This window comes from Panthera tigris, chromosome B1, assembly GCF_018350195.1.
Source record: "Panthera tigris isolate Pti1 chromosome B1, P.tigris_Pti1_mat1.1, whole genome shotgun sequence".
Taxonomy (NCBI): domain Eukaryota; kingdom Metazoa; phylum Chordata; class Mammalia; order Carnivora; family Felidae; genus Panthera; species Panthera tigris.
The window spans coordinates 89,129,716-89,201,804 of NC_056663.1; positions in this window are offsets into that span (position 1 = coordinate 89,129,716).

A 72,089-nucleotide genomic window follows, 5' to 3' on the forward strand; every position below is an offset into this window, starting at 1 on the left:
CGATGCGGGGCTCGAACTCACAGACTGTGAGATCATGACCTGAGCCGAAGTCGGATGCTTAACTGACTGAGCTACCCAGGTGCCCCAAGAAATTTAATATTTAAACATTAACTGATGCTGCCTGTGAGTTTTGGTTACACTTAAGAGCAAGATCTCCTCTCTTATGTGGACCTTCCATTTGGGAGTCTTTACTTGGCTTGGCTGGCTAGAATAGCTCTCACCAAGTTAGTCTTAGTTTAGCACATTTTATTCTCTTCCAGATGTCATCACGAAAACTGCTTCCTATTTGTTCCTGACACTGGTTCAGTTCTCACTTAATCATCAACTTGTTCCAGATCTAGTCAGCAAATTCGCATTTGTCTTTCTTCTGTTCATCACTTTATTCACTAATTATTTATTTTATGAAACATCGTTACTCTGATCTGATGAGCATGGCATTATTGCACAGTTTTAATATAAGGATTATCCTATGGGATTTCCACGCCAATCATTTAATAATGCATGCTATTTTCTAGCTGCATTCCTCACTGAAGAATTAATTCATCCCATTTAAAACCTGATGGCAAATTTCCTTTGCTTTTTGGCAAGCTAGCAGGCAGCGAAAATAATGTGAATCAACATTTATGTGGTGCCCATGGTTCATTAGAATTTAGCATTGTAAGAGGTAGGATTCTAAACGCTCTATGATGCTCTCTTACCATAGCTGATTACATCTGAGAGTTTTACAAACTTGTCTTCAATGTTACACCAAGGAATGAGTATAAAATGCATCAATATCAATAGTATAAGATGCATCAATATTTTTTGGTGTTACAAAAAAAATTAAGCAACAGGATTTGTGTTTTAAGTTAAGGCAGTAACTAGAAGGTTTGCTTTGTGATCCAGATGATATCATGCAAACCTCTGTATCAATTTGCAAGGCCAAAAATACAATGCTCTATTTTCTAATTTAGATAAGTATTATAATGCTCGACTTGGTATCTTCTTAATTTGCAATAATATCATACAGTTAAAATATTAGTTTCCTCATTGTTCAACTTAAAATATTTTAGGCAGTATATCTTTGTCTAATTAGTTGTAAATGGTTACATAGCTAATGGATATAATGGATACTGATATGTTCATGAGTATAGCTGTTATCTCACACATAAAAATCAGGCATGAATAACACATGTATTACACAGACTGAAAAGGGTTGTCAAGTATGGAACACGTTCTGTTGGATTCGAAGGCATTTGTATACTATATGTGTTTTATAGCACATGGTTCTCACAGTGTTTTCTAGGGCCCCATAGTTCTCAAACCTTTTGTATCTCAGTGCTGCTAAAACCATTATTGTCATAGTAAAAAGGTGATATTATTTGCCTTTTTCATTCTCATTCTCTTACAACTTTTTTCCAGATGCTACATCATATCTAATATCACAGTGGTTTGAATGTAAAAGTGAAGAACGGTATTCAGTTGACTTCTCTTAAGCCAGTCATTAAAACTATGCAAAACCAAAAGACCATGTCTTACTTCTTATCTTTCATAGTCTAGAATATTATAGTTATTTTTCATTAACTCGTAATGGGTTTATTACTGTTGTTGTTAATGCTATTATTAAATAAGTCATTTTAAATCTCTCAGTTTTAGTTTTCAGTGTAGGAAATATTAGCTACATAAAGAAAGCTCCTTGGTACCATTATAGTTTTAAGAGAGAAAAGAGCTCTTGGGACCAAAATATTTTAAAAAAGCTGATCTAGAAGGTAGCAATGGAGATTGATTATTTTAAAGTTTCAATTAAAAAATATTTTTTTAAGATTTATGTATTTTTGAGAGACAGAGAGACAGAGAGAGAGAGAGAGAGACCAAGTGTGAGCGGGGGAGGGGTAGAGCGAGGGGGAGACACAGAATCCGAAACAGGCTCCAGGCTCTGAGCTGTCAGCACAGAGCCAGACACGGGGCTTGAACCCATGAGCAGTGAGATCATGACCTGAACTGAAGTTGGATGCTTCACCGACTGAGCCACCCAGGTGCCCCTCAATTTTCTTATAAGAACTAAAATACTATACCAATACTACCAACAACAACAACAACCTGCTCTTTTCTGTTTGTTTTAGTCAAACACTTATTTATTTTACCTCATTAAATTTTTCTTTCACATAGTAACTTTTGTATTGAGAAACCCCTATCTTACAGCTTTTGCATATGATTCCATAGCAGTTCACACATAGTTTTCTCTAGCTTATCCCAGGATTTGATTTCATGAGGAAGCATGTAGAGTGCTGCCTCATGGATTTGAGGTCTGCTATGGAAACCATTTGACAAGTGTTGTGAAAACGGGAAATCTAGTTTGTGACAAATGTCTAACAATCTGTTTCCACAGCACCTGTATTTATCAGTCTCTTCTGTCATATTAAAATTTCCACTGTTACATATTTTCTTTTTAAAGAATAAAAGATGGCTTCAAGTTTTAAAAAGTGCTTCTATTTAATTAGCAAACTTCAAATATACTATATGACAGTAGATGCAGCAAGTAACCTGACTAAACATTCTGATTACATTTTACAAGTTTAAAATGTGAAATATTCACTACTGATTATTCATACATAGCAGAAATACTTGCTACTCACACTTATACTATAAATGACATGTTACCAGGATTTTGAATTTCCTTATTTTGTGACTAATTAAAAGTAATTGGAAGTCATTAAATAAGCAATTGATTTTGCTGACAACGTCCTGTGGAATTTCATTTTTTACTGACCCTTTCAAATTAGAATAGTAAAATTCAAAGTAATTGGTTATGAGAGATATAATCTAAGTACTTTTTCTTAATGCATTAATAAGTTCAATTAAAATCAAGTTTATAGTCATTTAAAATGTTTAACATTAAAAAAGCCTAGGTGAAACGAAGAAAAGACAGCTGGGCATATGATGAAATAGTAAGAACAGTAGGTGTCGGGGACATCTGGAGTTGGTAAGTGATGCATGAATTATTTTTTTTTGTGACATCCTCCATTGCCATTCTGGGAATTCAGGAACAGTGTTGAATTTGACTGGGGGAAAAAAAAAACATGAAAATTTCATCTTATATGACGAGTTCATTCACTCACAATTTGATTTTAAATGCTACATTGTCGGAATATTGCTTGAGATAAAGAATGTTGATTAATACAAATGGAATATAAATAAGCATTTTATAAGTATTTTATCAATTAGCTAAATATATGTTATGTTTAACATGTCATAATATTTATTAATATTTTATTATATTTACTTATATTGATTACTATCAAGCTCATGCATATACCTACTAACATATAGATGCTTATTAAAATTGAATTCCAATGAGGTCATTTTTAAGGACTTGATCATATTTCCTTTTTTCCTATTGTAAGAATGTAAAATGCTTCAGTGTGATTTAAAAAATCAAGACTTTCTTTTGCAATATTTTCACATTTCCTTATAGCAACCAGACTTTATATTTAAAAAAACAAATATCCTAGTAAAATTTCTTATAATGTTCTTTCAGTTTTCCTTACTTCAGCTACAATAGCTTTCCTATCATATACGTGGGAAAATAAACAGAGAAAGAAATTATACAATTCATCAGTTACTGGCATCTCTTGTATACTACTTGGTAATTCTTTTTTAAGTAAAGCAGTTTATAGAAATTACATTTACGTGTGGATCAGAAAAGAGACACAAACTTCTGACTTTACAGATGGCTGTTTTTCTTAATTATATGGATAACAGTTTAGGAATAACTAATTGGTCATGCCTGACAAGTAATAGCAGTTTTTCCAAGATAAACAAATGTTCACATTTTTCATACTTAATCAGAGACTTTATGTGCAAAAATGACCAAATGTATCATCTATTCTAAGCCTCCTGTGTTGTTTTGTAATAAACGACCATCTGTACTTTGATTTGACTGAGTTTGTCTGTGATGACCAGAGAATCTGATTACATGGCAGATGGTTTTGGGAAAAGAACTTGTCTTTTGAGAAGTAGGCAGGCAATCACTTTTCAATATTTTTGTCCGTACTTTCCCAACTTGCATCTGCTACTTGGGATGTAAAGGTAAGATCGAAGAGATCACTACCTCAGTGTCATCTCTTTGCTTCCCTGAGTCATACAAAAGACGAGAGAGAGCTTGGAAGCAGCATACCCACCATCGCAGGCAGACACATATCAGAATGTCAGGCTTATTAATAAGGGAAACAAAAGAATGCTTGCATGATCATGGGCTTGGTACTATTAATGTGGTAACTTACGTCTGCCTCTCTGCCTCTCAGTAACAAGATCATACTCTGCACTCTCTTAGGTGTTCACACTGTTGATGCAAATTCCCCCCTCAGTTGTCAGACGCCCTCCAATGCAAGACTGGCTCAGAATCAAAAAAGGGTTCAGTCAGATAAAAAGATATTTATTCAATAAATAATATACACTTGTGCACAATACTTTGACATATTGAAAAATGATTCATATAATTTTTTTGATCTTCCTAACGATCCTATACAGGAACTACAGACTCTGTCACTACCGTTTTAGAAGAGGCTGAGACTTTGAGAGATCAAGCTGTTTATCACAGGGCTATCATTTATTAACTAGCAGGGCTGTAGCTACACCTCAGGATAAAAAGAACTATTATTTTTTTAAGATAATAACTGCTACATGAACACCTTTTTGATGAAATAATTGGCGTGTGCACTCGGTTGGTTTCGATTCCTACCAGATGTTTAACACAAGCAAAAAAAAAAAAACCTCTAAAGTTTTATTAATTTTCAAATGTTGTGTTTTTTTTTTTCCTCCTCATGTATTTTTTTTAATTTCCTTTTTGATTTCTTGGTTGAAACCTTCCTTGCTCAGTAGCAGGTTATTTAGCCTCCATTTGTGTTCCTTCCAGATTTTTTATGGGTGATTGAGTTCTAGTTTGAAACCGTTGTGGTCAGAAAATATGTATGATATGATTTCAATCTTGCTGAATTTGTTGAGACTTGTTTTGTGGCCTAACAGGTGTTCCATTCTGGAGAGTGCTACACATACAGTCAAAAAGGACGCATATTCTGCTGTTTTGGGATGGAATGTTCTGAGTGTTTCCATTACATCTGTCTAGTCCAATGTGCCATTCAAAGCCACTGTTTCCTTGATGACTTTGGGTCTGGATTATCTTTCCATGGATGGAAGTGGGATGTTAAAGTCTCATACTATTATTGCATTATGGTTAATTTCTTTATGTTTGTCAATGGTTGCTTTATGTATTTAGGTGTTTTCATGTTGGGAGCATAAATATTTACAATTGTTATATCCTCTTGTTGGATTGCTCCCTTTATGGTTATGCAGTGTCCTTCTTTGTCCCTTGTTATAATTTTTGTTTTCAAGTCTATTTTGTCCAATAGAAGTATTGCTACCTCAGCTTTCCTTTTGCTGTCATTTGCATGGTAAATGATTTCCATCCCTCCATTTCACTCTGCATGTGTCTTTAGGTATGAAGTGAGTGTCTTGAGACAGCATATGGATGGGTCTTGCCTTTTTATCCATTCGGTCACACTAATGTCTTTTGATTGGTGGATTTAGCTCATTTGCATTTAAAGTAATTATTGATAGGTATGTATTTATTGCCATTTTGTTCATTGTTTCATGCTTGTTTATATAGTTCTTCTCTGTTCCTTTCTTCTTGTCCTAAAATAAAATTTTGGCTGCTGTAGAGGTTTGTGGAGAATGTCCCCATGCAAATTCTGCTGGTGTAAGACATTAGTTCCCTTCCTGTGAATTGTGTCCTAAATCTTAAGGGTCTGACCTGGATGATCTGACTTAATTGTGAGTATGTTTCCCCAATCAGTAATCACATTAGAGGTATAGAACTGTGTATCAGTTGGATTTAGTGCCAAATATTAGAAAATAAGACTGTGTCAGTAAAATCCAGGCTATCTATATATATAGATACATAATATTCTAGGTATATATCTCAGATAATGATTAAAATATTTATCTTATTGGTGGTGTTAATTAAGACACCACCTAGATAGCGTAAGAAAGAAATATCTGAATGTGTAATATTTTAAGGTACATTGAATCTAAGGTACATAATATTTTAGTGTCATATTGAAGCTAAAAAAATTAAGACTACCTGTCAAGAAGAGAGTTTTAACTCATATGTTATCCTCCCCACAAATATAATCTATGGCATAATTGAAGAAATATACAAATATAAATTAATCCATAGGATCCAATGAAAGAAGTAATTGTGCCAAAGATGATTAAAAAATTTTTAAGCAAATTTGTAAGCTTTAGGGGTGCCTCGGTGACTCACTCGGTTAAGTATCCAACTTTGGCTCAGGTCATGATCTCACGGTTCGTGGGTTCAAGCCCCATGTCGGGCTCTGTGCTGAACTCTTGCCTAGAACCTGGAGCCTCCTTCAGATTCTATGTCTCCTTCTCTCTTTGCCCCTCCCCCACTCATGCTCTATCTCACTCTGTCTCTCAAAAATAAATAAATGTAAAAAAATAAAATGAAATAAAAATTTGTAAGCTTTAAAGCAGTTGGAATAAGATCGTCAAAATAGAGCAAAGGTACAAAGACAAGAGAGAAGTAGGCTGTTGTTCATGATTTATTCTTCAGCACACCAGAAATAAAAGAAAAAACAAACCAAAACCAACGTAAGTATCGGCAAGTTAACACAGTACTTTGTGGAGTCATTAAAGTGGGATAAACATTGCCAGTGTCTAATTCATGTACTTGGAAGATGTGGCTGTAGTTTTTACTCCAAACTGTAAAGTGGAGTTCCCTCTGGGCTTTGCCATCTGCCATGTAAGTGCCCAACACAGGTATTTTGGTGATAGAAAAGCCAGACAGGACCTCAAGGAGCTCCATTTCACCGTAATAGTCAGAAGCAGGAAAATAGATTCTAAATGCTGGGTAGAGTCGATAATCCTAAATTATTCCACCTTGACAATATAATTTAAGTCTTACACAATCAGCTTGAGGACAAGACCATATTCAGGCAAATTCCATAGACAGAAGGGAGCTGCGCAAAGATATGCTGACAATCTTAATTCGGATGCTTGCTTCTGCTCACCCTTAGCTCCAGCGCTAAAACATATAAAAACATAAATTATAAAATAAAATTGAGAAAACATTTAATAGAAATTTTAGAAAAAATACAACATAGAAACAAGAGGAAAACGGGCCATTATAGAAACAAAGAAAGGTTCTCTGAGCTGAAGAAAATCTTAAGTTTTGGGATCAAATCGTTCCATTGAGTGTCATGTAAGAATACTCAAGGAGAAGGAAAAAAGTGATGCATAGATACATAAAAACAGCTACTTGAATATGCTTTTTTAGCAAAGTGACCGTAACAAGAAGTACAATGGAGATAGTTATATTAATGAAACTATTATGTTCTTATCTACAATACTTATATTAACAAAAGAACTGACAGACTATAAAATGCATACTCATGAACTCCAATAAATCAGTGCCCATTAATCTGACTCAGTTTGAAGATATTATGTTCAATTACATACTTATTAATTTTGAAATCTAGATGAAATGGAGTTTTGAGGGAATAAATGAATTATGCAAATATGTGTAAAATTGTCTTAGCAAGACTAAATTGATCAATATATGTGTAATAGCAAAAACAGTTAAACAAACAGAAGAACTAAAATGTCCAAGCTCTCTTACTGTTTTAACCCACAAAGGCATCTACATGAAGATTTTCTGTAAAAATTGAAGTAACTTGAAGGACAAAACTATTTCTTTGCCCCTAGAAACTTCCAATGCAGAGATAAAAGTTACAGATTTTCCCATCCATTCTATCTTATTATTATATAAACAGATAGTATGTATCCAATGGAAAATACTGAACAAATCTGGCTTACCAGCATGGAAATCACAATTCTAAGTAAAATAATTGTGAATCATGACAGTGTGCCATTGCAATAATGAATACAGCATTATCTTAGATATAATATTCTGATTCTAACTGTATTTTCTTTTCTCTGTATTATTTTTAAACACTTGGATCAATTCTTCACTATTCTATTTTTCCTTCTATTTCCTAAGTGTAGCATACATCAATATGCAGTCATTAGAGGTTTTTCCTTGGTTGATCTATATTTTCTTCACAGTTAAAAGCTAATGTCCTGACTTACCATATTTATCTCCAGAGTTGTTATTCTTCTTAAAATTCATACTCCACTATCTAATTTGTTCCTGACCTCTTTTCCCACACAAAATCCATTTAACATATTATAAACAGATATGTCATTCTAGAAAATTTCTTGACCATGACATCTCTCCAGATCAAATGATTTCTGCACCTTTCACTCATTTAAAAATCAAAAAACACAAACAAAGCATTCTTAGCTTGACACTCAAAATCATTTTCAATGTGGCCAGTATTAGTATATGCATATTTTTCTCCATATGATTTGCAAAAATGTATTTTTTCATACAGGCGGATTGATTCCTATTCTTCAAATGTATCATGCTCATTTACCACTCTCATTTGCCTACACCTTCCTTCTCGCTTGACATTTGCCTTCCTTTGAATTTCCTTTTTATATTCTCAACTTCAAGTTCTAATTCATAAGTGATTCCCTTTGAAATCCTCCCAAGTTACTTCTTTATGATAGTCTCTTCCTATTTTTTCATAATTTACGTGCAAATAAAGATAACTTCAAGATGATAAAATATATCTAATAAATAGTTGTTGAATGAATGTGTACAAGACTTTAAAGATATAAAATTAAGCTCCACCCATAAAATGACTGAAGTAAAAGTCAAGGAAAAATATAAGCAAAGGGAGGGTGTAGAGATATTTTGGTTCTTGTGTCAATAAATACGTAGGAAGCAATGGCTTATGAAGTCCTTCTTAGTAAATCAAAGAGGGGAGAAGAGTAATAAGAGGACAGAATCATTTTGTAAAATATTTATTTATATATTTGGATACAGAGACAACACATGAGTAGAGGAGGGGCAGAAAGAGAGGGAGAGACTCCGAAGCAGACCCTGCACTGCCAGCACAGAGCCCAACGTGGGGCTCAAACTCATGAATTATGAGCTGGTGACCTGAGATGAAATCAAGAGTCAGAAGCTTGACTGACTGAGCCACCCAGAGGTCACAGAACAGAATTATTACAATAAACAGAAACTATTTGGAAGAAACTTTTACGCATGTAACAGTTTTCCATTTAGACCTTATGAGGCAGTTTTGTATACAGCACTCTGCCATTTGTGTGATACCAATTCTCAGGCATCCAAATGCACATCAATTACCTTCATTTCATTCCTTTAAAGAAATTATCTCAGAAATATTGATATTCTGGGTGGATAATTCCTTGTTGGTAGGGGACTTTCCTGTGCTCTGTAGAATGGTGTGTGCCCTTCATGTCCTCTACCCACAAGATGCCAACAGCTTCTTTCCCTCGCCCCTACTCCCATCGCTGTTGTGACAACCAGACATGTCTCCTGATGTTGCCAAATGTTTCTTGGGGGGGGAAATAATTGAAAAATATTGCTTGTTTGAAAAATATTGCATTAAAAAGGATCTTTAAGAGTAAAGTACACAGAGAGGATTTCTTTCTAAAATCTCTTTGCTTCATTTGCCTGGATATTAACTACTATAGCAATAAAAATAGTACAAGGCATTCTTTAGTGTTTGGTTTTTTTTTTTATATGATTTTAGGAAAAATAGCTAAATTTAAACTATCAAAAACCAAATAGCAAAATTCTATAACATATTTTACGTCCCATAATAGATCATGTGATTACTATACAAATTGGAAGAAAAATTTTTCTACATTTTTAAAGTCATAATTCTTGTTTTGATATTGAGTAGCAGTGACTTATATTTAACCCTTACAATGCTCTGGTTTTGTTTGCATGTAAATCCATTTCTGTGTATGGTTTGAGCTCAAAACTGAATTTATATTTCTGGGAATCAGTTCCTATAATAAAATGAATGTAGAGAATTACATTGTGTATCATGTCATAGAGGGGGAAAATTATTACAAAAGGTAGGAATAGCTTTTGCATTCATGGGGCTTAACAGAGCAAATCTCCCTTTGACACTAAACCCAGAGGAACTCTTTCCTCTATTCTTATTTTCCAAGTCTAAACAGCTCTTTCAGGAGACATCAAAAAGATATACTATTGGCTAGTAGGGATGTTTAGTCCTTTGGGGGTAATTTGGGTGAGATTAAGGTACACTAACTTCAATTGAGAGTTCCATTTCTTCCTGTGGTGAAAAAAAAATGCTAAGAAGAAATCTTTTATATTCATACCACAGGCAAGGAAGAAACATAATCTGAGAAAAATCTCAGTTTTAAGACTCCACATTTATGCAGCACACTGAATCTCACACTACTAGCATCAGACACAGCTAACCTGAGGGTTAACAGCAATGCCCTTCACCTCTGTGATATTTCAAGTCCAATTATATCCAAAAGATCCAATGATTATAGCATAATTCCTGTATGCTTATAAAGAAGTTCCCCTCAAAATCAAAATTGTGAAGTGCTAAATTACGCATTTTCTTTCCTTTTACAATTTTCTTTTATTTTTCACTTATATATTTTTACCAGGACTATACTTTTTTTCTACTAATTCAAGTAACCCACTTTTCCAGCAAGATTCTTATGCCCCTAAACTGTCTAGGACTCCATGCCACTATGCCTGACAAGCTTAAATTCCTTCTCCCCTTTCTAGTATCTGGATGTAATACACGTTTTTTGGTGCATCAAAAGAAGCATTTTGTAAATATGGTGAGACTAGAATGGTCGTTAAATGCAGCCTGGAAATAAAAGGATGAAATTTAGGAGAAACTGGGCTTATAAATGTTACTTCATATAGTTGGTGATTACACTTGCTGTTTTGTATAATTTCTAACCTATTGGAACTCAGTGGAGTATCAGGTGGAAGTTCTCAAGTGATGAGGAACTAGGGATGGTTTAGAGACCATGTACACACTGTCTTATTTTAAAAATTTGGAAAAATTTCCAGAGATACATAAGTTTTTGTGCAAAAATGACAGTGAATATCAGTTGAGCCTATCAACTTGGATAGGCTAAAGTCCTGGTTATTCAATTAAACACTAATCCAGGTGTGGTTATGCAGATGTCATTCAAGTTCATGATCAGTTAACTGTAAGTGAAGAGGATTATCCTAGACATTGTGAGTTTTCTTTGTTCAACCAATTGAAAGTGTTAAGGAACAGAATGGCCACTTCAACTCACACTGAGAATTTCATCTTGTCCTTCCTAATTGGCCCACCCCATTGATTTTGGACTTGGCATCCACAATCATATAAGCCAATTTCCTTCAATAACTCACTTTGTATGCAACAGGTGAGAAAAAAGAAAAAAAAAAAAAAGACCTTCACCTTAGTGAAATTTCTAGGGGTTCAGTGCTGTGAAGCATGTTAAGATATCCTTGTAACATTAAAATTGTTATTGTTCATTTGGCCCAACCAAAAAAGAGACAAAGTGTTGAATATGCCTCTTTAGAGTTTGGAGGCAACATATTCTTCATGAAGTATGCTATTCTGGCCCGTTAAAAAGTGGCCTGAAGAGATGCTACTTTAGACTAGACTCCAGAAGACAAGGCTCTGTGACAGTGGCAAGCTTCCATGTGTGCTGACTTGCCACTTGGGCCATATGAGCCACTAGATGCGGTGTTGCTTTAAATGTCAGTGGTAGAGGTGCTGATTTAAGACTTTGACAGGCGCTTACAAGTGAGTCACAGAGAAGATCCTGAGGATTTTGTAGGAAAACACTGTCATCCTCCAAAGATAGCTACTCTCCTATAACTACTGTCCTTTTGAGAAACAGCTCTTGACTTATTATTGAGCTTTAGTAAAGACTGAAAATTTAGCCTTCAGCCACCAAATTACAGTGCAACCTGAGCTGCCCATCATGAACTGGGTATTGTCTGACCCAAAAAAACAATAAAGTTGGGCATCAGCAGCAGCACTCTGTTTTCAAGTGGAAGTGATCCTTTTATGATATCAGACTAGAGCAAGCCCTAAAGACACAAGCAAGCTCTATGAGGAAGTGGCCCAAATCCACAGAGCCCCCACCCCTGTTTTATTAGCTTCTCTTTCTCATTCCACACATAGGGCCTTCTGTGATTAGCTAACTGAACAAGAGAAAACTCGGGCATGGTTTACAGAGGGTATTGCATAACATGTAGGCATCGTCTGAAAGTGGACAGCTATAGCACTCAACGCCCTCCCAAGACATCTCTGAAGGACAGAAGGGAAGGGAAGGGAAATCCTCTCAGTTGGTAGAACTTCAAACAGTGAGCCTCGTTGTACATTTTTCTTGGAAGAACAACTGCCAGGCATATGAGTATATATTGACTTATGGGCTGTGGTCGGTGGTTTGGCAAATGGTCAGGGACTTGGAAGGAACTTAATAGGAAATTTGGTGACAGAGAGATCTTGGGAAAGGTATGTAGAAGGACTTGCTGAATAGGGAAAGACTCGGAATACATGTTCCATGTGAATGTTCATCAAAGGGTGATCTCAGAGAATTTTAATAATCAAGTGGATAGTATGACATATCAGTGGATATTAGCTTCTTTTCTTAGTCACTCCTGTCATTGGTCAATGGGTTCATGAACAAAGTGGGTTTAGTGGCATGGATGGAGGTAATTCATGGGCTCAGCAACAGGGACTTCAGGTCACCATAGACAGCTGGTTACAGCCACTGCTGAGTGCCTTCTCTGCCAGCAGCACGGACCAGCAGTGATTCCCTAGTGTGGTGCCGTTCCCCAGAGTGATCAGTCAGCCACCTATTGGCAGATTGATTACCTGAGCCATCTGTATAGTGGAAGGGGCAGTGCTGTGTTCTGTGTGACACTTATTCTGAATATGGATTTGTCTGTTCTTCACATAATGCTTCTATCAGAATTACCATCCATGGACTTAGAGAATGCCTATCCACCATCATGGTATTCCAGAGAGCATTGTCTCTGATCAGTGAAGCAATGATCACTTCTTAAAAGCATATTTAGCTTAACAGTGGGCCAATGCCTATTGAATTACATGTTATACCATGTTTCCCATCATTCAGTATTGGTTGCCTTCACAGAACAGAGCTATGGCCTTTTGAAGACTCCCTTACAGTGTCAGCTTGGTGGCAATACTGTGTGGGGCTGTTGTAGTCTCCTCCATGAAGCTCTGTATGTTCTAAACAGGTGACGAAAAATAGTGCTGTTTGCCCCATAGCCAGTATTCATGTCCAGGCATGAAGAGGTGGAAACGGAAGGGGAGCTACTACTGCCACTAGCAAGAATTTTACTTCTGTCCCTGTGATTTTATGCTCTGTTGGTTTAGAAGTCTTAGTCCAAAGGGAGGCATACTTCCACACTAAGCGCAACAACAATTGAATTAGAAGTTGGCAAAGTCACCGCTATGTTGGTCTCATATCTCTGAATCAGCAGACAAATGAGTTCCTATACTGACTAGGATGATTGATCCTGACCATCAAGGGCAAAATGGTTTGCACAATTTCCACTATGCAGTAAAACTAAGGAAGAATATTGCTGGAATACAGGCAATTCCTTAACTCGTTCCTGGTATTGCCATGTCTTGTGATTAATGTCATAAAAAGCACCAATAACCCAACTAAGGTAGGAGTGCTAATGAACCAGACCCAACAGGAATTAAGATTTAGGTCACTTCACCAGGCAAGGAAATGTGACCAGCTGAGGTGCTTGAATGATAGTGGAAATGTGGTTATTAATAGTAAATATGAACTCATGACCAGTTGCCAAAATGAGGACTGTAATATCTTTGAGAATTTATTTCTTATTTTGTTATGGATATGTTTATAGATAGATGGATTAAGCCTTTTTTCATTTTCTTCTCATTCATTCCTTTATCATCTAACATAAGAAATATTAATAAATCTTAAATTTATACTACTGTATTTAAGTTACAGGATATTAAAGGGAATAGCAAACATCACACAAAATTGTGCATTGTCCTCCAAGGAAATAACTGGTGCATTTTGATTGTGCACAGGATAGTCATATCACATTAGAGGAAAGTATAACTTTGTTACTGTTTTTATCTAAAGAGTAAACATAGTTTTTTTTTGTTTTGTTTTTTTTTATGAGTAAACATAGTTTAAGGAGATGTGTATGGATGCCCAGTTGACAAGTTGTTGGACCTTAATGGGCAGTTTGGCCAGGCTATAGCCAATTAAATTATTCAATAAAATACTAATCTAGATGTTGCTGTGAAGATATTTATAGTTGTGATCATAATCATAATCAGTTGACTTTAAAAGAGGGGAGTATTTTAGATAATCTGTGCGGGCCTGATTCTTGTTTCTCAAGTTTTTATTTAAATGCCAATTAGTTAACCTACAATGTAATATTAGTTTTAGGTGTAGAATTTAGTGTTCATCACTTACATATAACACTCAGTGTTCATCACTACAAGTGCCCACCTCCCTTCCATCAAGCCTTAGTGTATGCTCTATAGTTAAGAGACTGTTTCTTGGTTTGCTTTTTTTCCCCATATGTTTATATGTTTTCTTTCTTAAATTCCACATTTGAGCAAAATCATATGGTACTTGTCTTTCTCTGACTAACTTATTTCACTTAGCATAATACATTCTAGCTCCACCTGAGTCATTGCAAATGGCAAGATTTCATTCTTTTTGATGGCTGAGAAATATTCCACTGTAAATACATATACATATACATATACATATACATATACATATACATATACACATACATATACATATACATATACGTGTGTGACACCTTTATAATATTCCATTATTAATATATATATATAAAATGATATATCTATGATATCTATCTATCTATCTATCTATCTATCTAATACCTGTATCCATTCATCAGTCCATGGACACTTGGGATCTTTCCATTATTTGGCTATTTATAATGCTGCTATAATCATTGGGGATCACATACTCCTTTGAATCAGTGTTTTTGTATCCTTCGGGTAAATACTTAGTACTGCAATTGCTGGGTTGTAAGGTAGTTGTATTTTTAACTTTTTGAGGAAATTCCTTACTGTTTTCCAGAGTGGCTGCACCAGTTTGCATTCCACCAATAGTGTAAGAGCGTTCTCCTTTTTCCAAATCTCCATTAAAACTTGCTTCATGTATTGTAAATTTTAGCCATTCTGACTAGTGTGAGGTGATATATCATTCTAATTTTGATTTGTAATGAGTGATGTTGAGCATCTTTTCATTTGCCTGTTAACCATCTGTATGTCTTCTTTGAAAAATGTCTATTCATGTCTTCTGCCCATTTTTTGACTTGATTATTTGTTTTTGAGGTAATGAGTCCGGTAATTTATTTATAAATTTTGGATACCATCCCTTTATCAGATATATCATTTGCAAATATCTTCTTCCATTCTGTAGGTTGCTTTTTAGTTCCTTTGATTGTTTCCTTCACTGTGGACAAATTTTTGTCTTGATGAAATCCCAATAATTTATTTTTGCTTTTGTTTCCCTGGCTTCAGGAGACACATCTAGTAAGAAGTTGCTAATGTCTATGATGTCTATGTCAAAGAGATTCATGTCTGTGTTCTTCTCTAGGATTTTGATGGTTTCTTGTCTCACATTTGGGTATTTCATCCATTTTGAATTTATTTTTGTGTATGCTGTAAGAAAGTGGTCCAGATTCATTCTTTGGCATGTTGTTGTCCCATTTTCTCAACACCATTTGTTGAAGAGACTGTCTTTTTCCCATTGGATATTCTTTTCTGCTTTGTCGAAGATGAGTTGAACCTATAGTTGTGGGTCCATTTCTAGGTTTTCTATTCTGTTCCATTGATCTATTTGTCTGTTTTTTTGCCAGTACCATACTGTCTTGATGACTACAACTTTGTAATATAGCTTAAAATCTGGAATCATGATGCCTCCAGTTTTGTTTTTCTTTTTCTGGATTGCTTTGGTTATTGCTTTTGTGGTTCCATACAAATTTCAGGATTGTTTGTTCTAGCTCTACAAAAAATGCTGTCGGTATTTTGATAGGGATTTCATTAAATGTGTAGATTGATTGGGTAGTTTAGACATTTTAGCAATGTTTGTTCTTGCAATCTGTGAACAAGGAATGCTTTTCCATTTCTTTGTATCATCTTCCATTTCTTTCATAAGTGTTCTATAGTTTTCAGAGTATAGATCTTTTACCTTTTTAGTTAGGTTTATCTTATTGTTTTTGGTACGATCGCAAATGGGATTGATTCTAACAATGTTCTAACAATGTTTTGGTGGAGTCTTTTGGGTTTTCTATATAGAGTAACATGTCATCTGAAAATAGTAATAGTTTTACTTTTTCATTGCCAATTCAGATGCCTTTTATTTCTTTTTGATATCTCATTGCTGAAGCTAGGACTTCCAGTGCTATGTTAAATAACAATGGTGAGAGTGAGAATCCCTGGCTTGTTCCTTACTGTAGAGGAAAGCTCTTAGTTTTCCCAGAGGATATTAGCTGTGGGGTTTTGATATATGACCTCTATTATGTTAAGGTATGTTCCCTCTAACCCTACTTTGTTGAGGGCTTTTATCATGAATGGATGTTTTACTTTGTCAAATGCTTTTTCTGCATTTATTGAAAGGATCATATAGTTTCTATCCTTTTTTCTATTAATGTGATATATCACATTGACTGTTTTGTGAATATTGAACAATCGTTGAGCACAGGATAAATCCCATTGATTGTGGTGAGTAATTCTTTTAATGTTCTGTTGGATTCAATTTGCTACTATTTTGTTGACAATATTCCATCCATTTTCAGCAGGAATATTGGCCTGTAATTATCTTTATTAGTGAAATCTGTATCTGGTTGTGAAATCAAGGTAGCGCTAGCCTCATAGAAAGAATTTGGAAGTTTGTCTTCCATTTCTAATTTTTTGGAATAATTTGAGAAGAATAGGTATCAACTCTCATTTAAATGTTTGGCAGAATTCTCCTGGGAAGTAATCTGGTTCTGGACACTAGGAGATTTTTTATTACTGATTCAATTTCAGTTGATCTGTTCAAGTTTTCTATTTTTTCCTGTTTCAGTTTTGGCAGATTATCTGTTTCTAGGAATTTATCCATTTCTTCCAAGTTGTCCAATTTGTTGGCATATAATACCTCATATTATTCTCTTGTAATTGTTTTTATTTCTGCAGTGTTGGCTGTGATCTCTCCTCTTTCATTCGTGATTTTATTTATTTGGGTCCTTTCTCTTTTCTTTCTCATAAGTCTGGCTAGGGGGTTATCAATTTATTTTTATTTTTAGTTTTTCAGAGAACCATCTCCTGGTTTCATTGATCTGTTCCAATGTATTTTTAGTTTCTATATCATTTATTTCTGCTCTAATCTTATTTCCCTTCTTCTGTTGGCTTTTGGCTTCATTTGTTGTTCTTTTTCTAGTTCCTTTAGGTTTAAAGTTAGGTTGTCTTTTTGAGATTTTTCTTGCTTCTTGAGGTAGGCCTTTTTGTTATATACTTCTCTCTTAGGATCTTTTTTCTTACATCCCAAAGGTTTGGACTGTCGTGTTTTCATTTTTCTTTCACTTCCAGGTACTTTTTTAAGTATTCTTTGATTTTCTGGCTGACCTATTTATTGTTTGTCATGTATGTAGTATCATGTTGTTTAATTTACATGTATTTGTGCTCTTTCCTAATTTTTTCTTATGGTTGACTTCAAGTTTCATAGTGTGGTCAGAAAATATGAGTGGCATGATCATTTTGTACTTATTGAAACCTGATTTGTGACTTAGTATGTGATCTATTCTGAATATCTCATGTGCATCTGAAAAAAAAATTGTATTCTGCTGCTTTAGGAAGAAGTGTTCTGAATATGACCATTATGTCCCTTTGCTTCAGAGTGTCATTTAAAGCCATTGTTTTCTTTTTTGATTTTCTGCTTAGATGATCTGTCCATTGATGTAAATGGGGTGATAACGTCCCCTAGTACTTTTGTATTATTATCAATGAGTTCCCTCATGTTTGTTATTAACTGTTTTATGTATTTGGGTGTTCCAAGTTGGAGGCATACATATTTACAATTGTTAGATCTTCTTGTTGGATGGTCCTCTTTAGTGATATAGTGCCCTTCTTCATCTCTTGTTCCATCTTTGGCTTAAAATCTAGTTTGTCTGATGTAAGTATTGTTACTTTGGCTTTCTTCTGACTTCCATTTTCATAATAAATATTTCTCCATCTCCTCCCTTGTTAATTTTTTAATGTTTTTTTATTATTATTATCAATTATTATCGTTATTTTGAGAGAGAGAGAGAGAGAGAGAGAGAGAGCAAGAGAGGGAGACACAGAATCCAAAGCAGGCTCCAGTCTCTAAGCTGTCAGCACAGAGCCTGATGCCGGGCTCAAACACACAAGCCATGATATCACGACCTGAGCTGAAGTCGGATGCTTAACCAATGAAGTCACCCAGGCGCCCCATCCATCTCCTCACTTCCAATCTGCAGGGTCTTTAGGTCTAAAATGGGTCTTTCCAGGAAGCATATCAAGGTGTCTTGCTTTTTTTGTCCGTTCTGACATGCTATGTCTTTTGATTGGAGTGCTTAGTTCATTTATATTCAGAGTCATTATTGATAGTCATGAATTTCATGCCATTTTATTACTCATTTTGTCATGTCATTGTTTTTGGAGATTTTCTCTGTTCCTTTCTAGTCTTCATCACTTTTAGTGTTTCCTTCCCATTCAAAGAGTACCCTTTCATATTTCTTGCAGGACTAGTTTGATGGTCATGAACTCCTTTAGTTTTTATTTGTCTGGGAAGCTCTTTCTCTCCTTCTGTTCTGAATGATAGCCTTGCTAGATATAGTATTCTTGGCTGCAGATTTTTCCTGATATCATGCCACTTCCTTCTGGCTTGCCAAATTTCTGTGGAGAGGTCTGCTGCTAACATTACTGGTCTTCCCTTGTAATAAGTTAGGCACTTCTTTTGTCTTGCTGCTTTTAGGATTTTTTATCGCTGTATTTTGCAAATTTAATTACAAGGTGTCTTGGTGTTTGCCTGTTTTTGTTGATTTTGATGGGAGCTGTCTATGCCTCCTGGATTTGGATATCTGTTTCCTTCCCCAGATTAGGGATGTTTTCAGCTACTATTTCCTCAAATAAACCTTATACCACCTTTTCTCTCTCTTCTTCTGGGACTTCTATGATACAAAGGTCATTAAATTTGATGGAGTCACTGAGTTCCCTAAGTCTATTCTCATGATCTATAGTTCTTTCTTTTTTGCCTTGCTTGCTTATTTACCAATATTCTATCTTTTATGTCACTATTTGCTCCTTTGATTCTTCCATCCTTGGTGTCATTACATCCAAATGGTTTTGAATCTCAGTTGTATTTTTCATTTCTACCTGCTTATTTTTCAACTCTTTTATCTCTGTGGTAAGGGTCTCCTTGATGTCTTCCATGCTTTACTCAAACTCAGCAAGTACCCTTATGATTGTTGCTTTAAATTATCCACCTGGCATATTATTTATATCTGTTTTGATTAAATCTCTGGCCATGACCTTTTCTTGTTTTTTTCTTTTGGAATGAATTCCTCCATCTTGAATTTTGTTGGGTCTCTGTCTTCTTTGTGTTATAAAGCCTGTTATGTTTTCTGTTCTTGCAGGTAATGGCTTTATGAAAAAGTTGTCATATAGTGTCCAGGACTTGGTGCTTCAGGTTGTCTCTGGTGTGGGCTACATGAACTCTGCTTCTGTGTTTTAGCTGCTGTATCCCTCAGGCCAATCCTTTGCAGAGGCTCTTCCTGACTGTAGTGGTTAGTGTTGGGACCTTACCCAGATTATGGTGAGTTTAACTAGGTTTGCTCTGGTCTGCTTGTTAAATGACACCTAATGATATTTCCACTAGGACTGAAGCCTTGTAGAACTCTATGGCTGATAGATGTGGTGAGTGCAGAGGTTTCTGCTGGCCTTCCGGGGAAAGGGCCTGCTATGGTGGTCCTTAGGCACATATGCTGGAAAAAAAGCAGCATCAGCAGAGTGCAGTAGGCAGAACTTGGTTTCAGCACATTAGGCAGCCATTGTTGGCACTGTATTGTTTACTGATGTTCATTTATGCTGAGGGGCGGTGGAGAGGAATGGCATCAGCTAGCTCCTTTGCCCCCAGAGAGGGGAAGCTGTGCTTTTTGCTCTCCGTGAATCACTCACAGAAGAGTGAATAATATCCCCTTTTACGTCCCAGGCATTTTTCAGATTGTTATTTTCACACTGTCTGTCTCTGGGTTGCTGGCCTGTCAGGAGCAGCTCAGTGCAATTTAGCCTCTATCCCACCAAAGCCTACTGACTTCTATAACTCCAAACTTTAGGAACGTGCTGTGATGGGGGCCTATGTTGGTATTCTGGAGGAGGGTCTTGCCACATTGGGACAGAGGCAGGTTTCACCGAGAAGGCAAGTTGTGCGAGAACACAAAGATGAGACCACAAAGGATTTGGAGCCAGCAGGCTCCAAAGCCAGTGTCTGGGTTAGTTACCGTCAGCAGGTGTCTCTGCACCTTTGCTGAGGGGCAGGGGAGGGAAAAGATGCCCGCTGGCTATTTGGTCGCCATATAGGCAATTCCGGAATGCCACCTCTCACATATGTGCTCCAAGAGCTAACATTCTCTCCATGCACCTTAGGTGATCCTCAGATTGTTCTGTCTGCCCAGGGTTGCTTCAACTGCCTTCTCTCCTGGAGTAGCCTCTATCGTATGCTCCCAAACTCTAGTCATTATACCCCACTGGTTGTAAAAATAATCCTGAAAATCAGCCCTTCTTGTTTTCCCACCCAGTGCCTTTGGGGAATTGTTCTCTTTGTTCATTTCTTTGTGTACTCCTCTCTCTCTCACACACCTTTCTCTATGACTATGGCTCCCTCCTCTTGCAGCATCCACTATTTATTTCTTCCCCAAACTCTGTCTCCACACTTCCTAACTTCCTTCATATTGCCCCTTCTCTCCCTCTTGTTGTTCAGATTTTTCTGTCAGTCCTCAGGTGGATTTCTTGAGTATTCAGAATGATTTGTTATTTATCTAGCTGTTTTTGAGGGATGAGGCAAGCTTAGAGTTCTTCACTATGCCACAATCTTAGCTTCCCTCACTCTGTATAAGCCTCATTCAATTAGTTCAAAGCCCTTAGAACAGGACTAATGTTTCCGGGAAGAAAAAGAAATTCTATCTGTGTACTGCATCTTAATGCCTGAGATTCCACTCTTCCCTTCCTAAAAACCTACCCTGTACAGTTTGAGCTTGACTAGGCAGCCCTCACAATCATGTATGTAACTCCTGATCATAGATTGAAACAAATGAAATAAAGCTGACATAGTTAATTAGCTTAAAAAATATTTCTAGAAAGGCATCTCATTGAACCAAATTATGGCAACTGAGGAATATTTGGAAAAGTGCCATGCAAGATAAGTCACTCTTAATCTTTAGGGATTTGGAAAAATGAACCACTTATGTGAAGTCCACACCACACTGCAACATTAAGAATGATAATTATGTCAAACCACCTCTGAGATTAAAAAAGGCATCACAGGAGAATACAAATTAAAACTGAAAAGAAGAATAACACAAACAACATTGCAAGTATCTAGAGAACTTGCATTAACAAAAGAACTTGTGGGCTAAAATATGTAGGTTCATGAGCTCCAATCTATTGATGCTCATCAATCTCACTCAGTTTGAAGGATATCACATCAAGAACATCTCAAGAAAGAAATGCTAATCTCCTGACAGTCGATCTGTACATTTTTTGGAATTTATATTTGAATCAAGAAGGATTTTGCAAAATGCAATTCCACTTGCTTTTCTGATCATAATTCAATGTGGAAATAAAAAGAGAAAAAGAAAAGAATATAAGGAAATTGAACTAGGATAATAAATAGAAAGAAAGCAGGTATCATCCTCAGAAACAATAAATACATCTTGAAAAGCAATATGCTAATTCTTTGTATACTACGATGTACCTTTTTTCCTTTAAAAACTGTGAAAGCAAAACCAAATGATTTGCTTTGTGCACCTGGCATCAGACACAATTAGTCATTTCTGAGTATCCTTAGGAAAGCACAGCTTTTCTCATGGATGTAAATGCTTTCAGCTCATTTCAATAAGAGACATTTCTGTCCTGCGGCAACCCTTTTTGAGGCAGTGGATTTGGAGCATTTAGATAAAAACAAACTCCCTCTGCTCAGAATGTGATTAAAGCCACTGTGTGAGCAGTGAGCAAAGAGCAACGGGGCCCTAGACATCAATCTGAGTCTTGCGATATGCTTTCAGTTATAAAGGGGAAACCCAGGTGATGCTTCTACATTTCACAGGCCAGTTGGTAAAGATGAGAATCCCTCAACAAAATGAGGCTGCCTTCATTCCCATAGTCAGTTCCAGCACTGGCATCAGGACGTAGACCCAAGTACACTGAATTTCTAATTAAGTTAGTAGTATATGGAAATGCCAGCAACCCCAATTGTATGGAATACAATAGGAGAAAAATCTTAAGAACGGACAGGAGGGTTTTTGTTTAGCCATCTCTCAAAAGTGATGCAATTTGATATTCTTTTTTTTTCCCTACCTCTGAGTTATGAAAATAGCATTCTCAATTTTGCGCATCTCTTCAGCTACCATGAACAATGTGGCACATTTTACTCAAGTTTGTCTTTAGCAACACCTTGAAGCAACTGGAAATTTTGGCCGTTTTGGTTTTTTTTTTTTTTAAATTTGTGTTTACTTAAGATGTAACACTCTTCAGAGGAAAGCATTCTTTGAAATCTAAGATCATATTCAAATAATAAGCTGTTTCTACTTTTTCCATAGTTAAGTATAATATTGCAATCAATAAAACCACAGGTGGTTAGTGCCTGATTATCACAGGAAAAGTGATGTCTTAGCTGTGCATATCTCACAATATAGATTTGTAACACCTCACTAATCTAACACAAAAAAGGAAGATGTAAAGTATTATATAAAGCAGTCATAAGAGGGGAAGTAAAATGAAAAGGGAATGTGTTAAAATATTTGTAATTCAGAAATACCAGGGCAGATCCTCCCAAACTGTATTCTCAAAATTATACTAGAATGTAATTTTCTTAGCCATCTGCAAAGGGATCTGTAGGTATTTACCAGAGCAACTGTGCATTTGAAAAAGGAAATTAATCCATTTTTTCCAGTGTTCCCCTTCCTCCACAAAAAGGAATATCCTCAAATACAACATTCAAAATCACCTTCTCGGAGATTCACAAGGTCTAATGGTTATTATATGCTCTGATAGGCCCTGCATTAAAATAGAAAATAGAACAAAACAAACCATCAACCATATGTTGGGTCAGTTTGGTTAAGTCAAAGGGCCTCAAACTTATGTGACTACTGACACCTCTTTATGGAAACTTATTTTTCATCAAACAAAATATTGTTTTGAGCATTTGTTTGGGGAAAGCTGCACAGGGCTGTTAGCTTCACACTCTGGATTTATTTTTTAAAAAATCAGTGTTTTTTTAATGATGTTTGTTGCTTCTTTTTTTCTAAATCACTGTATTTGATTTGGAGACCCCATGAAAATCCAGTACAGTTGTCACAATCAGTCCTCTACAGATTTTATTCCCTAATAATGTAGATTAGTTTGTACAGAAGTTCACATTTACACCGGTACATTGCTCATCATTCCTCTAAAGACTATTGCACATTTTTTTTCTCCTCACACCTTCCCCTACTTCTTAATGCTGGTGACTTTGATTTTTTTTTTTTTCGTTGAGAAAACAGAAGAAATAAAAACAGCCCACTCATCTTTCCATGAACAAATCTATCAATGTACCTGGACTCATACATCCTGCTTTTCCACCTGTTACCAACAATCAAACCTGTAGCAATGTTTCCAACTTAAAACAACAAAAAACCTCTTTGATACACTGTGCTCTCATATAACTAGTTGCTACTGCCTTCACATCTGCCTGTTCTTTTTTTTAACACAAACACTAATTTTGACTGAGTAATACTAGATAAGAAATCACTATGGCGAATGTTACCAAAACCTTTACTGGCCAACCCCAGTGATTAATTTTAACCAACATCATATAGATGTTAATCATTTTATACAATACACCCTTCCTTCTTTCATGAAAACTTTTCTTTTGTAGATTCCCAAATAAAAACCTCTACTGGATTTCTCCCTTCTTAATGAATCTATTCAGTCTAATTAATGACTTATTCTCCAATTCCCAAAGTCTGTGTGCTCACTCTCAGACCTTTTCTTCTCTTTTGAGTTGACTACACTCATTCCCATGCACTTGAATTCATTTTATATGCGGACAACCCTCAAATGTATCTACTGAGCTCATAATTTGATATTTCCACTTCTAAACATCTTCATTTAAATATGAATTTGGCATGCAAAACTTAGCACAATATATATATATATATATATATATATATATATATAACCTGTGTGTGATTTATGGTTAGTCATTAAGTTTGCCTAAGTGCAGTCCCAAGCAAGCTGGTTTTTATCTGCTTTTCTTATCACATCTCATAATTTCAGGAGCCAGAGCAGCTACATATTTCTCTTCCCTCCCTGATCCATTCCAGGGGGCCAGCCTGGTCTGATTCGAGGAAGTGAGGTATATCAATCCCTCTTGGCGTCAGGAACAGAAGGGCCAGTTCTGATCAGGAGGCCAGATAGGGAGTACAAGCCAACTAAGGCCCCATGACTGCATGCATGCAGTTCTGAGCAGAAATGCATAGTCACACAAACAAGTTCTATACCGATCAGCCACTTATCATTAACCTGAAACTATAATTCAGGTATGTGTTTATTTCCGGTATTTTCCACTAGAATATGAACTATAAACAGCAGCAGAGGGTTGCCTGGGTGGCTCAGTCAGTTAAGTGTCCAACTTCAGCTCAGGTCATGATCTCACGTTTCGTGAGTTCCAGCTCATCTGGCTCTGTGCTGGCATCTCAGAGCCTAGAGCCTGCTTCAGATTCTGTGTCTCCCTTTCTCTCTGTCCCTCCTCACTCACACTCTGTCCCTGTCTCTCTCTCAAAAGTAAATGAACATTGATAAAAATTGTTAAAAAAAAAAAAAAAAACAGCAGCAGTTAATCTGCCAGTTTATTTCTCTATTCCCTTGTCTTTGGACAATACCTGTCACAAAATAGATTCCCAAAACTATTTGTTGAATAAAATAATCTTATGCTTCCAAAGTCACATGTGCTGTGCTATTTGCTTATGTTTTAAGTGAATGGCATATGGTCCCTGAAGGAGCTCACACCCAGCTGGGTATCCTGATGCAAAAAAATGAATTGTCTGGTTTCCTCTTATTATTGTACTTAAAAGTTTAGCCTAGTAAAACACTGTTAAGTTGTTTTAGTTTTTCTTTAAAAATGTTAAAGACTTATTTGGTAAATGAATTAAGTCAAGTAGGATTAAGACAATTGCTAAAGGTCCTAACTTATGTGGTTATTATAACTGTTTTTATTTATTTTCCCAATATTCCTAAGTCTCTTTTCTCTTTCAAGACCTCTACTTCATGCTCTTATAAAAAATATATTGTAAAGATGTCCTGAACTTAGTGTTTTATGAAGAAAAAAGACATTTAGAACATATGCATAAATTAACAAATTCTAGAATGCATTTTTGGCACAATACGATATAAAATAAGAAGGAAAATAATTAAATGCTACCTATGGAAGTGAAATTGAGTTTCACATATTAGAAAGTGGGGCTCTTGAATATAAGTTAGGAGTTAATATTACAGGCAAGGCTGGCTGTCCACTAACGAACATTCTTTGTGTTTGAGCAGTGTCCACACAGTAATAGTTGTTTTATACCTCAAATGTATAATCTCAACAGCGAATGGGTAGATATTTCCAAATACACTTAGATATAATAAACGTGGCACATGGATAGAGGTATAAACTTGTCTATATCAGGTGTATCTAAAGAAACACTAGTAAGTTCTGAATTCAGATATTAAAATCTACAACTTTATAGCATCTGGTGAAATAGCCCTGTCATTGAATCTGTATCAACTCTCTTGGGGTTCTTATCCAATCTTCTAGCTGTAAATGTCATGTACATTTCCTCCTTTTTTGTCTCCAGTTCAGACATCTTCCTTGCATTCCTGGGCTTGTGTGTTCAGCAACTTATTTGAGATCTGAACTTGAATGTCTAAAACGTAATACCTAAGTCCCTCCAAATTCTGCATAATGCTCAGTCTGCTTGATCTCAGTTATGCCACTCCTTCTCTCTAGTTTTTATCTCCAAAGCCATCACCATCTCTTTTCTGTTTTTTTTAAAATTTTTTTAAATATTTATTTATATTTGAGAGAGAGACAGAGACAGAGAGAGAGAGAGTGGGGGAGGAGCAGAGAGGTAAGGAGACACAGAATCCAAAGCAGGATCCAGGCTCTGAGCTGTCAGCACAGTCTAACGTGGGAGCCGAACTCGTGAACTGTGAGTTCATGATCTGAGCCGAAGTCGGGCACTTCACTGACTGAGCCTCCCAGGCGCCTCACCATCTGTTCTCTTTCTCTTACATTTAATGTTCCATTTGTCAGGAAAAGTGGCTGGCTGTATATTCCAAGAATGTCCAAACTCCAGTGGCCTCTCAGCACTTCAGCCACTGTCACCCCAGTCCAGGACACCGTCACCTCTTGCTGGAGTTTTTGTAATATTCTCTGTGATATTTTTCTCCTTCTATGCCCATGATAGGATTGCTCTTTTGTAGTCCTTTGCAGTTAGACATGACAGTGTGACTTGCCTTGCCAAATAAAATGCAAATGGCGGTGACACAAGAAGCATTGAGAACTGATGCATGTTTTGCTGCATACTCTTTTCTACGTCACATGCTGTAGAAACCCCCAAGGCAGAGCTTCTTCCAGTTTCAGCTCCTAATGGCCATGAGGAGCAGAGAACACCTGTAAATTTGTGTTGGGCACGGATGCATGAGAAGTAAAATTTATTGGGGTGATTTAATGAGGTTATGGGATTGTTTGATATATCAGTATGACCTAGTCTATCGTAACCAGTCTGAACTCCTAACTGGAACCCATGCCTCTCCCAGGTCTACTCTTAAAAATGCAGCCAGAGCAATCCTGACTTAATGGAAATTAAGTTTTGCCACTCCTCTGTCCAAACCCATCTATGACTCCTCATTTCTTTCCAAATAAAAGATCTCTTACTTTGACATCCAAGGCCCAATGTGATCTGACTCCCATTCCCTCTCTGATCTTATTGCTGATCTATTTGTCTAGCTCACTCTATTCCAGCGATAGTCACCTTCTTTTTGTTGTTGCTGTGACATGGCCGGCATGCTCCCAACTCTGAGGCTCATTTCTCTCCCTGAAGTGCTCTTCTGTCACACATTCCTGATGGATCACTCCCAGTGCTCCTTTAAACCTTTTCCTAAATGTTACCTTCTCAGTGAAGTTTTTTTTTTTTTTTCTATTTCACTTTTTTTCAAGGTTCAGTCTCTTCCTAAAATGCACCATGCTCATAAACCTGATCTAATTTTCCTGGCACTACCACTTAATGAACGTAATTTGTTAATTTATTATGTTTGTGGATCTCTGTCTGACATTCTGCAATAGAATGTGAGCTTCACAAGGGCAAGCTTTATTTTGTCTGTTTTGCTCAATTGTGTATCACAAGGGCTAGAATGGAGCTTGACACGATTGAATGTATTGCTGATTAAATGATGAATGAATACAATTGGGAAAGAATTTGTTTTTAACTCATTCTAGTTTACATATCCCATTGAATACCTTATTAAGTAGAATATTGTTGGACCTTGACAGAGTCCTGATCCTCAAATAGGAAAAATAATGTGAGTATATCTGCTTATGTGAATTTCTGCTTAGTACAAACCTATGTCTTGAGGGTGTTCCTCGATGATGGTGTAGGAAGATCCTGAAGTTATCTCCATTCACAGACACACCAAATCTGCAGCTACATGTAGAACAATTCCTTTGAAGAATACCTGAAAACTAGTTGAACAGCTCCATGGCAATGAATGGTAAAAGGGCCACAATGGAGAGGCAAAGATACGACTTTACCAAAAACCTCACCCTTGGGATGGCAACCCACCATCAGGAGGGATCTCACAAAGGCAGTTTCTCCCTAAAGAGTGAGAGGTTGTTTTCCTCATCAGGCACTCCAGCACTTGAGACCTGCAATAAACAGATGAGCCCCCAAAATGTCTGGCTTAGAAGACTAATGAGCCTCATGACCATGAAACCTGGCTGGTGGGAACCGAAATACTTCTTTTGGGGGGCTCATTTGCAGATTCACTCTTCCTGGAGACCAGCACAAAAGCAGCCATTAGAAAAGCTCCTAGACCATATGAGGCGGAGATTTGTTTGCTAATCCTAAAGCATCTGCTGGAGGCATGGGGGCCTGTTGGGTGGCCCCAGCAATGGAGGTACTGGCAGGGAACATTTATGAACTTTTCCTCTACCCTGGGAGTGCTTTCCGGCAAGCCCTGGCCCTGAACTCTCCCATGACACTACAACAGCCAGTGGGCATACTCCAGCTCTGTGGTCTCCACTGTCTCATTAAAGCATATAGGAGAGAGCAGTCCACACATGGGGCATTTCTTGATTGCGTGGCTCCAGTAGCCATGGGACTTGCATTCCTGGATCCCACAGGACTGTAACTATCAGAGAAATAGTTCTTGGCAGACTGCCAACTCCAGGGCACTACAGAGGCTACACACCCCCAGTCTTTCTGTGAAAAAAAAGCCTATTTACTTGCACTGAAGCATTAGCCTGAGGGGCAGAAATCACGTTTGCCATACATCCTGAAGCCACAGAGGTGCTCTCAGGGAACATAGCCCAGAGAGACACCACCTTTGCTCCATCCCTCAGTATCACTACAGTTTGTTGGTATCTTCCAGAATGGAGCTTACACAGTCATCTGAAAGCCCCAGTAACTGCAACTGTCATCCGGGCAACACCTTCAGATTGGTCAGGAGGCCAGCAAAGTTTAAGACATGTTTATACATGTAGAAAGCCCAAAGATTCCGTCAAAAAACTGTTAAAACTAATAAATAAATTCAGTAAGGCTTCAAGGTACAAAGTTAACATACAAAAATCTGTTGCATTTCTAACACTAATAATGAACTATCAGAAAGACAAAATAAGAAAAAAAATAATTTATATTTGCCTCAAAAAGAATAAAACACCTAGGAATAAATTTAACCAAGGGAGAGAAAGACCTGAACACTGAAAACTGTAAGATAGTGATGAAAGAAATTAGACATCAATAAATGGAAAGACATTCCATTTCCATTGATTAGAAGAATTAATATTGTTGCAATTTCATACTAGAGATTCAGTGTAACCCTATCAAAATCCCAATGGTGCTTTTCATAGCAAAATAACAAATAATTCTAACATTGGTATGGAAATACAAAAGACTCCAAATAACCAGAGCAATCTTGTGAAACAAGAACAAAACTGGAGGCATCACATCACACTGTCTCATTTTAAAGTGTATTATAAAGTTGTAGTAATGAAAACAATATGGTATTAGAATAAAAATAGACACATAGATAGATGGAACAGAATAAAGAGCCCAGAGATAAGCAAATACACGTATGGTTAATTAATTTATGACAAAAGAAGCAAGGATATACAATGAAAAAAGATAGTCATTTTAAGAAATGATACTGTAAAAACTGGACACACATATGCAAAAGAATAACACTAGATCACTATCTTAGATTCCATGCAAAAATTAACTCAAAATGGATTAAATGCTGGAATTTAAGACCTGAAACCATAATATGCCTAAGAAAAAACAGGCAGTAAACTCCTTGACATTTGTCTCAGTGATGACTTTTTGGGATCTGACTCCAAAAACAAAAATAACAGAGGCAAAAATAATCAAGTGGGACTACAACAAACCAAAGGCTTCTGCATGCCAAAGGAAATTGCCAACAAATGAAAGGATAGTCTACTGAATGGGAGAAAATATTTGCAAATCATATATCTGATAAGTGCTTAGTATAAAAAATTTGTAAATAACTCATACAACTCAGGGCACATGGGCAGCTCAGTTGGTTAAGCATCTGACTCTTGGTTTCAGGTCAGCTTATGATCTCATATTTTGTGGGTTCGAGCCCCGTGTTGGGCTCTGCACTGATATGTGCTAAGCCTGCTTGGGATTCTCTCTCTTGCCCTCTCCCTCTGCCTCCCTCTGCAATATACATTATGGTGACTCTAGTCAATAATATTGTAGTTCATATTTGAAAGTTGCCAAGAGAGCAAATCTTAAAAGTTCTCATCACAAAAAAAAAAAAAAAAAAAAAAATTATACCGCTGTGTGGTGACAGATGGTAATGAGACTTACTGTGATGATCATTTTGCAGTATATACAAATATGAAATCATTATATTATATGCCTAAACTAATATAATATGTCAATTATACCTCAAAAGAAGGAAATGTGTTAAAAGATATAGATTTTTTTTCTCATATTGGGTGATACTAAAAATCAGTGTTTATCATGAGGATGTTGAGGATTTATGCATGGTTTAAAAAAATAATTGAGGAAAAAGTCATGTTTAAAAGATGGGGTTGGAGCACCTGGGTGTCTCAGTCGGTTAAGCATCCGACTTCGGCTCAGGTCACGATCTTGTGGTTCGTGGGTTTGAGCCCCGCATCAGGCTCTGTGCTGATAGCTCAGAGCATGGAGCTGCTTCAGATTCTGTGTCTTCCTCTCTCTCTGCTTCTCCCCTGCTCACGCTCTTTCTCTCTCTCTCAAAAATAAACATTAAAAAAAATTAAAAAAAATAAAAGATGGGGTAAGGAGTGAAAATTGACACACAAATAGACTAAGTAGAATAAGCATTGCTTATCTTGTCAATTCTTAATCTATTTTATTAATCAGTATTAATCATGTTTAATCAAAATTAATTATTTCTAATTCTATATAGCTAATATTTTTTCCTGAACCTGTGTCCTTGCTGACTCTACCCTTTGTTACATCCTATGTAAAGAAAACACTTTTAGGTATTCATGTGATTTTTCTTCCAAATTCTTTATTATCCTCAGTTTCTCCCTTCTTTTGAAAAAGAGCAAGTTTATAGTTACTAGGAAAACTATTGACAATCACATCAGATTGGAAGCTGAAACAATAACCCATTCTTAGGTGAAACATGACATTCAATGCCCATATGTCTCTTGGCATTTCTCAGTATAAGGAAAATATAATGAGTACAGGAGAAAAAGGGACATTCCCTTTTTCATTCATAAAATCAAAACTATTTTTTTAAAAACTTATGGCATGGTGTGGAATGAATGTTTGTGCACCCACCCCCATCAAATTTGTATGTTGAAATTCTAACCTTCAGTGTGATAGTATTAGGAGATGGGCCTTTGGGATGTAATTAGGTTGATAATAGAGCCCTCAAGAATGAGATTAGCGCTGTTATAAAAAGAGATTCCAGAGAGTTTTCTCACCCATTTAGGCATGTGAGGACACAGTGAGAAGAAGGTCATTTATGAGCCCGGAGACAGGCTCTCATCAGACACCTAATCAGTTGATGCTCAGTCTTGGATTCCCCAGCCTCCAGAACTGTAAGAAATATATTTCTTATGAATTACTTTATGTATGGTATTTTTGTATAGTAGTCTGAATGGACTAAGACAGACACCTTCAAAAGCATTAAGGCGAAGCATTCAGCTTCCATAAATAAACTGGCTTTTAAAAAATAGTTTTGTGTGATATTTGACCAACATATAATCTTTTTTATTATAGGCAAACTATCTGAGACCCAATCAACAAATTATTTACTGATGGTTGTAACACCAAATTTCAATGTCAAAGTTATGAATAGAATTCAAATTTATGGACTTCTAGTGGGCAGTTTACAATGTTAAACTGACTCTTAAAATTCACTAGCTAAAAATAGTATGATTTTTGTATAACACATATTACTTCTACTAATGCTATTCCTAGTCATTTTTTGAAAAAACAAGTTTATTACTACTTAATAGAACTTTAGAGCTGAATGTGATTTTGAATGTATTAAGATGAAGACACATAACCTCAGAAATCGCTTAAGCAACTATTCATCATACAATGGACAATTAAATTTTAACATTCCAGCTCCAATCGTGTGGGACCACTTCAAGTAAACCTTTAATAAAATAAAGACATTCACTTACCAGTTTCTAAAAACCACACAATTGTTGAAAGCTAGGATTTGATTTAGAAATGTATTACTAAACCAGAAAAAAATGACATATTTATCTCATTTTTATAGGTGATTATTAAAATTTTAGTTAAACTCATTAAAGATAAGTGAACAACTAAGAACTACTTTTATAGTTTTGAAGGTGTTAAGTAGAATTAAACAAAAATTACTTGAGGAAAAAAACTGATGTATTTATGAATTTGACTAGTCTCGTGTAAATTATTAGAACTGGTGGACTTATTTTGAGTTTTTTACTAGTTTGTATTAAATGCATTTACAGAAAAACATGCCAGTAATTATATTCCAAAATAAAAGTAACTTATGTTAAATAGAAACATGGTAAAGAACATTTTTTTCTTCAGAAAAAACAATCCAAAATAAGCAAAATTCAGGATAATACGAATAAACTGTTAGTTTATAATAGTTTTATGACTATCTCTTTAGCAAGAGAAACTGAGAAATTAAAAAGCAAGTTCTAAAGATATATCCATATTCTGCTATACATTTTCTTCACATGTAAAAATTATTATACTTTGTTTTTAGCAAAGTTTCAGCTTTTTAGAAAAATTGAGCATAAAGTACAACGTCCCCATATAATCACTACCTTCTTCCCTACTCATTTTCCCTATTACTAACATTATGCAGAAGTATGTTACATTTGTTATGACTGATGAACTAATACTGATACACTATTATTAAATAAATTTATAGATTGTATTAGGATTCTCTCTGTGTTGTACAGTTCTATAGGTTCACCAAATTCATAATGTGGTATATTCACCGTTAGAGATTCAAACAGAAGAGTTTCACTGGCCTGAAAAACCCTGTGCTCCACCTTTTCATCCCTCTCCCCTTCCCACAACTGCTGAAAACTGATCCTTTTACCCTTTCAATACCTTTTTTTTCCTTTTTTTTAAGTTTGAATTTATTATTTTGAGAGAGAGAGAGAGGACACGACTTGGGGAGGGGCAGAAACAGAGGCTGAGCGAGAAGGAGAGAACTCAAGCAGGCGCCTCACTGTCAGCATGGAGCCTGATGTGGGGCTCAAACTCACAAACCGTGAAGTCATGACCTGAGATGAAATCAAGAATCCTTGCTTAACCAACTGAGGCACCCAAGGGTTCTCCATATTTTTAAAAAATATTCATTGTTTCTATTTTTGTTTTTTTTGTTGTTGTTGTTCCTCCATCAACTTTTAAATATATATATTTAAGTTTATTTATTTATTTTGAGAGAGAAAGATAGAGAGCAAGAGAGAGAATCCCAAGCAGGGTCCGTGCTGTGAGCACCAAGCTCAATGCAGGGCTCAAATTCAGGAACCGTGAGATCATGACCTGAGCCAAACCAAGAGTCAAAGTTTAACTGACTGAACGACCCAGGTGCTCCCTTTCCATTCACTTTTAATTGAGCATTTTTTATAATTCCATTTTCTTCTTAACACATCTAGTATACTTCTTTAAAAAAATAGTAATAATGGTTGCCCTAAATTTGCAATACACATTTTTGAGTAATCCAAGTATACTTTTACTTAAAAAAAATTTTTTTTATGTTTATTTTTTCTTGAGAGAAAGAGACAGAGACAGCACATGAGCAGGAGAGAAGCAGAGAGAGAGGGAGACACAGGATCAGAAGCAGGCTCCAGGGTCTGAGCTGTCAGCACAGAGCCCAAGGTAGGGCTCAAACTCATGAACAGCAAGATCATGACCTGAGACGAAGTCCGGTGCCCAATGGACTGAGCCACCAAGGTGTCCCTCAATTCTACTTTCAAATAACACCATACCACTTCACAACCATTAGTGCAAATGGTTTATAACAGAATATTTTAAATTTCTCCCTCATCTCTTACAACCTTGCTGTTATACATTTGTCCATAAGCTATAAATCACCAAATACATTGCTAATGTTTTTTTTTTTTTTTCAACAAACTGCTCTTAGATTAATTATCAGAAAAATAAAGGTGGGGCACCTGAGTGGCTCAGTCAGTTAAGCGTCCGACTTTGGCTCAGGTCATGATCTCGTGGTTCATGAGTTCGAGCCCCACGATGGGCTCTGTGCTGACAGCTCAGAGCCTGGAGCCTGCTTCAGATTATGTGTCTCCCTCTCTCTCTGCCTCTCCTCTGCTTGCACTCTGCCTCTGTCTCTGTCTCAAAAATAAATAAATATTTAAAAAAAAAGAAAAGGAAAAGAAAGGATTTGATTTTACCTTTATTTATCCTGCCTATAACTCTCCTTTTCTCAATGTAGATCTGAGTTTCCAACCTTTATCATTTTCCTTTTCTCTGTAGAACTTTTTAGTTTCTTATTTTATTTTATTTTATTACATTTATTTATTTATTTATTTATTTATGAGAGAAATAGAGAGTGTAGGTGAGGGGTAGAGATAGGGGCAGACAGAGGATCCAGAGTAGGCTCTGCACTGACAGCAGTCTGTTTTGGGACTCTAACTCATGAACTGTAAGATCATGACTTGAGCTGAAGTCGGACACTAAGCCAACTGAGCCACCCAGGTGCCCATAAAGCTTTTTAAAACATCTCTTGGCAGGTAGGTTTAATGGTAACAAATTCCCTCAATTTTTGCTTGTCTGAACGTTTTTATTTCTTTGCTTTTCAAAGATAACTCCACTGAATATAAAATTCTAGGTTGGTGGTTTTGTTCTTTTTGTTTTTGTTGTTCTTCTGTAAACTCTAAATATTTCATTGTGCTCATTTTTTGCATGCTTTTTTAAGAGAAATCAGATGTATTTTTATCGGTGTTCCTTTACGGAAAAGTTGTTCTATTTCTTTCAAAATTTTCTCTGTCCTTGATTTTTTTTTGCAATTTAAATATATTTGCCTAAATATATTAGCCTATTTATTTATAACATTTTTATGTTTACAACCAATATTTATAAAGTTTTTATAATTTTCCCATAGTTCTTGGATATTATGTTTTTTTCATCATTTTTTCCCTGCATTTTTGTTTTAGGAGTTTAAATTAACATGTCTTAAAGCTCACTAATTCTTTCTTCTGTCATGTTTAGTGTGTTGATCAACCTGTCAAAGCCATTCTTCATTTCTACTACAATATTTTTTTTTAGTATTTCCTTTTTTTTTTAAATTTTTCCATCCTCTGCTTACCTGTCTCTGCTTATTTTATGCTTTATCCCTTAGAACCCATAGAATATTAATCAAAGTTATTTTAAATTCCAGGCCTGACAATTCCAAAATTTTGTCATATCTGAGTCTGGTTTTGACATTGACTTGTCTCCTCAGACTGTGATTATTGGCTTTTATCATGGTTTGCAAATTTTTGTTAAGAGCCAGACATATATTAGGTAGATAAGACTTTAGTGTGATGTTTTTATGTTTATTTGGCTAGGAATTTAGCTGTAGGAATTTAGCTGTGGTTACTGTTTTTTATTGCTATGGTGTCAAAGGCTAAAATTTCCTCTAGTGTCTTTGTGTCCCATACCCCTATCATTGGTTTTCGTTGTCCTTGGATACTCTTTAAAATTTTTCTCTTTAACGTTTATTTGTTATTGAGAGACAGAGAGTAAGCAGGGGAGGGGCAGAGAGAGAGAGAGACACAGAATCCGAAGCAGGCTCAAGGCTCTGAGCTATCTGCACAGAGGCAGACTTGGGGCTCAAACTCACAAATGGCGAGATCATGACCTGAGCTGAAGTTGGTCCCTTAACCGACTGAGCCACTCAGGCGCCACCCCCCCCACCCCCACCTTGGACACTCTTTAAATAGGATTTGGGGCTTGAAGTTCTTTTAACTGTCTTTCCTTTTATCATACTAGAGGCTTATTTATGATGATAGAGAGGTGTGGGGGAGGGGAGGGGAGGGGAGGGAGGCATTCTCTAATGCTGTGAATAGTGTTTAGTCTCTTAGTGAGTTTGAGTTGGGTATTTTCCTTTTCCTATGTCAGTTAGGTTTTTTGTTTTGTTTTGTTTTATTCGATTTTAATTTTTTTTCAATATTTTATTTATTTTTGAGACAGAAAGTGACAAAGCATGAGCAGGGGAGGGGCAGAGAAATTGGGAGACACAGAATCCAAAGCAAGCTCCAGGCTTTGAGCTGTCAGCACAGAGCCTGATGCGGGGCTTGAACTCATAAGCTGTGAGATCATGATCTGACCTGAAGTCAGATGCTTAACCGACTGAGCCACCCAGGCACCCCTGTTGTTTTTTTTTTTTAACGTTTATTTATTTTTGACACAGAGAGAGACAGAGCATGAACAGGGGAGGGGCAGAGAAAGAGGGAGACACAGAATCTGAAACAGGCTCCAGGCTCTGAGCTGTCAGCAAAGAGCCCGGCGCGGGGCTTGAACTCACAGACCGTGAGATCATGACCTGAGCTGGAGTCAGATGCTTAACCGACTGAGCCACCCAGGTGCCCCTGTTTTGTTTTGTTTTAAATCCCAGTTGATGCGGCTCTGGTGAAATATTTTAGTCTTTAGAAAGAGTCTTTAGAAAGAGAACAGAGAGCTCTTGATGCATTTTAAAATCATTATTTTTTCCTTTCCTCTGCTGCAAGTATGAGGGGATTTTTCTCCAATTTTACAGTGAACCAGGTAGGGCTCCTGAAGATAAAACCAATGAAAGTGTGTGGGATCCCCCTAAAAATGGGCTCCCTTGGAGTTTTCAACTCTAAAATTATTCCACCCTGTACTTCTAGCAATTAGTCAATTACAGTTTACAGTCTTCCTTTAATACTTCATTTTATACTGACTTTAACTGTGGGCTTCCAGTCTAGGTAACCTGGGATTTTTCTATAACTGCTAGCCTATCTTCAGTTTGGGAGGAATTGAGTTTACTCTGTGACCTCAATTCTCTGATGGTTCTAGGAGTCGTTGATTTTCAGTTTGTTCATTTTTTTTTCTTGCTGTGGAGACTGGAGTCATGACTTCCAAGCTCTTCATATGCCTGAGTGGAAACTAGAAATACTTAACACTATTTTGAGAGTTTCTTTGAGCAAAAATTGTGCATTAGTTTATGGAGGTAAAGTAACCATACATTTGAGAAAGAAAGAAATTATCTAAGATGGTTAAAACTGTGGTCATGAGATAGTGTGTTGACTCAGGGAAGTGAATACATACCCAGGTCCTCCATTTATTTTATTTTATTTCTTTATTTTATTTTATTTTATTTTATTTTATTTTAATTTTTAAAATTGTTTTAAATATTTATTTATTTTTTAGAGAGAGACAGAGTGTAAGAGGGAGAGGGGCAGAAAGACGGGGAGACACAGATTCTGAAGCAGGCACCAGGCTCTGAGCTGTCAGCACAGAGCCTGACGCGGGGCTCGGACCCACAAACCATGAGATCATAACTTGAACTAAAGTCAGACACTCAACTGACTGAGCCATCCAGGTGCCCCTAGGACCTTCATTTAACCACGTGTACATTTCTATTATTCTGAAGGCAATGGGAAACCACTGAAGAGTCTTTAGCAGTGTAGTGACAAAATTCAAATGCCCTTTTTATAAAATTACTTTTAAAACCATGTAGACATATTAATTCCTAAATGTTTTTTGAGAGATTATGAAGATGATAACTGGAAAAGAACTACCTGGGGAATGTGTTTAAAAAAATATTATGTGAGCCCACATCTATTGAACTTTATGTGGTATATTTGTGCTTATGTATCTATGATTTTAATGGGACTTTCCTGGTGATTCTGATGAGTAGTTATTTTCTATACCACCTGTGTTGAGAACATCATTTACATATTTATTTTCTCCATCCTCCCTAATACACTTTTTTGGGGAATATTAAAAACGTTATTCCTCATGGCACCTTGGTGGCTCAATCGGTTAGGCATCCAACTCTTGATTTTGACTCAGGTCATGAACTCACAGTCCTGAAATTGAGCCCCAAGTTGGGCTCCACACTGACAGTGTGATCCTGCTTCAAATTCTCTCTCGCCCTTTCTCTCTGCCCTTCCCCCACTCATGAGTGCACTCTCTGTCTCTCTTTTTCTCTTAAAATAAATAAATGTTTTTAAAAAATGGTATCTGTTTTTCTTCAGCATGTAGATTTTTTATTTCTTCAATATATAAAATAAATTTTGAGAATACTCATAAGTTAACATAATGATAATCAGAAGCTTTTTGTCTGTTGTCCAGTTAAAAATCTAGGAATTTGGTATTTGGAAGCTCAGTGAATGTATGAGAGTTGTCCTGAAGTAGAACAAGAAATGATATTTATCCAGAAAGGCCAGTGAAATATAAAGAATTTCTATAATTTTCTGGCTAAAGGAGGTAAATGGAATAGGAAGTGTAAGAATGTCAAACTAATTACATTACCTTCCATTCAGTTCCCTCTATCACTGAGGTGGAGAGGAGATCCCGCAAAATAGGAAACTATTGGCTTTCTTTTTTTTGGTCAAAGATATCATTCTGTGTTTTGAATCCTCTTAATCCTTTTCCACTTGACTATGTCAGTCATCAGAAGTCATGTATTTACCAGCTTACCATTTATCTTCCATGTTCTAATTCAACACAGACGCAAAGACACACACAGACATGTAGACACACACACACTAAATCTTCCTCTTGTTTTATACTGCTCATTACAACTCTTTACTGGTATTCTTGGATAGCTAGGTATTTGTTGCATTATAGTGGTAGAAAGCAGTGGCCTAGATCTTTTAAAAGACTAGAATTTGTTCTTATCAACGCTGACATTACCGGAATACTGCCAAGCTCTGTACATACATCTGGCTTTTTCTTGACCCTAAAATTCCAATGAATTTTCAAGGTTCCCTGAATTCTGTATCTTAAGTCACTACAGCTCTATCCTGTAATTTTTTTCAAATGTCATTGCATTATTTATTCACCAGAGATTGACCTCAAAACAGTCTCTTATTACCCATCACCTAAGGATTACCAAGAACCATATATATTTTTAAATGTTTATTTATTTTTGAGAAAGAGAGAGTGAAGCTGGGGAGGGGCAGAGCAGGAGTGGGCAGAGGATCCAAAGCAGGCATGTGTTGACAACAGAGAGCCCAATGTAGGGCTTGAGCTCACGAACTGTGAGATAATGACCAGAGCTGAAGTTGGGCCCTTCCCCAACTGAACCACCTAGATGCCCCAAGATCCATATTTCTTTTTATTTGTTTCTTTCATACCTTCTGAGGGAAGGTCTATGTTGGGGTATTCTATGTTGAGTTTCTCTTCTCTTTTTCTTTCAATCTCTCTCTTTCTTCATTTCTTCATTCTTTTATCTTAATAGTGCCCAAAGTCCTCTAGATGCTGATCTTAAATATTCTTTCATAGCATAATCTTCCTGCAAATGCACTGGAATGATGATAATAGTTCCCACTGAAGCCACATTTTCGCTGCACTGATATCTCCTTCAGTGACAACTACTTCTAGTTCGTTTGCTATCATCTCACTTGAAGTACTTCTGAGATCTTAGCCAACTCATCATTATGCCCCCAAAGTGCATTTTGTTGTAGTTCTATAATTGAAACTTTAGCAGAATTAGTACATGAAAAACAAACCAAATAAACAAATAAGAAGTTAGGAAGAGGTTACTGAGTTATATTCAATTATTTTTAGAACAGTCGTTTTAGTTTGAGCTACTTCCATCTATTAATGGCCCCAGTAGTACTAATCTCATTTCTCCATCTTGGTAGCATACAGTCAAGGCTTTCTTGTCTGGGGTCTCCTATTTCCGAACGTAAATAGGTGAGTACATATGAAGTTATCTAGTACCTCTCACCCAATCTCTACTTAAAAAAACAAAATTCACCAATGCTTAGAATTTAGCAGTTAGTACTCTGACTTACTGAGGGCTCTTTTAAAGTCATTTAGTACAAAGTTGGCTAGAGATCTTAAGGAGTCCTTCAACAGTTGCATTTTTGCAACTTCTTAACCCTGCAGTTCATATCACTGTTATGTCTGAATGTTCGTGTCTCCTCAGAATTCAGATGGTGAGATCCTCACTTTCAAAAGTTATGGTGTTAGGATGTGGGACTTTTGGGACATTCTTAAGTCATGAGGATGGAACGCACATGAATGTGATTTGTTAGTACCTTATGAAAGAGGCTCCAGGGAGATTCCTAACCCCTCTGTCATGTAAAGATACAATGAGAAGTCTGTGACCAAAAAGAAGGTCCTTACTCAATGACACTGATATCCTGATCTCAGACTTTCAGCCTCCTACCTGTGAGCAATAAAATAGAAACATAAACAATATGTTATGCTGTCGTGCTATTTTGTTATAGAAACCTGAATGTACTAAGACATATCATGTTTTGTGTGTCCCAGCCATAGTGAAAATGCTCCTAATGTCACTGGGATACTATAGATGAATAAAGGTGCAATATATATTAATGGTTTGTTTAATAAGAGGAAATAGTTTTCCCAAGGGCATACAGTAGTGACCAGGAGTGTGTGCTTTTTTTTTCTTTTTTTTTTAAGCTTTATGCCCATCATAGGGTTTGAACTCACAATCCTGAGATCAAAAGTCACATGCTCCACCAACTGAGCTAACCAGGCACCTCCATAATCAGGTATACTTTCTGAGGTAGTTAAGTTTCCTGACTCAGACACTGACAACACCACTAAATATATTAATTAGTTATAAAAATACTTGAAAGCATTACTTTTGAAGATTGTAACCACATTCTACCACAAATGTATTTAGAGTATTAGAACATTCTGATTCTTGATACACATAACCTGTTTTCTTTTTGTTTTTGTTTTTTGGAATGCTACATTACAAAAGAGAAATCCAGCCAATTTAAGTTATCAAAATAGGAGTCACATTTCAATGAAAACATAAGCAAAATACTTGTGTATTTAATCCATTGTAAATAAATCTGAGATTAAGATTCAGAGAATATGGATCAGAGTTATGTTTTAATGTTGAATGGAATTATAATATTTAATGGAAATGAATTACTTGTAGAATAAAATTATTTTTTCTCTAAATTTAAATGTTCACATAATTGAGGAAGGAATACACAATTATACTTTTTAAATGTAAATATGTTTTGGCCTACCTCTCATTTTTCTAGCATTTTGTTTATTACTTTGAATTGCTTAAAAGCAGTTGTATCTTGATAACAACAATATTTTGAACTAATGGTAAGACTCAGTTTTTTTCTTATGATTTCTGTGATTTTCCATAGGAGTCAAAATAAACTACTCTATTTTTACTATAAATATTTACTTCCTCAATAACAATTTTTTTTAAATTCTGAAATAAATGCCATGCAGTTACTTTTTATTCAATCATTATTTTGAACAGATTGCACTGAGATTTGAAAAACTCGTATTTATTCTAACTATCAATTGAAATTTAAAGCCAAGAGTAAAGATACTGTTTTTAATAAATCCTTAAAATAATGTTTTTAAAAAATATGCTGCATTTATTTCTTTTATCTCCTGAAAATGTGAGCAAACAGACTGCCATACAGTAAAGGAATTGGAAAAACTCCAAGAATATTAAAAGTAAACATTTTTTCAGAACAGGGTTGTAATTAGCTAACACACTAAAGAATTCCTTCTGAAAGCATCTTGCAAAACTTAAGAGATTTTCTCTTAAAACATATTCATGCCTGCAGGTAGAGATCTGCCTATAGGTGTTTATCTGTCTGCCTTCATTGAAAATGAAAGAAAATGAAGGCATTTTTTTTTTTCTAGCAGTATATATTAACCTTCTGTTGCCTGAAAGAAATAAGTCTGAAAGCATATGTACCTACAGATGAGAATGCATTAGCAAGATTTTTCTGCTGAAGGCCAATATCAGTAAAGCAGACTAGACTGTGTATAAGTTGGGATAATCAGGGGGAAAAAACAAATGATGATACTAAGTACAAATTAATAATATGTCACCTTACACAAAAAGTTAGAGAAGTAGGTTTTGTATCTTTGTTTGTTCTCTTTTTCTTGACCTTTTCTTTAGGATTATGAGTTACATTTTTAGTATTTAATGTGCTGGATTACTGACTTTCCCCCCAAAATAACACAGATTATTAAGGTATCGAAATCTTCTAAAACTGCTTTCTAGGAAATAGATGTTCCTGAGAGAAAGGAAACATTAAAAACAAAGAAGCAAATTTTCTGCCTAAAGGTTTGGTTGAAATGACAACACTTTTACTAATTAGTTTCAGAACAGATACTCTGCACTGAGTCTAGGATCTGACTCTCCATAAGATATTTTCATAAGACAAAATGGTTATTTTCATATTGCCCAAATACTATTACATCTAAATCTTGTCTCAGTTTTCGTACTTGCATATTGATTTTTAACTAACTTCTCTAACCCTGTATTTCTCGAAAGGATTTCCAAAATGGTGACTAAAAAAAAAAAATTCACATCACCCAAAATTTCTATGTTTATATCTTTAAGCTGTCATGAAATATATATGTTTATATATGCATCAATTCACAGTACAATTCTCATCCCCTATCATTCTCAGGTACTCCACATGCTTACATCACCTACATGTAACCTACATGTATATCCGCATCCACAAAAGTCACTCAGATACTCACTGTATTTGCATATCACCTTAAGAGTTTTCAAAGAAATAAAGGCTCATTGTCTTGTTTAGTCCTTAGAACAAACGTGTGAAAAGAGTTTTACTGTACTCAGTTCAGAGAAATGAAAACTATGGTTTATAGAAATCTAAATTTACAGAATAATATTCATATCAAATAGCAGAGCTCTGATTTTTAAGTCATTTAGCAACCGTTTGATTGAGGAACCTACTCATGAAAGCTTCGGATGCTGGAGCTTGTTGTAAATTCCAAGGCAAAGTGCTATATGATTTTACTCTTAACGCTGGTATATCAGTACAAAATGCAGTTCACAGGTGATGGAACTTGATCCAGCAGATAGGAAAGGGGCAGTGAGTAGATTAAGAATGAAGGTAGAAATGCAAATTGGACTGAAGAGGGATAGAAGCTGGTTCTAGGAGATACTCTATTTTCCACGATGGCTTAAGGTCTTTTCCTTTTCTTTTATCCTTCCCTTCCCTTTCTCATCTCTTCCCTTCCCTGCCTTATCCATAGTGATCTGCCTCTTTCTTCATTCTTTTCTTGCCCTCTATCTATGGTTCCAATTTCATATTTAGCTTGGAGAACTCCTCAGGTTATGAAATCAAGACACCCTAGAAGCTGGCCCTGCTCCTAGGACACATATGCAAGATGTATCATTGGGGGTGTCTGGGTGGCTCAGTCGGTTAAGCGTCTGACTCTTGGTTTTGGCTCAGGTCATGGTCTCAACAACTCTTGAGTTCAAGCTCTCATTGGGCTCTGTGCTGACAGCATGGAGTCTGCTTGGGATTCTCAATCTCTCCCTCTCTCTCTGCCCCTCCCCCACTCACTCTCTCTCTGTCTCAAAAATAAATAAACATTAAAAGGAATATAAAAAAAGATATCTCATTGGATTAACCTAGGAATGGACTAGTGTATTGTTGATTATGAACAATGTCAGCTTTGACAGATAATGCCAAAATATTTTCCAAAGCTATTATACAAATATGCACACGTACGTGCAACGTATAAAATTTGCTGTCACTAACTCTTGGTTATTATCAGACTTTGAAATCAGAATGCCATGACCATTAGAAGAATGGACAACCTCCTCCGTTTCAAGTTTGTCACATTTCTGTAAATGATATTTTCATTCTTCTCCTCATGTTCTATATTGCTTTACTTAGGTAAGAAAATCTGCCATTATTTTAAAATTTTTTTTAATGTTTATTTATTTTTGAGAGACAGAGAGACAGAGCATGAGCGGGGAGGGGCAGAGAGAGAGGGAGACACAGAATCCGAAGCAGGCTCCAGGCTCTGAGCTGTCACCACAGAGCCCAAAGAGGGGCTCGAACTCACAAACCGCGAGATCACGACCTGAGCCGAAGCCGGACGCTTAACCGACTGAGCCACCCAGGTGCCCCAATCTGGCATTATTTTAAATGTAATTATACCATACAAACTTTTTATTCTATTTTATTTTTCTCATCATATATTTCTTTTCTGTGACAACTCTAATACATTTATGTAAGATGTTTTTATTTTTTGAAAATCCTTTTTCATTGCTACATATAGATTTCCTGCAATGATATCTAGCAGATACTAGTAGTTCAATAAATGCTCACTGATGGAATGAATAAATGCAGATATATTTAGTAAATAAATTTAAAACACAACTACTCATAAGTACATAGTTATGTCTGAACGGTGGTTTAATGGAGTTTAGAAGTGACTCCAATACTTTACCACTATATGTATTTACATCCTTTGCAGTATAATTTTGTAGTAATACAATTCTGACTCCAGTTTTAGGAATGCAGTTTGCTTTGGTCAATAAGAATTAGTAAATATTTACATAGCAAGATTTACAAAGCACTTCAATGATTGCGTTTGCTTTCACTAGAGCTTTCTGCCTTTTCTATGATAACATGTGTGGACTACTTTGGTGAAGGATGAAAACATGTAGAATAGAAGTGAATTGCCCCAGTTGTTACATTTAAAGCTATCTTACGTCAAACAAGAGCTGACTGGTCTTATATATGTGAGTAGAGCCAGTATTTATCAGCATATCTGTCTTAATGGACTATTGCTGATTATAGAAATATGGGAGAGCACAGATCAGATTAGACAAGCATAGCCCAGAAATACTCAATCTTATTGACTCATGAGCTGAATAAACTTTTGTTGTTTTATATCAACAAGACTTAATGGCTACTTGATTTGCATCATTATTCTAGTAATAGATAGGTATTACCGAAGATAATTCTACTTGGAGACACTTTTATGACCACAGGGTAGTGGCAGTTCAAAATCAGGATTTTGAGTCTGAATTTCATGCCTTCTAAAGTCAGAGAGTAGGGTGTTACCAGTTATTTCCTGGGTTACCTTAGCACCAAGGAGCACTTTCAGAGGCTGGCACTGAAATGAAACTGCATGAGCACTTCTATCCAACAGAGCTCTTTTCCAAATAGAAAGGGAAAGCACCTGAAATATGGCCAGATGCCTATTGGGATAGAATAAAAGCAAAAATAAAATTACATGTGAAAGTTAATGCAGTTTTTTAGCATACATAGAGTAAACTATAGGACATGTTTCTTGGTTATACAGAGAGTTCTGGTTCATATCTTACCTTCTACAGACCGACGAATAGTATAACTGCTAACACACCAATATGAAGGAGTCCTTTGACCCTTATGGTACCTGGACTAGAAGAGAATTCATTATTTTGATAGAATTTATCCAAACATCATTCCTTTAAGTATTCCCTATCAATTTGATTAATCAGACTAGAACAGAAACTAATCAGAAAAGCTGTCAACAGCAGACACACCACTGATAGTTCTAAGAAATGATCGAAGGTCAATCTTCCAGGAGCCGGCAAAGATAAAACACTGTGCCACGCAACCTCTCACCTTGCAGGACTCCCAGGTCAACTTTGGCAGCTATCCTAAGCCTGGCAGGCAGTGGTAGCCTATACGCTTAAAAGCTGGAATCCTTTAGATGTGCCCAGTCTCTGATAGTAAATGCGTTGCCATGTCTGGTACAAAGATGGCTTTAGGCTGCCCTGGTGGCCTTGTGAGTCATGTGGTTTCTGTCAACAGCTTGACTCTGTAGGTGCCTTCATAGAAAAGGTCCATATCATGAGTATCTACATGAGAGACTCAAGCGATTCATTCAGTATCTGTGATTATTTTTCCCCCCACAGCTCATGGAATCCAATAAAAGATGTCTTTAATAATTACTCTTTAGTTTTCCAAATAGCAGATCAAATAGCTAGATAGGCTATTGACAACATTTCAAGATTCAATAAAACTATCACCAGATTTATCAAGGCAACACAGGTCAGTGCTATGGGAATATCCTTGAATTCTACCCACCAACAATAGAGCAACTGCTTTCAGACCTGCATAGCTGGCCATAACAGCCTAGAGGACACCTTCAAAATTAAGTTTTCCAGATAACCAGGAACAGGCATTTAGGAGAAATCTTGAGGCATGAGCTATGCTTCAGGTACTTGAGTGGGGGACAAGTTTCTTCCAAAGGGACAACTGCTACTTTTTCATGTAAAACTGAGATGTCAGCTAGAGCCAGGCTGGAACCATTCACGCGTCAGTCAGAATAGAAAAGTGAGAGGAGGAGTGCCCGGGTGGCTCAGTTGATTAAGCCTCTGACTCTCGATTTCAGTTCAGGTCATGATCTCATGGTTTGTGAGTTCGAGCCCCATGTCAGGCTCTGTTCTGACAGTGAGGTGTCTGTTTGAGATTCTGTCTCTCTGTTTCTCTCTCTCTCTGAATTTCTCCGCTCTCTCTGTGCTAACAGTGCAGAGCTTGCTTGGGATTCTCTCTCTCCCAGTCTCTCTGCCTCTTCCCTGCTCATGTGTGCATGCTCTCTCTCAAAATAAATAAATAAACTTTAATAAAAAAGGAAAAAAAAAAAAGAAAAGAGAGAGGAATAAGATTTGATTGGGTCGTAGTTTGGAGTTTTAAACATTGGTTATAAAATATATCTTAAACTGTTTAAAGAGAGTGTTGTTTTATTATTTTCTGAACCATACACTTATATACGTGTGTGCATACACACACACATACATATACACACTCATGTGTGTGTGAATATATAAAATAAAAATAAATTTCAGCATAATATTTGCTGTTTGAGACTATAGTCCACTCATTTTTCTTCTTTCTACTGAAGTTTAAAAATTTTCAAAAATATTCTGACAGGTTTGTTTTTTCAAACATGAAATACAAATAAAGCTTTTCTGTTATAATAAAAGCAAGCCTGCATATATATATATTTTTTTCTTTATTTCTTTAATCTGTAATCGTCTTAGATTTCTCAAATCATTTATGTACCAAATGGGTCTGTGCTAGATTCTGGCAGTACAAAGATCATATTAAGCCTTATCACTACCTCCACTGTATCTGCTGTTCTCCCAGACTGTCTTAATGTCACATGGCAAGGAGCCCATCCTGCAAACTAAAATACTGAGTCTTAGCTTCACAACGAACCCTCGGGCTGAAGTTCTGTATGTGCTACTGATAATCCCTTCAAATTCGGTGAATTTTTTCCTTGTACAATCCAGGAAATAATGACATAGACCCTGACTGTCTGAGGACATACATTCTGTTGAATATTAGGAATGCCATTTCATGTCACCACTGTCATATTGTGGAACACATTTTGTGGCTATTCTAGAATTCTCAAAAGCACTCAAGTTGCTATCCACTAAGAAACAGGATTACTTATTTATTTTATTTTCACGACTATTTATTTATATTCTTTATTTATTTGTTTATTTTAATGTTTATTTATTTTTGGGAGAGAGAGAGAGAGACAGAGAGAGAGAACATGAGTGGGTAAGGGGCAGAGAGAGAGGGAGACACAGAATCCGAAGCAAGGTCCAGGCTCTGAGCTCTAAGCACAGAGCCCAGGCTCTGAGCCACCCCCGTGTGCCAAGAATTATTTATTTAAATCATATTGCAACTTACCATTTAAACTTTTCATGGTTTACATGACTGGATTCTTCAATTTGCTTTCACAGATAAACATCTATAATTAGTCACAAACCATTTCCACACTGCTTTGGGCCTCTCACACTAGTGCCCCGTCCTCAAAATCACTTTTAACTTCCAAGACCCTTCATAATGCTGTCTACAACTACCATTCATCAACTAATAACCCTCATATTTTCTCAAACTTTTTAGAGTCTTCTGTAATATTCTTAAACACAAATGAAAACTATTTTCTTCAAATTTTGCCTTCACATGTATCTTTCCAAAGGAAGATTTTTCATCTTCCATGCTACATTGAATCAGTTCACTGAAAGGTCCCTTCTTCCCTCACTCCCTTGACCACCCCCCCCCACCTCACTCCCCTTTTAACGTAATCTGCTCTGAGACCTTTGCTCTTCAAGTGGGCCACTCTCATGTGCCCAAGTTTTGGTTGCTCATTTCATACACTGAAAGACTTGAGGATCTATTCTAAATATGTTATGCCATATGACGTCAAAGTTCAAAGTACTGATCTACCAATATCCCCATGTCTCATATTCTAATCTCTCATCTCCTATGACCTCATCTTTGCTGCTGTAGCTACCAATATCTAGACGTATTTCATCTATAGAATATCAAATTAAATCATATGGTCCTCCTATTATGCATTCAGATGTCTAAATGTAATATTTTAGGGGTGGAATAGTTCAGGATGATGGTAGCTATAGTACATTGTTTGAAGTTGTTATCTATAGCACATACTCTAATGTTCAGCCTTCTGCCTTGTGGTGTCTTCTTTCCACTGATGCTCTACTTTTTCTGTATTCATCAGTCAATTTCTATACTCACTTTACTCAGTCTTTAGATGGTATTAAATATAAGTTTAGGTTAAACTTCCATTGTCTGCCTGCTTGTCCTTTTAGCCCATCTGTCTTATAAATTCTTAACTTTAGGCAAATTCAACTGCCCTCTAAGCTATACATAAACAGGGGACTCTTATTCCAAACTGTAGATTGGGACCATGGGGACCACTGTCATTGTATGGTTGCTTCATGTATACCAGTGTTACATAGCTAGTTACATAGGCTGTCAGTGTTACCCATCAATCCTATTATAATGATCACCCCACAGAGATGGGATCAATTCCCACTCCCACATCCAAAATTTGGTTTGGTTGTTGAAGTGGATGATACCAGACAGGGACTGAGAGAGTATGGATGTTTTATTACTTACAAAATTGTGCTCTCTGGGAGAGAACAGAGCAGGACTCTGAAACTGGTCTGAAAATATCGCAGGGGGTCAGGGAGAGGAATCTGGTTTGAGGTTTAGACCGCACCTGATGATTCGACTTCCCCACAAAGTCAAAGAAGAGAGTACCCTGAATTCCTTATTAGCTTGGCAGATGGAAAGCAGAAGGGAAGGAGGGAGGAGTGTGGCTTAAAAGCTGTCAATAGTCAAACATCAAAAATGAGTCAGATTCTTTGTTACACTACTATTGTAACTTGCTAGTATATGTTTAATTTTCTATTTCCCACAATGGTCAGATCTTTCCTGTTCTTTACAAATTTCACTATCCTTCATCTGAACTTCCAACTTACTCTTAATTTAGGAGAAAAAACACAAACACAAAAACTAAAGTTACCACATAGGAATTCTTTAAAGATCTTACTCTACTCCTTCTGCCTCCAAAAAATACATCCACCTGCATTTATACCCAGTTTTGTTTTTGTTTTTGTTTTCTCTTTCTTTATCTTGGCTTTGAATGCATTCTCTTTTACATGTCCAGGGGTCTGGTTTTATGATCTGCTCTGTCCTATCAGTGATTATAACAGAGAGATTTTTAAAATTTCAAATGAAATATAGGAAACATAGAAAAGAATATGATAGATATTTGTAAATGGTTGGGATTGTCACAAATGTAACAGTTGCATAGCCACCAGGTAATGAGATAGAATACTGCCAGCAGGTCAGACCCTGATCACTGTGCACTCCTCTTCCCCTGAAGGCAATTGCTTTCCTAAACCCTGATCACTCCAGTGTAGTCTCACCTGTTGATAGCTTTTAAATAAATGTTACATATAACACATATTCTCTTGTTATAGTTGCTTTTCTTTTCATTCTGCTTCTTAAGGTCTGTTTAGGAATTCTCCCCTATCCAGAGTGATGGAGATCTTTATTCTTCTATATGATTATTACTTAATTATAATGTTCGCCTGACATTGGTTTTGGTATGTGATGTGAGATAGTATCAAGTTTAAATAACAGAAATCTAAGCTGTCACAAAATTCATAAACACAGACAGGAAAAAGAAAACGACTATTATGAAAAGAAGTAAAAAGTTACAATAAGAAGGTAAATTTTGATTCACACCATGGCTCCTCAGGAAAAAAGACGGGAACAAGTAGTGAGGCAGGGCCCAGTGAGGATCATTACCCCCACTCTACATGCTGACAGAAGGAGTGGTACCATTAGAAACTGGCAACACCCGTATTTGTGTCAGAAAGGACCTCTGACAAGAGTAGAGTCTGTGAGCAAAAGAACACCTTATTGTCCACTCTGCAGCTTGGCAGATAGAAAGGGGAGGAGACTAAAATCCTGGCCTCTTCTCATGTTGACAACTGATTTTCTGCGAAGGCTTCATTCTACCTGAGAGCGAGATGGTCCACTTAAAGCCACTGTAGGTTCAGAGTACTGCAGAGATGGTCACAGAATCTTTCCAAAGGTCAAACCAACCAACACAAATTGTAATGGAAATACTAAGTAAAAGGGCAAAAACTCGGAGAGATTTGCATATGGGAAAACTGAATGAACATAACTGCTTGAAAGAATAGCAAATATAATGGATTGCACGAAATGACTGGTCTATTAAACAAAACCAAGATATGAATGTTGAAAAACAAGACAAACGCGTAGGGATCCAGATGATGAAAGAGAACAACAGGAAAACTTGAATGTATGAAATCCAATTTGTATGTTTTATATTTTATGGAATGTAGCATTTAGTGATATCTTTATAAATCATAGTTGAGAAATTCTGATCGGTAGGGACTATACTAGAAATGCGAGCAACAGAAACACTAGGAAGAACTCTATTGTGATTGTCCAGGCATGACCCAATTACTCTCTGCCGAGGATAATTGGCTGTAGAAGTGGAAGCTATCAATTGAAAAGAAATTTTGGAGGACAAAAGTTCTTGGTATATTTGAGGTATTAATGTGGTAGGCGAGAAAAGAGAAAGAAGCATATTTTGGGGTGAAAATGACGATTTTACTTTTTAGATAAGTCACAGATGGAACTGAATGTAAAATTGTGACAGGAGGCTATCTGGGCTGGAGGCAGGTTTTGGAACTGTCTCCTGGTAGGTGAGCAGTCAGAGTGTACAAATTCTCTCAGGGACTTATTATAAAGAAATGTCAACAGAGGGCCAAGGAATGAACCTACTCAGGTGTTCACAAAGCATGGAGTCCTGAAAATCTGGTGAGATTAGAGTAGTTTATCAGGTAATGTTGGGAAGACAAAAACAACTAAGGTGATAGTAAAACAAAACAAAACAAAACCGTGCAAAGTGAAAAGTACAAGAATTGATATCCCATGTATTAATACATTTATAACTTAAAATAATTTCATTAATTTCCCCCTGGTTGAAAAGATTGTATTAATTTAGTCCCTTCCCTCATGAGATACTTATGTAATGGTGGAGAGATCAATATAGAAATATTGTGAAATGTTGTTTTAGAGATAGTATCTCAATTGTGATGAAATTAATAAATCGCCAATCTACTAGATAAACCTTTACATAAAAGGAATTTGTATAATTTCATTTTATTTAATTTGCAAATTTACTATTTCTACTAATCGTTCTCATATTTATTTATTTATTTATTTATTTATAACATTTATTTATTTTTGAGACAGAGAGAGACAGAGCATGAACAGGAGAGGGTCAGAGAGAGGGAGACACAGAATCTGAAACAGGCTCCAGGCTCTGAGCTGTCAGCACAGAGCCTGACGCAGGGCTCGAACTCACTGACCACGAGATCATGACCTGAGCCGAAGTCGGATGCTTAACCGACTGAGCCACCCAGGCGCCCCTCGTTCTCATATTTATTGTCCTTTTTTGTGAAAACAGGATAGGATCAGGTGCAAACTGAAAATTAGTAGCTGACTTACTTATTTAGGAATAATTTCTCATTTATAAGGTTTCTGAACCGGGTTTTTCATATCATCTTCATATTTACTAGATGGAAAGTAAATCACAGAAAATTTTATAGTTTTAAAAATAAAGAGAATGATAATTTAAACATTAAAATAGTATGTTTTTTTTTTAAATTAAATTTTTTTTGGCCGTCATCACACTTACATGTCATACAGAAATTATATGTCAGAAATTATATGCACTATATAGCATCAATAGATAGCAATTGTTTAATGCATTTCAAAAGTTATAAATCTCAATTTATTTAAAACTAATATTTTCATTCATTGCTCATCGTTTCCCGTTCCAGAATAGGAAGAGATAACGTATCTTGTTTGAAGAGAAAAAAAATTAAGAGCTTTAAAAATAACTCGTGATGTACACATATTTGTGGCAATATGGATTTTAATTTATAATTTCTAATTGGTAAAAAATTATACATGTTTTTATGGAAACATGATAAAACACACCTTGTTACAAACTATGGAAACAATAAAATTAAGATGGCAAATAGAGAAATATTTTCTTAGAAAGTACAACACTGGATGTGATACATTTTAGCCATAATTTTCTCTTTCTTCACTATCTCTTGCTATTAAGCCACATGCTTAGGAGAATTACTTGCTAGATTATAACACTACATATTGAAAAGACTTACTTAATATTAAGTTTGCTTATCTCCCAGTTTGCTATTTAAAACATTTTTTATAACATTTATTCATTGTTGAGAGACAGAGACAGAGTGTGAGTGGGGGAGGGGCAGAGAGAGAGGGAGACATAGAATTCAATTTACTATTTACAATTCTCAAAATTATTATAAGTATACAGAAGTGCATTTTAGTTATCTCCAGTAATTTTAAAAGACTATTGCTTAGAAATGACACATGATGAATCCCTTTTAATCTTTTCATAGGACAAATGCAGATAGAAAAATAGACAACATACAGTTATTCTTGGCTAAACAAAGATTAGAGTTGATGAGATCGTGTTTACTTTCAATTGTTTTGCTTGCAATAGTAGTTGGTAATTGCTTATTTACTTTTGCTATATAATGTGAGAAAAATATGGGGTGATTAAATGAAATTAAACATTTTCTGAAAAATATTTCATTAAATAGATTTGGGACAAGAGTTTGATTTATTCACTCTTTGATTATTTGTGCAGATTCTTTAACACTCAGCTATTATCTGGATCTATATATGCACCTTTCCACTCCTATATTTCTCAAAGTATTATTTTGGAAATTACTTTTCTTAAGGTTTTGTGTGCACATGTCTGTTTTCGTTTGTTACACCAAGATCTGCTTTCTTCAGTATACAAAGTGCTGTGCTGCCAGAGGAAGCCAATGTTTTTGATAGCATAAAAGAGTTTTTTTATCATTAAAGGTAATTTTTATTGGCTATAAGGAAACCATTAGGATAAGGAATATGTCACCAATAATCTCCCATCTGATTGTTCTTGGGATAAGCTAAAAAAGCGAGAAAAAAACAAATGCAAAAATCTGAGTTAAAGTGTATTGGATGGTAGTCAAAGTGGAGGAAAAATGATAAATGCATGTAAGAAACACGGAGGTTGGTTTGTGGAATTCTTGTCTTGTTTTGTAAGAAATCTGTGCTTTTCACCATACTTGAAACAACATGTGTAAGCTCCAAAAGATGTTCTCTTATCTTAGTCCAAGCTTTTCAGAATTCTGTGTCTTACATAGATTGTAATTTGGTGTTAATCATTTTTTTTTTTTTAAATCTCTCACTCTCTTTCTGTCTCTCTTTGTGTCTCTCAATGTCTCCATCTCTCTGAAAAGTTTAAAATAACCTAATGCGCTGTTATGTCAGCCATGTGGAACAACGAAGGCTCTGTCACATTGCTGGTAACAACATTTTTTGACGTAATCACTTTGGAACAAATGTTTGGCACCACTTAGAAAATTAAAGATAGCTATATTTTATGAACTAACTGACCTGCTTCTAGATATATAACTTTTTAAAAAAAGGAATGCAACTAAAAACAAAAGGAAGTGCTTATGTCTACCAAAACAACATATAAAATGTTCACAGATGATAATTTTAATAGACAACAGCTACAAACAACCCAAGATCCATCAAAATTAGAATGGATAATCTTTTTTCCTTTCCTTTTCTTTCTTTTGTCCTTTTCCTTTTCCTTTTCCTCTTCCTCTTCCTCTCCCTCTCCCTCTCCCTCTCCCTCTCCCTCTCCCTCTTCCTCTCCCTCTCCCTCTCCCTCTCATTTTCCTTCCTTTCCCTTCCATTCTCTTCCCCTCCCTTCCCTTCCCTTCCTTTCCCTCCCTTTCCTCTCTTAATAAAGGAATACACAGACATACAAGTATACATAAAGCAAAGAGGAAAGTCACTTCATAATATTTTAGTTACAGAAATCAAACACATGAGAATGAATTCTGTATGAGTCTACCTATAAGGAGTCAGAAATAGGCAACACTATGGGTGCCTGGGTGACTCAGTAGGTTGAGCATCCGACTTCAGCTCAGGTCATTATCTCCTGGTTTGTGAGTTGGAGCCCTGCAGAGGGCTCTGTGCTGACAGCTCAGAGCCTGGAGCCAGCTTCAGATTCTGTGTTTTCCTCTCTCTCTGCTCCTCTCCTCCTCACACTCTCTCTCTCTGTCTCTCTGTCTCTCAAAAATAAACATTAAAAAAAATAAAAAAAGAATAAATAGGCAACACTAATGTATGATGATAACCAGAGGATTGTTTATTAGGGCTAACACTAATGTATGTGAAGGAGCCTTCCAGGGGAGTGTAAATATTCTATATTTTGATCCATTACATGAATGTATGTGCATGTAAAAATTCATCAATAAGTACACTAAAGATTTGTGGATTTTACTATAGTCAGTGAGAAGTGCACATTTTTGGGACATAACTTGAAAAAATTGTAGGTTATATAGAGAAGTCCACACATATAGCATGGTATCAGAATAAAATATTTTTTTTAGTTACTCAATGTTTATTAGAAATTGATTTTTTATTTTATCATTTTTGAAAGATTTTTCCTATATATAGAATTATAGTTTAATATTTTTATTTCAGTATTTTAAAGATGTTATGCCTTTGTCTTTTCACTTGTATTGTACCTGACAAGAAACACACTGTCATCTTTACATTTATTCTTGAATACCTAATTATTTTTATTCTGTAGCTGTTTTTAGGATTTTTTTTATCACAAATTTTGTGCAATTTGTTTATGATCATGCTATGGCTTGATGTAGGTTTTTTTTGTGTGTTTTAGTGCTTAAGATTGTTGAGATTCTTGGATTATAGTTTTAATCAAATTTGGAAAAATCTTAAGCACTATTTCTTTTCATATTTTTGCCCTTTATTCTCTCTTAGGTACTCAAGTGACATATATACATAATTTTCTTGGAGTCATTTCACTCCACTTCAAGTTAATTGAAACTCAGTTAAAATTAATTTTTTGGTGAGGGGGTTCTCTCTTTATATTTGGATTGTTACATTGCTATATCTTCAAGTTTACCAGTTTGTTTGTTTTTTTAAGCAATGTCTGATTGTTATTTCCATCCAGTGTAGAGACATTGCAATTTTCATTACTAAAAGTTTGATCATGAGATGTTTTTAATATCTTCTCTGTCTGTATTTAACATATTTTTCTGTTTATTTTTGAGAGACAGAAAGACAGACCAAGTACAAGCAGTAATATTCCATTGTAATATATAGATATAGATATAGATATAGATATAGATATAGATATAGATATAGATGTATGTATATGTGTATGCATATATACCACTTAGGCAATCATCAGTAGATGGACATTTGGGCTCTCTCCATAGTTTGGCTATTGTTGATAATGCTGCTATAAAAATTGGAGTCAATTTAGTATCCTTTGGGTAAATAGTTAATAGTGCAATTGTTGGATTGTAGGGTAGTTCTATTTTTAGTTTTTTGAGGAATCTCCATACCGTTTTCCAAAGTGGCTCCATCAGTTTGCATTTCCACCAAAACTGAAAGAGGATTCCCATTTTTCTGCATCCTTGCCAACCCCTATTGTTTCTAGTGTTGTTAATTTTAACCTTCCTGACTTGTGTGAGGTGGTATCTTATCACGGTTTTGATTTGTATTTCCCTGATGGTGAGTGAAGTTGGGCATTTTTTCATGTGTCTGTTAACCATCTGGATGTCTTCTTTGGCAAAGTGTCTATTCATGTCCTCTGCCCATTTCTTAACTGCGTTATTTGTTTTTCGGGTGTTGAGTTTGATAAGTTCTTTACAGATTTTGGATACCAACCCTTTATCAGATATGTCATTTGCAAATATCTTCTTGCATTCCATAGGCTGCCTTTTAGTTTTGTGAACTGTTTCCTTTGCTTTGCAAAGACTTTTTATCTTGATGAAGTCCCAATAATTCCTGTTTGCTTGTGTATCCCTTGCCTTCAGTGACATGCCTAGTAAGAAGTTGCCGTGGCCCCAGTCAAAGATGTTGTGTTCCTCTCTATTATTTTGATGGTTTTCTCTCTCATATTTAGGTCTTCAATCCATTTTGAATTCAGTTTTGTGTATGGTGTAAGGAAGTGGTCCAGTTTCATTTTTCTGATGTCGCTGTCCAGGTTTCCCAACATTATTTGTTGAAGAGACTGTCTTTTTCCCATTGGATATTCTTTCCGGCTTTGTCAAAGATGAGTTGACCCTAAACTCATAGGTCCATTTCTGGGTTTTCTATTCTGTTCCATTGATATAATGTGTCTGTTTTTGTGCCAGTACCATGCTGTCTTGATCACTACAGCTTTGAATATAGCTTGAAATCCAGAATGATGATGTCTCCAGTTTTGTTTTTCTTTTTCAAGATTGCTTTGTCTTTTGGAGTCTTTTATAGTCCCTTACAAATTTTTGGAGTGTTTGTTCTAGCTCTGTGAAAAATGCTATACTATTTTGATAGGGATCGCATTAAATGTGTAGATTGCTTTGAATAGTGTAGACATTTTAACAATGTTTTTTCTTACAATCCATGAGCATGGAATGCTTTTTCATTTCTTTGTGTCGTCATTGATTTCTTTCATAAGCTTTCTATAGTTTTCAGAGTACAGGTCTTTTACATCTTTAGTTAGGTTTATTCCTAGGTATCTTTTTGTTTTGGTGAAATCGCACATGTGATGGATACTTTGATGTCTTTTTCATTATTGGTGTATAGAATTACAACAGACTTCCTCACGTTGATATATCCTCCAACTTTGCTGAATTCATGTGTTAGTTCCAACAATTTTTTGGTGGAGTCTTTTGGGGTTTCTACATAGAGTATCATGTCATTTGCAAAATAGTAAAAGTTTGACTTCTTCCTTGCCAATTTGGATGCCTGGTATTTCTTTTTGTTTGATTACTGAGGCTAAATTTCCAGCACCATGCTAAATAGTAATTATGAGAGAGGACATCCTTGTCTTGTTCCTAGCCATAGGCGAAAGGCTCTCAGTTGCTCAGTTGCTCAGTTGCTCAGTTGCATATATCTTTTCAAATAATCTTGACTCTTCCTTTGAAATCTAGAGTTAGCCAGTTATCTATACATCTCTACTCTCTCTAATACCTCTCTATAGTTTGCCCTGTGATCTCTAGCGACCTTGATCTCCTCTGACTCTCATCTCCATTTTTTCATCTCAGAGAATCCATCTAGTTTTGCCTGTTTCCTATTCTTGAAACTTGGCTTGAAAATTCAGGTGTAAGCTTGGGAAATTGTAGAGCTTATTTAGTTATGTTTCCTGCCTCTTAGGAATCACTAATTTTCACTGCTTGATGGTCATGAAACTGTTATTTTACGTAATTTGCAAAGTTTTTTCTTTGTTTGTTTTGTTTTTTGTTTTTGTTTTTGTTTTTGTTTTTTTGGTATTTCACATATGAGAGTAAATACAGAAACCAACATATGATATTGAGGAATAAATTACCCCTAAAATGCAATAGTTGATATAAATATGATAGGTAACCTAAATAATTCTAGAAGATAGTTTACTAAGTACTTACTTCATATATAAGAAAGCTTCTCTAAAATTTGCAATCGTGCATCAGGTACAATGCTTTTATTCTAGAGTTATGTTTTAAATAGGAACAGAACTCTCACTAGGAGTTCATAGTGTTTTGGAGGACATTGTTTTGTTTTTATTTATATATGTGGCTCATTATCTTTTCAGTTTGTAAAATTCTTTGGAGTTATAAAATATTGATTGAAATCTATTTACTATCATAATCTCTGGAAACAAAATAAGCTTGATATTTTACTATACTCTTCATATCCTTTCATCTCTTGGGAACTTTTAAGCTTTTATTTCTCTGTGAATTTCTCTGTAAAGTTTTTCTGACTTATTATTCAAATTGCCTAGTTTCTCCTTGTTATATTTAATATGCTACTAAATGATTCTGTTGTATATTAATTTAGGTCATAATGTTTTTTAGTTATAGATTATATATTTTATGATTTTATAGTATTCGATTATCTGATATCCTAAATAAGACAATGTTTATTTCCTGCAATTTCAAAAACGTAATTGTTGAGTAAATAGTATTTGTAAAAAATGACATATTCTTAGTTATCTGAAGATAATATACTAAAAACTGGTTGTAGTTTGAATCATGTTTGAAATTAATGATAAAAATTACTACAAAGTCACCTTACTTAATATAAGCATAGTCAAACATTTAACAAAAATAGCTTTAACAAAATTATGTATGAAATATTTATATCATAAAGTAAGAAACATATTTAATATATGTTGTATTAGGTTCCTATTGCTGCTGTATGTAATAAATCACCAGAAACTTAGTTACTTAAAAAAATACCAATTTATTCTGCTCCAGAACTGGGAGATAGACGTCCAAAGTGAGGTCAAAGTGTCAGTAAGGCTGGTTTCTTTTGGAAACGTTGGAGACGTTGGAAACAACCAACTGGTTGTTGGTCCAACCAACCAGTAAGGCTGGTTTCTTTTGGAAATGTCTTTTGGAGACATTGGAGACAATCCATTTCCTTATCTTTTTCAGCTCCTGGTGTTCCTCTATATGTTCTTTTTTTTACATTTTTAATGTTTATTTATTTTAGAGAGAGAGTCAGAACATGAGCAGGGGAGGGGAAGAGAGAGGGAGACACAGAATCCAAAGCAGGCTCCAGGCTCTAAGCTGTCGGCACAGAGCCCGGCTGGAGGCTTTGACTCAGGAACCGTGGGATCATGACTTTGGCAGTCCTGTATATATTATTTGACTGTGGCCTCTTTCTTCATCTTCTATACTTAATATTCGAATCTCTTGTTTCTGTGGGCATTTTTCTTTCTTTTCTGACCGTGACTTTTTCTTTGTCACTCTTACAAAAATTGCTATCGTTACATTGGCCTACCTGGACAATCCAGGAAAATCTCCCCATCATCACTACCATTAATTTAATCATATCTGCAAAATCCTTTTGCCATATAACATTCACAGACTGTGGAGATTAGTTTGAGGACGTGTTTGGGAGTCTATTTACACTACCACACATGTCTTGGGCCACTGGGTACAATGAGCTCATTGTAGAACTGTAGTTGGAATAACAACATACATTCAAAATAAATTACATATACGCACAATTTTTCACAAATATAAATTACTTTGGATCACCTTATATCTTTTATGTTTTACTACATTCACTATTTTTTTCTTACTATTTTAACTACTTACAACCCAGTTCTAATCAAGTACCTGTATGTCTCTAAAAGGAGCACTGTATTTGTCTATGGATCCTGGTTTACAGTCTTAACTTCATAGTAACTTCCTCATAACTCTTGTGAAACTCAACCAACACCGTTTAAAATAAGATAAAAAAGATTTTTGTAAAACTTATCTGAGGAAGATTTTTTAAAATTTAAATTTCAAGAATGGTTCTTTGTATTTTTATGGATATTGGCAAATTGATTCTAAAGTTTAAATGGACAGCACCTGGGTGGCTCAGTCAGTTAAGCATTTGACTTCGGCTCAGGTCATGATCTCATAGTTCATGCATTCTAGCCCCACATCAGGCTGTCTGCTGTCGGCACAGAAGCCTGCTTTGAATCCTTGGTCTCCCTCTCTCTCTCTGTCCCTTCTCTGCTCACACACTCTCTCTTTCTCTCTCAAAAATAAATATTTAAAAAATAAAAAATAAATAAAAGTTTAATTGGGAAATCAAAAAGACCCAGAATAGCCAATACAATAAATATTGAAGAACAAAGTTGGAGGAATGAGGCTACGCAACGTCAAGGCTTGTTATTAAGTTACAGTAATTAAGTCAGTAATTGGTATTGGTGAAAGAACGGGTAAGTAAATCAACAGAACAGAATGGATAACCCAAAAATAGACCCACATAAGTATAGTCAATTGAACTTGGACAAAGAAGCAAAAGCAATACAGTGGAGCAAAGACAAGCTCTTCAACAAATGGTGCTGGAACACCTGGACATTCACATGCAACAAAGTGAAGCTAGACACAGACCTTACAGCCTCATAAACATTAGCTCAAAATAAATCATCTTCTTAAATATAAGTGAAAAACTATAGAACTCCTAGAAGGTAATAAAAGAAAACCTAGGTGATCTTGGATACAACAATGATCAATGATTTTTTAGATATAGCACCAGAGACATGATCCAAAGTATTATTAACTAGAGGTCAATAAAATAAAATAAAATAAAAACACCGTCTTTTATGTAAAAGGAAATATTAAGAAAATAAGACAAACCATAGACTGGGAGAAAACATGTGCAAAAAAATGCAGTTGATAAAAGACTGTTACTCAAGATATACAAAGAACCCTTAAAACTCAACAATAAGAAAACAAAACAAACAAACAAACAAACAAACAAAAACAATGGGCTAACCACCTTAACAGTCACCTCATTAAAGAAGATTATACAGGTGGCAAGTGAGCATTTGAAAAGGTGCTTGACATCATATGTTATTGGGAAATGAAAATTAAAACCACAGTGACGTATCAGTTGGTTCAAATATCAAAAGGCCCTTTAAAAATATTTGTCTATAATGATCTTTACTCATTATTTTAAAGCCAGTAGTTTTTAATTTAAAGGAGATACATGGGTACACTCTTATTGAGAGGTCCATTTGAACTACTTGTGCTTAAATCCTGGTACCTTTGAGGAATTGTGTGACCTTGTACTATTTACTTGGCTTCTTTAAGCTACAGCTATTCCATCTGTAGAATGGAGATAATAATGGTACTACCTCACAACAGTATTATGAAAATCTACATAATTTTCCTGGTGCCTAGTATAATCCTAATTAATTTTCAATATTTATTACCAAGGGAATTTGAAAGTATGCTTTTTGATTAGTTTTTAATCCTTTAAAGCCACTTGAAGCTGCCTCTGCCTCTTTCCATTACACAACCTCCAGAAGCATATGCAAGTGATTAATTTAACAAGCATATGTTGTGATCCAAAAATCCGTTCATCTGACATGTGCAGTGGAAATTTAATGTACACAAACAAAATATCCATTATATTCTTTGCATTTGTTGTTCCAAACCACTTAGAAAGTCAACATGACTTATATCATTGCACTATGGTAAGCAGAAGACTCTAAATATGGCCTAATGTGGAGTTGGTTTATTAAAGTTGTGTTGAATATGTTGCTCTTTTTGATAAATATTAGTAAATAATTTTCCTATCAAAGAACTGCTAATATGCTAATTTAATGATTTCATCTGGTTAGCTAACAGTGATGTGATTACAGATGTGTTGAGAATGAAATTGAGGAATTACTTTGCCTTTTTCCTTTGATTCTGATTAAACTGAAATATACCTTCAGCTCTACTGAGCTGTTTTCTATATCATTCAAAAAACATGTATTTATAAATATAATTACATTGTTTCCCCTCAACCAGGCTTGAGTGTCTTCTGCCTGTGGGGTTCAGTCTCTCCACTATATAGGATAAAAAAGGACCATAAAAGGAAGGACATTTGTATGAGAGAAAGAAGAGAAAGGAAAAAAGAAAAAGTATGCAGCTCAGTGTGTCATGAGGAAATTTAACTTTAGGTAAAACTAAACAGCCTCAAAAACGTACATTTCTTTCATGCCTTGAGGCCTTAATTGCATAAGTTAAAATATCATCAATGAGCCCAAATAAACATAAATACAAGGGTTTCTGTAGATGGCTAGTGGGCTTCCCTTTTATTATTTTGATAGAGTTAAGGAGAAAGAAAAGTATTGATTTGAATTTCTTCTCTATTTTTAAGGGTTTTATATTGGTTATAAATTTATAACAGTGAATTGGGGGGTGGGTTCTTACCTTCTTGCAATGTCCATAATTTTAAAAACAGGTTTAGGGGGCACCTGGGTGGCTCAGTCAGTTGGACGTCCGACTTCGGCTCAGGTCATGATCTCGCGGTCTGTGAGTTCGAGCCCCACGTCGGGCTCTGTGCTGACAGCTCGGAGCCTGGAGCCTGTTTCGGATTCTGTGTCTCCCTCTCTCTCTGACCTTCCCCCGTTCATGCTCTGTCTCTCAAATGAATAAATGTTAAACAAAAACTTAAAACACAAAAAACAAAAAAACAAAAAAAAAACAGGTTTAGGATGTCTTGTTTTATTAACATTTTATTCTTGCTAAAAGCACATGAAAATGTTTGGCCTCTCACTGGAGTTCCGTTTTTTTAAAAAAAGAAAAACACATTATGAACATTATATAACATATGTATTTTCCTTCAACCTAGAAAAGCTTTTTGTCATAAAAAGAAAATGCGGATTATTATGAGGTGCTACAATAAAAGGATGAACTAAGAAGCTGCTGTTGGTTTTATTCATGTAATCTCATTTTAAGCAATGGTGCTAGAATCAGAATAAAGAACATAAGCAGGAAAGCCTGTGGTATTTACTAATGACTAGGCTTCAGTCAACCTCTCAAATCATTCTGATATTAAATTATGAATCTCTCTGATAGATGTTCCTAACCTAGCTCTGACAAAGATCTTAAAATAAAATACAGCAGTACCACAATATTTCCTCATTGTAACCCAATTTACCTGAGATAAACAGTTTTTATGCCAAATAGAATATGAGGGAAGAAGACAATGTTTATAAGAAAAGAAACAGAAAAGATACAAAGGTGTTTGGGGAATCTGATTCAGGGTGTGTTTATAGGGACGGAAACTATTTTCTTAATCTTTTTTTTTTTCTTCAGTACAGAGAGGACTATGGGTAAAAGTGTAAGAAAGTATCATTATCAGAACAATATAGTGTGATTGATTAGCACTCAAGTTCCTAGGTGTGACCCAGGATGAGAAAGGCAATACAACATTTTTATTTTCCCAGTACATAAGACCAGAGAATGTAGCACAGCTGACTGGATGCCCAGTACTATTAAAAGTACTCTCTTGATCACTATAATATTAGCATCTGGGAACGATGGGGGAAGATTCAAAAATTATTGTGACTTCTATATCAATTTGTTGAGTAAAAGTGAGAAGGCATCATGTAATGACCTGTGAGAATAGAAAAAAAAAAAATGCTCATGAACCTGCAAGAGACCAAAGAGGAAATTGTATATAATGTGGTTTACATTTGGTGGGAAATGAGAGAAAATAACTTGTGCAAAGGTTCCACAGAAATTGCTTTAACTTTAAAATATTATTTGAAACATTTCTTATGACGTTACCCTATACACATACGCAGTATGTAAAATAATACTAATTTTCTATATGGCATTTTATTTTGAGAAAACTAATCAATTTGACAAATATAAAAAAAATCTTTATGAGTTAACATAAAACTGGACAGCAATATGCAGAAGAATGAAACTGGACCACTATCTTACACCATGTACAAAAATAAATTCAAAATGAATGAAAGACCTAAATGTGAGACAGGAAACCATCAAAGTCCTAGAAGACAAAACAGGCAGTACCCTGTCTTTGACCTTGGCCATAGCAATTTCTTACCAGACACATCACTGAAGGCAAGGGAAACAAAAGCAAGCAGGAACCATTGGGACTTTATCAAGATAAAAAGCTTCTGGACAACAAAGGAAACGATCACAAAACCAAAAGGCAACCTACCAAATGAGAGAAGCTATTTGCAAATAACATAGATGGTAAAGGGTTGGTATCCAAAATCTATAAAAAATTTATCAGAATCAACACCAAAAAAACAAATAACCCTGTTAAGAAATGAGCAGAAGACATGAATAGACACTTTTCCAAAGAAGGCATCCAGATGGCTAACAGACACGTGGAAAGATACCCAACATCATTCATCATCAGGGAAATACAAATCAAAATCATGATGAGATACCACCTCATATCTGTCAGAAAGGCTAAAAGTAACAACATAGGAAACAACAGATGTTGGTGAGGATGTGGAGAGTGGGGAACATTCTTGAACTGTTGGTGGGAATGCAAACTAGTTCAGCCATTCTGGAAAACAGTATGGAGGTCCCTCAAAAAACTGAAAATAGAACTACCCTACAACCGAGTAATTGCACTACTGGGTATTTATCCAAAAGATACAAAAGTGCTGATTCGTAGGGGCACATGCACCCCACTGTTTATAGCAGCATTATCAACAATAGCCAAGTTATGGAAAGAGCCCAAATGTCCGTTGACTAATCAAAGGATAAAGAAGATTTTGAAACAAAATGGATGGAGCTGCAGTGTATTATGCTAAGTGAAATAATCCAATCAGAGAAAGATAAATATCATGTATATGATTTCATTCATATGTGGAGTTTAAAAAATAAATCAGATGGACATATGGAAGAGGAAAAAGAAAGAAAAGAGAGCAAACCATTAGAGACTATAGAGAACAAACTGAGGTGTGATGGAAGGATGTGAGAGCGGGATGAGCTAAATGGGTGATGGGTACTAAGCAGGGCACTTGTTGGGGTGAGCACTGGGTGTTACATGTAAGTGATGAATCACTAAATTCTAATCCTGAAACCAATATGACATTATCTGTAGCTAACTAGAATTTAATAAAAACTTGAAACAAACAAAAAATGAAGTCAATAACTTACCTAATGAATTAGATCCTTCCTTGCTTATGCCTCAGTATCTTTCATTCTTTATTTAATAAACCTCTAGTGAGTGTTTGCTCATAGCTATGCACTGGGTACAAAAATACAAAAATACAATGCATGGATGAGGACATTGCAGAGTAATGTCAGTGAAATAGCTGCAGTAAAGTGTACCATACTTGGTATAAAAAACAAATTGTCATAGGAATACTTTTATTATGAAATAATGACACAAAGTTCCTGGAGAGAACAACCAGCCTTTAACATATTTCCCATAAAATTCAATTGCATTTCCTTCATAAACATAATACTAATCAGCAACATTGCAAATCTTGGCCAGAGGAAATTATAATATATTATTGGGAGATGTGAGCTAAAAACGGCTATATTTTTGTAGTAATATGGATAATGAAGGCATTTGAGGAAGCTGACAATCAGGAATATTTAATTAGAATATTGGGTATTTGGGTAAATATCTAGATGGACAGTTTTCCTTTATAAGGGAAATAAAGTTTTTATTATTATTGTTATTAATGTTATTTTTTAAAGTTTATTTATTTTTGAGAGAGAGAGAGAAACAGTGCAAGCAGGGGAGAGACAGCGAGAGAGAGGGAAAAGACCCAAAGCAGGTTTCATACTGACAGCAGCAAATTCAATGCAGGATTTGAATCCATGAACCATGAGATCATGACCTGAGCCAAAGTCAGATGCTCAACTGACTAAGCCACCCAGGTGCCCGTAGAAGAAATAGAGTTTTATGAAGAAGTCAAGAGCGTTATGTTTTAATGAGATTTGGTTATATGAGATATGTGACTGAAGAAATTTTACAGTATTCCTTTATAATTATAAAATCATCTGGTTCTTTATCTGAGGTAAATAGTATTAAGACTAATATAATCACAGTGATAAAAATCTGTGAAATCTTTGGTACTTTCATGTTATCTTTGATTATGTTGCATATAAAGTTATAATTTTTCTTATTATTAAGTTATAAAAATCCCACTTTAAAATCTAGGTATTTTATTACTCTTGGTTTAATCTGTCAGATGACATGACATGGAATTATGCTGAAAATATGATTACTATTAGACCTGGAAATACCAAGTAGTCTTAATTTATGCATCGTTTAGGTATAGTACTTTGGATAACTATAAGGTTGATGGACATAATGTCCATTAAACATTGTGGTGAGAGTATTGACTATATCTTAATAGAGATTTAAGATTTTAAGATTTATTATGTTGCTTCAGTAATTTTGATCATGTCATTTGGCAATTAACGGACATAAAGATCAATAGAACAGAATAGAGAAACCAGAAATAGAACCACACAGATATGCTCAACTTATTTTTTTGTTAACAAACTTAATTTTTTTTTAATTTTTTTTTAACGTTTATTTATTTTTGAGACAGAGAGAGACAGAGCATGAACGGGGGAGGAGCAGAGAGAGAGGGAGACACAGAATCGGAAGCAGGCTCCAGGCTCTGGGCCATCAGCCCAGAGCCCGACGCGGGGCTCGAACTCACAGACCATGAGATCGTGACCTGAGCTGAAGTCGGACGCTCAACCGACTGAGCCACCCAGACGCCCCTCAAACTTAATTTTTTAGAGCAGTTTTAGGTTCACAGTAAACTTGAGTGTGCGGTGCAGAGTTTCAGACATGCATCACTGAATAAGTTTCAGGTGCACAGCAAGATGGTTTGATTTACATGTATTGTGAAATGATCACACAATAGGTTGAGTGAACAACCAACATCTACACAAATACAAGAAAATAAATAAAAATATTCTCCTTGTGATGGGAACTCTTAGGATCTACTCTCTTAACAACTTCCCCATATATCATGCAGTAATGGTACCTAGTCATCACATTACATTCCTAGCATTTATTTAACTGATAACTGGAAGTTTGTATCTTCCTCCAGTTCTGCCTAAAGGCTGGGGTGGAGGCAATGGATAATATTCCCTTGCATATATATGTATACCATATCTTCTATATTATTTCATCTCTCAACACAACAATCTCTCTAGATTGTTTGCATATCTTGGCCATTGTAGATAATGCTGCTGTAGTCATGTGTATGCAGATATCTTTTCTGAGTTACCTCTCATTTCCTTCGGCTATATTCCCATGAGTGGGATTTTTGGATCATATCCTGGCTTTATTTTTAATTTTTTGAGGAATATTTGACATTGGCTTTTTATACTCATAAAGTTCCCTTAAGATACATCCAAGTTCCTGTGTGTTTTAATACTTCATTTGTCATTTTTGCTGAGTAGTATTTCATGGGAAGAATGTACCAGTTTGTTTAAGAGGTAGATCTTGTATACCTCCCAATCTGACAAAGGCACAGCCGGCTTCACTTCCAACATTTCCCACAAGAGTAATACTTTTGTTATAATCAATAAGTCTACATTGACACATCATGATCAATCAAAGTCGATAGTTAACATTAAGGTTCACTCTTCATGTTGTATATTCTATCAGTTTTGACAAATGTGTAATTACATGTATCCATTATTTTAATATCTTAAAGAATATTTCCTGTGCCCTAAAAACCCTCTGTGTTCCACCCAAATTATTTTTGGCAGAAATGGAAAAACATTAAATTCGGAAAGGAGGGCCTTTGAAACAAATGGTATTAGAGTAATTGGATATCCTTAGGCAAATAGAAGGGACTTGACCTAAACCTCCCCCAAAAAAATGAACTCAAGATGAATTGTAGAATTAAGTGTGAGATGAAAACCTTAAAATTTTCAAAAGAAAACAAACAAAAAAAATCTTTGGGGCCTCTGGCTTGGAGAACAGCTCTTAGAATTTATATCAAAAGCAAGATCCTTTAAAAAAAATCAATACATTGAATTTTATTAAAAACAAAACAAAAAAAAAGTTTGTACTGAAAAATAGTCTCTTAAGAGAATGAAAAACCTAGTTACATACTGGGAGAAAATATTTATAGAGCACATATTTGATGAGAGACTCATACCTAGGGTATATAAAAACCTCTCAAAACTCAAAAGTCAAAAAACAACAAAAAACCCAAGTTAAAAAATAGGCAAAAGACATGAAGAGACATTTTTTTTTTTCTGAAGAAGATATGTGGATGGCAAAAACTACATGAAAATAGGCTCAATATCACTGCCCAGGGAAAATACAAATCAACAAAGGAGATATCAAAGCTACAAGGAGGTATCACTACAGTCCTATTAAGACAGCTAAAACAGAACAAAGCTAAACAAAAGTGTAATAACAAATGTTGTTAACAACATGGAGAAACTAGAGTTCTCATACTTTGGTGTTGGGAATATAAAATAATACAGCGATTCTGGAAAATATTTTGGTAGTTGCTTAAAAAAATAAAACATACATGTACCATAAAACCCAACTGTCACTTATTTGGGCATTAATTCTAGAAAAATGAAAATTTAGGTCTACAAAAAAAAAACTTGCAAATGATTGTTTATATGAGTTTTATTGGTAATAGACAAAAACTGGAAACCATCAAAATGTCATGCTATAGGCACACTGTTAATCAAACTGGTATATCCATCCCATGGAATATTACTCAGCAATAATGGTGAATGAAACATTAAAACACACAGGAACTTGGATGGATCTTAAGGGAACTTTGTGAGTATAAAAACCCAATGTCAAATGTTCCTCAAAAAATTAAAAATAGAACCAGCCTATGATCCAAAAATCCCACTCATGGGAATATAGCCAAAGGAAATGAGAGCTAACTCGGGAAAGGATATCTGCATAACAATGCTCATAGCAGTATTGTTTACAATGACCAAGATATGGAAACAATCTTAGTATATATTGAGAGATGAAAAAATAAAGTATATATGGTATACATAAATAAACAAGGGAATATTAAACAGTGTCTCTTCCACCCTGGCCTTCAGGCAGACTTGGAGGAAGGTACTAACTTCCAGTTATAAGTTAAATAAGTGCTAGGGGTATAATGTACAATATGATGACTGTAGTCAACATTACTGCATGATATATGGAAAAGTTAAGAGAGTAGATCTTAAGAGTTCCGATCACAAGAAGAATTTTTCTTTCTTTTATTTATTGTATATATATGGGATGGTGGATGTTAACCAAACTTATTGTGTAATCATTTCATAGTATACGTAAATCAAGCAATCATGCTGTACACCTTAAAGCTGTATTGTAATGTATATCAATTATTTCTCAACAAAACTGGAGGGAAGGGGGTGGGCTGCTGCTGAAACATTATATATATATATATATATATATATATATATATATATATTAAAGTTTATATATTTATTTTGAGATAAAGGGATGGGAGAGGAGCAGAGAGAAAGAAAGCATGTGTGGGAGAGACAGAGAGAGGGAGAGAGAGGATCTCTGCACTGTTAGTGTAGAACCTGACTCAGGGCTCAATCTCATGAATCGTGAGATCACGATCTGAGCTGAAATTGAGTGGGGCGTTTAACTGACTGAGCCACCCAGGTGCCCCTGAAACATTATCTTGTAAACACAGCAAACTTAAAGTCCCAATTTGTCTTTCAAGGATAAATTCAATAAAGATTAAAAGAAATAAAAGTACTGAATGAAATCATTCATGAAACATTTTCCAAATGACGAAATTATGGAGATGAAGATCAAATTAGTCAATGTCAGGGTTCAGGGATAGTTGAGTAAGAGGATAGATGTGACTGTGCAGAGTATCATGAAAGAAATCTTTGTGATGATTAAAATGTTCTGCATTTTGATTGCAGCCTTGGTAACATGAATTTACACATCTGATAAAATGACTTGGAACTATTCACACACTTGTATCAATGTCAGTTTCCAAGTTTTGATATTTTGCTATAGTTATGTGAGATATAACCACTGGGGAAATCTGGGTGAAGAGAACACAGGGTCTCTGAAACTCCCTGTGTATCTACAATTATTTTAAAACAAAAAGTTGAAAGAACAAAGTAAAACATATGAAATTAATTTTAATATTTAATCCAAAGACACAAATACTTTTTCATTGTACAATCCAAAAAATGTAGCAATTGAAAAAAAAACTTTCCACATTCTATTTGATTCTATTTTTGAACTTTCTAACTCTATTCCAGCAATTTATGTGTGGATCCTCTCAACAGTAGTCTTCAATTCACTTTCCATTTTATTTTTTATCTCTGATTTCATCTAGTGGAATTGTCCAAAATTGCTCATTGCAAGTTCTGTCATGAGGCTATAGGACACCATTTACACATTTCAATAGTGAAATTCAAAAGATAAGTTGATGAGACATTATAATGATGAAGATATGTACAACATTTTAAAAGAGACTATTTTTAATTCTCAAATATCCAAGGAATGGTTACTGTGGAAAAAAAAATAAAGAAGAATCCAAAACCAGAGTATCTTTCCTCTTGTGAGTTAAATTTGAAAGAAATGTGGGCAGTGGGACCATATGTTCCTTGAAACACCATTGTGATACTACTCAGTACAGACTGATATTTAGTATCATATATTTAAATCTTAAATTTTATCCACACGAGCTTAATCACTAAAGTCCCAAAAGAGTTTGATGTATTAGGTTTGTAATGTACTCTTAAGAAAAAGATTAAAATAGTTTCCAACTCCTTTTTAATTTAATTTGATACACATACATCAAATACAACTTATGAGTAAATGAATAGGACATAAAATTTGTATGTGAATTTAAGAAAAAAAAAAGAAGAAGCAATGAAAGTATTTTTGTTATAGCTGAGGCCTATTCTGTTTTCTTTCCTGGCTCTCTTCCTTGATATTCAGCTTTTGGTCTCCTGAGATCCATGTTAGTGATAAGACTGTGATAGTATTTGCTGCACTTTAAGAACACAAAAGTATTGGAATCAATAATTATAAAATTAAAATAGTTTTCTAACAATTTCTGTGACAAAATTATTAAAATTATAGTACCCCTTAAATGTATTTGCTAACTCCATTGATATTCTTTCTTCTGAGGAAACAGCAAATTATAGGCATAGTACCTGCAACATGGTATTTAGCACAGTCCTGAATACAAACAGACAAAAAGGATACTAAGGTCAATGATCTTGGAATATTAAACTTTTTGGGTATCTGGAAGAAATTCAAAAGGATAGTCTTGAAGAATAATTGAGTAATTATTCTCTATTATTATTGCTTCATTTATTTATAGATCAATGGAAGAGAACCCAGAAGTAGAATCTGACAAGTAAGCCCAAGTGATTTCTGTCAAAGAAGGAAGAATAATCTTTTCAACAAATAGTGCTGAGGCAATTTGATGTTAGTAGGGAAAACAAAACAAATGAATAGTTACATTTCCTCCTACAGCAGATATGTGGGGTTAAGCAATGCTATCCGTGTTTTGATTCAACATTTATTGCCCATTATATTGTTTTTAGTTGTAACTAACAGAAAATGAAAGTAAATCATTTGAAACAATCAGGAAGATTTATTGAGTCATTCAACTGAAAGGGCTAGGTGTAGTTCAGAAAATAGATTTCATTTGTTCTGGAATCTGACTCCGCCCCATCCCCTCCCCGCCCCCAAATTCCATGTATCTTCTTCCCCTGTGTGGATATTGGCTTCATGTTCAGTTTGGATCTCTCTCATAGTTGAATAAGTCTAGAGAGAATATATATTCTATACTCACTACCATGGAAAAAAGTTTTGAGGCTTTGTGGTTACTGAACTCATCATTCAATGCCTGCTATCTGTGGAATGACCTGTGGTAATTAGATTGGTCCTGGGTACCTTAATAATCTGATTGGCTCAGATCCCAAGTGCCTGGGGCTCCACATCATTCCTGAAAATGAATGTGAAGTTAATTCTGCCTAACCAACTGCATGTTGTTGTTATGAGGAGGTAATTGAGGAGTGATTGTTGGGATGATATATGCTGGATATTTTGTATCTGTTTCTGAGAGAGACAAGGTGAGCCATGAAATTGGTACAAATTATGAGTGAGATTTGGTTGCAGTGCTACAGCTAAAATCCTTGAGCACCTGCGTGGATAATGTTTTGGGGTTTTTTTTTGTTTTTGTTTTTTTGTTTTGTTTTGTTTTGTTTTTTTTCTGTAAAGAATTGGGGAGATATAGATGAGAAAGAAAAAGAAAATAATGTGATTGAAAATGTGTGTCTCAGTTGCTGGTGCTGTCAGAATTTTGTGAAGAACATGTTATTTTTAAGAACATGTTTATGAATATTTGATACTTTATATGAAACACTGACAGTACACTGAGACTAGTA